Source organism: Acomys minous (assembly GCF_964271855.1).
Source record: "Acomys minous genome assembly, chromosome: 13".
Lineage (NCBI taxonomy): Eukaryota > Metazoa > Chordata > Mammalia > Rodentia > Muridae > Acomys > Acomys minous.
Genome location: NC_140495.1, coordinates 108,162,878 through 108,222,965, shown reverse-complemented (window position 1 = coordinate 108,222,965; position 60,088 = coordinate 108,162,878). Strand labels below are relative to the sequence as shown.

Below are 60,088 nucleotides of genomic sequence, written 5' to 3'. Positions count from 1 at the left end.
ACACTCATACACTATGTGGTGGTTTGAATAGGGACGGCCCAGCCCCATAGACTCTTGTCTGTGAATGCTTGACTCATAGGGAGTGGCTCTAATCGGAGGTGTGGCCTCTTTGGAGGAAGTGTGTCATTGTGGGGGCGGGCCTTGAGGTGGTTTTGTTCTTTTTGGGGTTTTTTTTGTTTTTTTGGTTTTTTGAGACAGGGTTTCTCTATGTAGCCTTGGCTATCCTGGACTCGCTTTGTAGACCAGGCTGGCCTCGAACTCACAGCGATCCGCCTGCCTCTGCCTCCTGAGTGCTGGGATTAAAGGCGTGCGCCACCACGCCCGGCCTGGGCCTTGAGGTTTTATAAGCTCAAGTCTGGCCAGTGTGGACAGTCCCTTCTTGTGTCACCTTTGGATCAAGATGTAGAACTCTCCTCCGGCACCGTGTCTACCTGTACGCTGCCATGCTTCCTGCCGTGATGACAATGGACTAAATCTCTGAACTGTGAGCCAGCCTCAGTGAAATGTCTTCCTTTATAAAAGTTGCTGTGGGGAGTGGAGCGATGGCTCAGTGGTTTAGAGCACTGTCTGCTCTTCCAAAGGACCCGGGTTCAATTCCCAGCACCCACATGGCAGCTTACAACTATCTGTAACTCTAAGATCTGACATCCTCACACAAATGCACATAAATTAAAAGTAAATAAAATATTAAAAAAAAACTTTCTCTTAAAAAAAAAAGTTGCTGTGGTCATGGTATCTCTTCACAGCAATGGAAGCCCTAACTAACACACATATAAAAAATAGTTTAAAATATTTAAAAACTCTTTTTTTTCAAGACAGGGTTTCTCTATGTATCTTGGCTGTCCTGGACTTAAATATTTAAAAACTTTTTGAGACCAGGTTTCATTCTGTCTGGTTTAGGAACCCTCTTGGCAGATGAGGTTGACCTCGAACTCAGCCATCTTGTTGCATCTGCCTCCTGAGAGCTGGGACTAAAGGTGTCCTTCACGATACCCAGTTCTTGGAGAGCCGTGGAGGGAGAAGGCTCAGCGGGTGAACATGCTTGCCACCAAGCCCTGAATTCAATCCCTAGAGGCATGGTGGAAAAAACAGACCAGCTCCTTCAAGTAGGCTTTGGCCTCTGCAAGAAAGGTGGCATATCTGTACCCCCCACCTTACAATAAATAAATAAAAATTTTAACAATTTGTTCAATTTTTTGATTGGAAAAAAAAAATCTAATCCCAGCACTCAGGAGGCAGAGGCAGGCAGATTGCTGTGAGTTCGAGGCCAGCCTGGTCTACAAAGGGAGTTGAGGACAGTCAAGGCTACACAGAGAAACCCTATCTTTTTTTTGTTTTTGTTTTTGTTTTTGTTTTTCCAGACAGGGTTTCTCTGTGTAGCCTTGCCTGTCCTAGACGTCCTTTGTAGATCAGGCTAGCCTCGAACTCGCAACATTAACTCTCCGTAAACCGAGCTCTCCATCTTCACAGTAGGTTTAACTGGATCTGCAATTACCTGGGAGACACACCTCTGGATCTGTGAGGTCCAGCTGCAACGTGGGTGTCCCCACGCCATGGACTGTGGGGTCCCCCTGACTTAGGAGAAAGGAGAAAGTGAGCTAGACAGCAGCCTTCACCTCCCTGCCTCCTGTCTGCAGGTGTGGGTGAGCAGCCACCCCCATCCTGCCCAGTGCCTTCCCAGCATGATAGACCACACCCCCAAACCAGGAGCCTGCACACCCTAGGGTGCTTTTCTCAAATACGTTGCCACGGCAATGTGAGAAGTCACTGACACAGGCACTTGCTGTGTACCGTGATGACGTTCTATGAGGGGTGTTACGATTAAACTAGGCACAATAGTATTTAAGAACTTGTGAGTCTGGGTCAGCGAGATGGCTTTGTGGGTAAAGGCTCTTGCTGCCAAAGCCAAGGACCCGAGTTCAATTCCTGTGGCCTGGGCCCTCGCACATCAATTAACAGTTGAGAAATGCCCACAGACCAAGACGATGGGGCAATTCTTTTTTTGTTCTGTTTTTTTGTTGTTGTTGTTGTTGGGTTGTTTTATTTGTTGTTTGTTTGTTTTGGGCTTTTTGTTTTGTTGGTTTTTCGAGACAGGGTCTCTCTGTGTAGCCTGGGCTGTTCTGGACTCGCTTTGTAGACCAGGCTGGCCTCAAACTCATAGCGATCCATACCTGCCTCTGCCTCTTGAGTGCTGGGATTAAAGGCGTGTGCCACCACGCCCAGCTTGTTTTTCTTTTAAAGACAGGGTTTCTCTGTGTAGTCTTGGCTGACCTGGATTTGCTTTGTAGACCAGGCTGGCCTCGAACTCCCAGCAATTCGCCTGCCTCTGCCTCCCAAGTGCTGGCATTAAAGGCGTGCACCACCATGCCCAGCTGAATTGTACTTTTAATTCTTTTTATTTCATGAGTCTGGCCGTTTTGCCTGCATGTGTATTTTGTGTACCACATGCATGCAGGGCCCCTAGAGGTCAAAAGACAGCACCAGATCCCTTGAAACTAGAGTTACAGATGGTTTAAGTCCCCCATATTGGTGCTAAAACAAGTGATTTTAACTGCCGAGATGTCTTTACCCCCACACACAGGACAAGGTTTCTCTGTGTAGCCCTGGCTGTCCTAGACTTGCTTTGTAGACCAGGCTGGCCTTGAATTTACAGAGATCCACCTGCCTCTGCCTCCCACGTGCTGGGATTAAAGGTGTGCATCACCACACCCGGCTCCAAGATATCTTAAGATGGATGGATGGATGGACAGATGGATAAAATCTTCCTTCATCCAGTTTCCTTGGCCGTGTCCCAGTTTCTCGGTGTGCCACAGGTACCTGCCTCTCCCTACCCACAAACTGAAAGCCAAGCATTATCCGTGAATCACTCTGCTAATCTGGACCATCCCACATCCAAGACTCTGTGGCAATAGCTTTGCTGACTCACCCAGCATGGCTACCCTGTCTTCCTTCCTGGGTCACCGGCCTGGTCTGACCTCCCTCCCAGGCTCTCCAGCTGGAGTGTGCTCCCGGCCCTGTTGTGTGTTACCCCGAGGCTATGTGTCTCTCTTCCGGCCTTGCCTTTTCCACGGACTCCAGAAGCCTGACTTTATTGGCTTCTGATAATGCTAGGCATGCCACCTGCCAGGCATTCACCATTATCTGCTGCCTTTATAACTCCTGTTAAGTGTGGGAATTACTGCCTGGCTTGCAAACAGGCAAAATACCAGCTGTACTGTGCCGGTCATAGGGCACCTAAACAGCAGAGCCGGGGAGTCAACCTGTCCATCTGACCCCAAGACCTCCTCGTAGGCCTCTGATTCCATCACACCTCCCCTCCCCAGGAAGCCCGTAGGTGTCCCCGCCCCCCATCACCTACATCTCTGGTCCCCAGCTTCTGATACTGCAGCTCACTCTGCTCCCCCCTTCCTCTTTACTCCCCCATCCCCACCCCAGCAATCTCGCCTTGAGCAATTCAGTAGTTAATTACAGGGTGCCTCGGCTGGGTCTCACATTTGTCTGTGAGATGCCCCAGAAGCCTGTTAGTATCTGGTTTGGGGGGCACTTCTCCTTGTTCTCGTTGCCAAAGCTATTGGCGTCTTGTAACACACCTCTGCTTCTTTAGCACACACACAAGAGCACACACACACACACACACACACACATACCCCTATCAAAAAGCTGCCTTCCAAATCTGACAGTCACGTGTCCGAGGCTGTCTTCATAAGATGGAGCACTGGAGCGCTCTGTCCTCAGCGGATGCTGAACGTCGCCTTTACTGTATTGTTCCCAGTTTGGGTCAAGAGCGTCATCAGAGTTGATGGGAGCTCCAGGAAAGACACTGATGTCACCACCTACAGAGAGGCCGGGGCCAACTGGGACTAGGAGGGGACAGCTTGGTGTCTCAGTTCTAATTCTGGTCCTGCTGCCTTGTGGTGATGGTGAAGGAGGAAGGGAGGGGTGAGGAGGGGAAGATAAAGAAGAGGAGGAGGAAGGGATGGGAGGAGTGGGAGGGAAGGGGGGAGGGGGGAGGGGGGGAAGCTTTTGCTGCCTTAGTGATCTGCAGTGACATTTTTGGGCTGTGAGGAGTCATGCTAGGCAGCCCAGGACTAACCTGGTTCCCAAGCCCCTGTTCCTTACCAAAACACCTCTCTGCCCTGACCCTGATGTCTCCACATGGGACCTCATGACTACTACCCCCCCATACACACACACACACACACACACACACACACACACACACACACACGCACACACGGTGTTTGTCTATGTGATCATCTTGGAATGACCCAGCTTTCTCCTCTCTTTCTTCCTACACACTTAAGAGACAGCACATCAGCCGGAGAGATGGCTCAGGCCTTGATGCTTTCTGGGAGGACGCAGGTTCAGTTCCCAGCACCTACATCAGGCAGCTCACATCTGCCTGGGACTCCAGCTCCAGGGCATCCGACGCCCCCTTCTGGCCTCTGGAGCAGGCACAGGGCTCGGAGGCAGGTGATGGGCAGAGAAAGGGAGATGGAGTGGGAGGTAGGAGGGAAGTTGGAGACCCTGCTGCCTGGCTTATTGTCAACTTGACACAAGCTGGGAAGGAGAGGGATCTTGGCAGGGGCATTACCTTCATCAGATTGGCCTGTGGGCAAATCTGTGGTGCATTTTCTTGATTGATGATTGATGGGAGAGGGCCTCGCCCACTGTGGGTAGGGCCACCCCTGGGCTGGTTGTCTGGGTTGTGAAGGAAAGCAGGCTGGGCAAGCCGGTAAGCGGCGTTCCTCCATGGCCTGTGCTGCTGCCCCGACTTTCCTTCAAGATGGACCTTAAGCTGTAAGCTGAAAAAACCCTTTCCTCTCCGCGTTGCTCTTGGCCAGAGTGTTACCACAGCAATAGAAAGCTAACCAGGGCAAACCCCCAGAGTCAAACTTCTTGGTTACAGTTTGGCCCTCAGCTAATCCTAATGTAAGAACAAACAGAGAGGTGCTTATGTTATGTAAGAACTCATCAGTAAGAACTTGTTTCTAGAGTCTGGGGAGGGGTGGGGCAGGGGAGGGCGGCGGGCTGGGAAGGAGTAACTCCTCCCCTTTTGAAAGCTGGAGCCACCCTTCAGCCCGTCCTGGGTGTGAGGGGGACACTGGCCTTGGGGTGGGGGGATGGGGCTTGTCAGTGAGGGAGGTACAGGGCGAGGCACTGGCAGAGATTATGCAACTGGATGCTGAGGACTGTGAGGCACCGCCTCTATGGATGAGGCCCAAAGCAGAGAGCAGGGAATGCCTCACTCCGGGGTGCACCCGGGATGCGAGGAGAGAGGAGAGCGTGGAGGAACCTGTGGCAGACATGAGTTTAGATAGGCCATGAAGCCAGCGTGGGGTCTGCAGGACCAGGACCCTGTTATGACTCCTCTGAGGACTGTCTGCATTTCATCCAGGCCTTGGGGTCTCGTATAAGCCTTTCGGGGTACTTCTTAGCAGAGCTAAACAGGCCCAGGCAGTGGCTGGATGAGCCACCCATGGGTGCCTGACTGGACCGGTAGAGTTGCCACATTCCGGGCTGTTGGCTGGCCGGGAAGGAGAGACTGAGCCAAGGCAGACGAGTGTGGGTTCCTCCTCTACTGAGGGGTCCCGAAGATGGATGAACAGGTGTTCAAAGGGGACCCGGACACCCCGCATTCCATCTCCTTCTCAGGGAGTGGGTTCCTTTCCTACTACCAGGCTGGGGCGGTGGATGCTTTGCGAGATCTGGCCCCGAGGATGCTGGACACTGCTCATCGCTTTGCAGGGACGTCAGCTGGCGCAGTCATCGCAGCCCTGGTCATCTGCGGCATTGAAATGGGTAGGACGGTTTTTCTGGGGTCTCTGAAGGGGGCTGGCTGGAGGGACTCCTCAGAGCAGATCCTATAGAGCCTTGGAAGTGCTCTGGAGGACAAAGCCAGGTCCTGTCATGAGTGAGGCTGGGGGAGGCTTCTTTTAAGATGCAAAGCCTAAGAAGGTTTGAGGGGTGTCTGGGAAAACTGGGAACAGAGGTGCTGCACAGTGGGGGGAGGGGTGCTTCTTTGCCCCGGTGGGCCAGGGGCCACAGGGCTGACCCAGGGCTATGAGCAACATAGTCCTTGTCGTAGCGGTGTACAGCACGGGCCTGGCCACTTCCACCTGCTCAATGCCAGGCTGTAATGGGGGCCCTTATGGAGCCGAGAGTTCTAGAATGTTCTAGGAAGAAAAGACAGATTAAAAAAAAAACAACTTGCAAGTAGGAATGTCTCTTATGTCGTGATGGGAGGGGGAGGGGAAGGGGCGTCTGTGTGAACAAATTGCAGCTGACTGGTGATGAAAGGAGAAAGGGGACAGCATTCAAAAGATGTTCAAGGACAGCCAGGTTGAGGAGGAGGCATCCAGGCGGACACTGCATAGAGTAAGGGAACATGTGGAGAAAAAAACATTTCTGGGGCCTGGGGTGAGAGACCTGATGGAGAGGACTCGACTCGGGGTGAGGTTGGAGGAAGTGACTGAAGGGTCAGGTGACCTGCGACTACAATGGCCAACTCCAACCCAGTGCTGTCACCTGTGGGGTGCTGAGTGTACCCTTAAACTGAGCCCTAGCCCTGGCATTCCATGCTGTACACACAGAAGCCAGTTGCATAGCTTCCTGTGCCTCAGTTTACCCCATCAGGGCAACCCTCATGCTGCCCTGACTGGGGTTGCCAAAGGGTGAACTGTGTTAATAGGAGTGAACTGCTTAGTGGCTGGGATTTGCCTACTAGCTAGGTGGGAGTCTACCTGCTGGACCCACAGGCTGCTGAGGAGCCACAGCCGCTGAGCAGGTTAGGTTGCAGGGAGTGAGGTAGAAACCAGCTGAGAGATGAGGGCGGGCGGGCGCTCCGTAGGCAAGGATGAGAGACTGGGCTTAGAATGTGCTAGAAGGTAGAGTTGGCTAGACCAACTGGAGTGTCAGCTGTGGCTCTCTGAGAAGATGTAACAGTAGCACGCTCACTAGGTACCACTTATGGACACGGTGCCTTTTCCTTCTTAATAGCTCGTAAGAAACAATGGGAGAATAGAGTTAAAAGTTCTGCCCGTCCTGCAGCTCCCCCCCTAGTCCACACTCCCTCCCCAAGCCTGGGCAAAGAGAGGAACAAAGATCCTACCAGATCTTTCTTAGGCAAGGGCCCTCTCAATTGTCTCAGTTGTAACCTTCAACTACAGTGAGAGTGGTTAGACTCTCCGTCTCTTTTCACCCAGTGCAAAGGATGTCAGGCCTTCAGAGAGGGGCTGGGGTAAGAGTCAGCCCCTCCTGGGGTCGCAGACTCCCTGCCCTGGACTTTCCGGACCCTGCACATAACTCGCCCTCCCTCTCCTCTGTTTTGTTTTAGACGGGGTCTCATGTAGTACGGGCTGGCCTTGAACTTGCTGTGTAGCTGAAGATGACCTTAACTTCTGATCTGCCTACCTCTTCTTCCCAGGGGTTACCAGCCTGGACTTTAATCCCAGCACTTGGGAGGCAGAAGCAGGCGGATCTCTGTGAGTTTGAGGAGGCCAGCCTGGCCTTACAGAGTGGGTTCTAGGACAGCCAAGGCTACACAGGGAAACCCTGTCTAAAAAACAACATTATATACAGTCCTAATGAATTTATGGCAAGACCTTTTAGGATCAATTCAGTTTACTCAATTGGAGAAATAAGAAACCTGCTTAGCCAGCCTGAGACCCCCCATTGGATCAGAGGGGATGGGAGGAAGCCATGAATAGGCCTCTAGGCGGGATCAAGGCTTAGACCCAGCATGGCTCATGAGTGTGGTGGGACGTAAGGAGGTGTGCGGACCAATCCAGCTCAGTCATTTCACTGCCCCGTGATTTCCTTATAACCGGGATGTCCTTTGTATCAGATCCTGCTCTGAGTTTTTAGCGTGTTAACTCATCCAGACCTCACAACGCCTTCTGAGGAGAAAACTATTATTATTCCCCCCTTTAAACACAGAAGGAAACTAAGTCACAGGACAATTAGACGGCTCACCTGAGGTGATACGATCAGTACGTGGGAAGCCAACCAGAACCTATCCTGCAGAGTGGATGCTTGAATTGCCTTAAGCCATGGTGCCGCTGAGCAGACCGGGACTCCCGTGGGATGCTGGTTTTGTGGCTGCAGGGTTAGCACTGGGGGAAGGGGGAGTTCTTACACAGACTTGATGCAGTGAGGGGATGGTCTGGAAAGTATCTTGGGGGGCTGGAAAGATGGCTCAGAGGTTAAGAGCACTGTCTGTTCTTCCAAAGGTCCTGAGTTCAATTCCCAGCAACCACATGGAGGCTCACAACCATCTATAATGAGATCTGGTGCCCTCTTCTGGCATATAGGCATACATGGGAGAAGAATACTATATAAATAATAAATAATAATTTTTTAAAAAGTATCTTGGGCCTGGGCATAGTGGTACATGCCTTGAATCCCAGCCCATGGGAGGCAGAGGTAGCAGATCTCTGTGAGTTCCAGGCCAGCCTGGTCTACAGAGTGAGCTCCAGGACAGCCAGGGCTATGTAGGGAGATCCTATCTCAAAACAAAAAACAAAGAAAAATTTGTAAAAACAAACAAACAAACAAACAAACAAATTATAATAATATTTTTTCTTTCAAAGAAAGAGTATACTTTGGGGAGAGCATTTACTAGACCAAAGGAGAACTGACTAGGGTGTTGACCTGTTATCAGAAGCTCAGTGGAGCCCTGGCCCCAAGTCTCCATGTGCCACTAATACCAGGCCCCGGCTCAAGTCGTTGCTTTGTTGACACCCCAAGCCCTGTGGTTGTAAACAACACTCCAGTGATCAGGCTGGCTGTCGTGTGGCACCCCCGTGATGCATGGATGCACGGGATCCCTTCTAGACTCACGAGTAGCCTGCCATGGCTCTTCTGTGCCATGCTAGAGGAGTCTCTGAAGTGACTGTTCAGTTTGGTCCCTAGAGATGCACAGGAGTGTGTGTGTGTGTGTGTGTGTGTGTGTGTGTGTGTGTGTAAGTTTGTGTGTGGAAACGTGTGGAAAACCTCAGTGTCACACTCAGAAACACCGTGCGTCTCCATTGAGTCAGTCCCTCAGTCACCTGGAACTCACCAATTAGGCTAGGCTGACTGGCTAGAGAGCCCGAGGAATCCCCCTGCCTCTGCCTCTCAAGTGTGGGACTTTCAAGCACAGGCACACACACACACACATCCATGCACACACGTGCCACCGTGCCCTGTAATTTCAAGACACCTTTTTAAAATGGATATAGTTATTTCTATGTACATGGGAGTTTTGCCTGCATGCCCATGTGTGCTCCACATGCATGCCTTGTGCCCAAGGAGCCTTGCCGTCCTCTTCCTCCCCGTTTCCCTCTTTCCCCTACTTTCTTCAAACCTTGCCTCCGAACAGGAGCAGGGCAGGTGGCCCACACCTTTAATCCCAGCACTCGGGAGGCAGAGGCAGGTGGATCACTGTGAGTTCGAGGCCAGCCTGGTCTACAAAGTGAGTCCAGGACAGCCAAGGGCTACATAGAGGAACTCTGTCTTGAAAAAACGAACAAACAAAACAAACAAACCTTGCCTCCATTATTCTCAGCCCCTTTGCCCTCTCCAACATGAAAAGCCCTGCTGTGATTTAATCTGGGACCATCCCTCCCTTGACAACTGTAACCCGTCTCTCCACTCACTGTGGGTCGCTTGCTGTGTTATCGAGTTAACACAGCTTTGTTTTTGTCCCACTCTGGAGAACTCACGGTGATTCTCCTGCCTCATCCTCTGGTACTAGATTATTTATGAGCTTTTATGGCTTTTACCCCTGGGAGGGGGTCCCTTTTGCGCAGTGTTTCCTGAGGCTCAGCGCTGGCATAGGAAGGGTCTGAGGGTTTCCCTGCTGTCTCGGTTTGGTTTGGCTTGGTTTTTGGTTTTTCGAGTCAGGGCTTCTCTGTAAAGCCTTGGCTGTCCTGGACTCTCTTTGTAGACCAGGTTGGCCTCAAACTCACAGAGATCCACCTGCCTCTGCCTCCCGAGGGCTGGGATTAAAGGCGTGCATCACCATGCCCGGCTTCATTACTGCATATTTTAGGCATGATCATTTTTGTGTGCATATAACTGGAGATCTTTCACTTCTTAAAATTATTTTTATTACATTTATTTGTTGTGTGTGTATATGTGCGTGTATGAGTGAGTGCCGGTGCACGAATGCCACGTTGAGCATGTGGTCAGAGGACAATTTTCAGGAGTTGCTTTTTTTCCTTCCACCATGTAGGTCTTAGGCCATGCCCTGGCAGAGCCTCTGTCCTCAAACCCTGACTAGGGGTGTCAAGGGAATGCAGAAATGAGAGACACACAGAGCAGAAGAGGCTGGGCTGGCGTGGGCTGGCCCATCTGATGGAGAGACTGTAGCATCCTGGGAGCTTGGTGTGTTTATTATGTACAGTGGAGCACGGAGACAGGGTAATTGCGGACAGATAAAGCTATTGCGTGCAGCTGGATAAGGAGGCAGGGTCAGGTCGTCTTGGTAGGAGCAGTCTCTCTCCACAGGGGAACAGGCTGCAGGCTGTACATACCAGGGGACCGAAGCTGTGGTGGGCACTGTCTGCACACACAGACTATAGGAAGACTTTGCCACTCCCACAGGCACTGGGTCCTTTCCGTGGCAGTGCCCATGTCAAGAGCACAAAGTCACTCGGGATTTCACTCATTTGGGGCTCCCTCTGCTCCCCACACTCCCAGGTATGCAACTCGAGGCCATCAGGCTCGGCAGCCAGCACCTTTAGCTGCTGAGCACCCGGTGGGTGCTGGGTTTTGGTTTTGGTTTTTTGAGACAGGGTTTCTCTTGTAATCAGGGTTTTTTTTTTGTTTTTGTTTTTTTAAGAAGCAAATTCTTTCAGCTCAGCCACACTTCCCTCAAAGTTGTCCCCGCTCGGGACTTCACTGACTAAGCCCGCTCCATTCCTGGGGAAGCTGAGGCTGCAGAGCGTCCACCCTCTGGTGCGTCCACCTCAGTCTGTATGAAGACAGTGCTAATGAAGCACTAAACACCCTGCCTGGTTGCTGTCGGAGATGACATCACCGTCTCCATGACAACCAGTGGGGTTCCAGAGCCTCTGATGTGGGCCAGAAGTGGGACACGTTCTCAGAGCTGAATTTCCTGTATTCTGAAAATAACTTTCTTTTTAAGGTATTTTAAGTCACATTGATTCATTCATTCATTCATTCATTCCTTTAGTATGTGTGTGGTTATGGGTGCACCACGGCGCACCTGTCGGGGTCAGAGGACAACTTTTCGGGGAGTCTGTTCTCTCCTTCCACCGCGTTGGTCTCAGGGATCAAACTCCAGTCTTTGGGCTTAGCAGCAAGCGCCTGTCACCCACGGAGCCATCTTGACAACCCAAGACTAATTTCTTTTTTTATCAAAGGATAGCTAAAGATTTGGTGGCCTGGCAGCCACACCCCCTTCAGCTGCTACTATAGGATGGCCCCCGCCAAAAGACTTTATGGCTTGCTTTCCTACTGTCTTTTGGTCTTTGGGTTTTTTGGTTTTGGTTTTGGTTTTTCGAGACAGGGTTTCTCTATGTAGCCTTGGCTGTCCTGAACTCACTTTGTAGACCAGGCTGGCCTCGAACTCACAGCGATCCGCTTGCCTCTGAGTCCTGAGTGCTGGGATTAAAGGCGTATACCACTGTCGCCCGGCCCTTCCTACTGTCTATGCTTCCTTCCCTGCCTTTCTCAGGCAATTCTTTTCTTGAGATAGGGTCTCAGCTGGGCCAGACTGACCTTCATGTAGTCAAGGCTGGCCCTGAACTCACTGTCCTTCCGTATGTGACCATCCCTGGCTTTCCACCGCGTAGTTCTAACGTGAGGAAAAGTGCTACCTGGGTCCTAGAAAGGCGGGAAGTGAGGCCAGCCCCTCCAGTCAGGACTGCCTTGCAGGCTGAGCAGGCAGAGGCAGGTCAGGTAGGATGTGAGGCCTCCAGCAAGGATGTGGGAGGACAGGGTGACAGAGTGGAGAAACCTGTGTGTCCAGAAGATGGATGGCACAGGCCACCTGATGTCACCATTTCAGAGGCGGAGCGTGGGGGTGGGGGTGGTATTTTAGTTCACAAGGGCTTGAAAGGCCAAACCGAGGAAAGGAAACAATTGGAGAGTGTTTGACCGGAAGGAGAGCCCCTTCTCCCAGGAGCTGCCCTGTGACCGACCCCAACCACCAACGTAAAAGAAAGACTTAGCAGTGCCCTGACCCAGCTTCACCAAAGAAAAAGTAAAAGAAAAACTCAGCATGGTGCAGCGCACCTACAGTTCCCAGGATTGGAGGTTAGGAGTGCCTGGGAGTTCAAGGCTAGCCTCTGCTACGTGGGGCATTTGGAAGCCAGCCTGGGCTACTGGAGACTCTGTCTCAAACAAAACAGAAGTCGTTTCACTGCAGCAGCACAGGCTTTTTTCACACCTACACTTCCGCTCTCTGAGTCACCGCGTGGAAGGCTGCTCAGGGCCCTAGCCCCATCTTACCCCACTGGAGAAGCAGCCTATTTCTCTTTTCTCCTCTAACCCCACTTAAAGTAACAACAAAAAAAGCGCGTTTTGTTTTGTTGATACATAGTTTACTTGGCATGTAGCTCAAGGCCCTTAAAGTCTATTTAAGTTTATCAGGGGTTTGTTCAGTTGGGCAACAGTCTTCCAGTAGTTTCAGAACCCTGTAATTAGCCCCAGAGGGACCTTCCACTTCCTTATGTTGCCTCTGCTCCCCCAAGTCCCCAGAAGTCACTGGTCGGTCACATTTAACATAAAAGGCCACAGGTAATGTGTGTGCTAATTTGCATCTGGCTTCTTGCCCTCAGCATGATGCTATCAAGGGTCACCAGGATGTAGTATGAACCAGCCTGTGCTCCATTCCTTTTTTATGGTTGAATAATATTCTACCGGGTGGATGTACCACATCTATTTATTTATTCTTTTGATGACGGACATCTGGGTTGTTTTTACTTTGAGCTGCTATTAATAGTGCTTTTGGGAGCATCCCTGTCCATTAAAAATATATAATATTTTAACATGGAAAAAGACTGAACACATGATTCAGGATGATGTTGCATCCCTCACTCACATCCCCCGTTATTTAGTTACTGAAAGACCCCCGAAGGGAGACCCTCACTCAAGCCTCGGGATGGCGCCCACCCAAAGACACACAAACGACCGGCTTGCTGTAAACGCACGAGGTAGTTTTTTGGCGGAGCTCCGGGTCGACACGTATCTCATGCAGGAGACAGAGGAGCTTAGGGTTTATATAGGCAAATGGGGGGGGGGGGCAGGAAGTTTTGGCACGGCCACACACGATTGGTTGTTTCAAACATTTGAACATCAGCAAATTGCGTAGGCAGATCTGGGGTAAGGTCAGACTTAATCGCACGGGAACAGTCCTTGGTTCCTGTTTTTTTTTTTTTTCCGGAACCCGAGGGTAGATGTTTATCTGAGCTAACGACACATCTGGTTAAACTCAAACCTGGAACATTGTGTGCGGGCCTCAAGAGGGGATTAAGCAGACACCATAAGATCGGATGAGGGGTCTTGGCTCATTACTCACTCGACCATGTCCGGTACCTGTTTCTCTCAGGAATTTGTCCTTGTGTATCCTCCCTATCTTTTATGGCCAGCCGGTCCCTGGAACACTCAATAGGCCTTTGTCTCCTAGCTCCGCATTCTTTGTGACTTATCATCTGGGACCTTGGGCTAGCATACCTGTCGACCTGCACTTATGAGTTAGAGAGCTCTGCTGTTCTGGTTGCTTTAATGCTAATTAAAAATTCTCTTTCAGTTACAATAATGCTTTGTTACTGTAGAAGGCTTAAAAAAAAATAACACTCAGTGCTGGGGATGTGTGGCTCAGGTGGTAGACTGTGTGGCAGACTGGAAGTGAGTTTGATGTCCCACACTACATAAGCCAAGCACCCAGCCTTGCAGCCCTTTCGTCTGCTCTCACTGCACAGCAGCAGAGCAGAGACGCTGCCAGGTCACAAAGCTGTGTTGCTGGGGCGGGACGTCTGTGGTGCCCTGGGCTTGCAAGAGGCCTGGGCAGAGCTTGCTCTGAGCCCCCTGCCTAGGCTGCCCTGCTCTGCTCTCTGGAGAAGTGTTCTCCTTCTCGGCTCAGCATTGCCAGTTGAGCCCCAGTCTGTTCTGTAGAGGAGGCAGGCTGACCATCCATCGGGCTAAAGGAGACTACTTAAGGGCAGCAGCAGGCACCAGGAGGTCTCATGAAGGATACCCTTGCAGAGAGCAGGATCAAGCCACACAGGGGTGGGGGCGGGGCCCCCCCCCGCAGAGGCACATGAGGTGATAAAGTAGACCAGTGGATGCCTCAGGCAGCCAGGGCTGTCTTGTTCTTAGCAGAAATGAGTAATTATCATGGCTGAGAGTGAGGGCAGAACAAAGATGGGCAGGAGGACTGGCCTCGCTCTGCCGAGAAGCCTGACTGAACAGAGAGAGATTCATGGCTGAAGGGGGCTGGGAGGCACCGCACGCACAACCCAACATGAAAGCGGGGTGAGGTGTCCGTGGTTCTGGCTTCGTCTTATGGGCTTTCAGTCATCCAGGAAGGGTATGGACAGGGCCAGGGTAGAATTCTACCTTGGTACACAACCTCCAAAGATGACAGAGAGAGGGGGCCAGGGGAGTGATGACTCTGAGGTATTGGATGAGTCTCCAGAGAACTTTCTAGACATATTTACTCCCTCTGTGGTAGTTCAGCATGATCCACAAGGCTATGGATAAAATTGTGAGAGCATGCCTGAATTCATGGGGAGGGGTGCACATGGGTGGGGAGACACCCAAAACTGTGTCCAAAGCAAGGAAAAGGGTCTGTGACAGATGGATAAAAATCCAGGTTAGGGACTCATTCCCACGGTGACTGGCATAAGACTATCTGACTTTTGCTTGGTTGTTTTTGAGATTGGAGCTATGTAGTATCCAAATTCACTAGGTAGCCCAGGCTGCCCTTAAACCTCATGGCAATCCTGCTGCATCAGTTTCTTTCTTTTTCTTTTTTTTAAAAAAAGATTTATTTATTTACTTATTATGTATACAGTGCTCTGCCTGCATGTACACCTGCAGCCAGGAGAGGGCATCAGATCACATTATAGATGGTTGTGAGCCACCATGTGGTTGCTGGGAATTGAACTCAGAACCTCTGGAAGAGCAGACAGTGCTCTTAACCGCTGAGCCATCTCTCCAGCCCCCTGCATCAGTTTCTTGAGTCGGGTTACAAGTATGATACATCATACAACACTTTAGTGTAAGCGTAAAAAAATGGTAGTATGCAGGATTTTCCCCCCCAGAGCTGAGGACCGAACCCAAGGCCTTGCACTTGCTAGGCAAGGGCTCTACCACTGAGCTAAATCCCCGATCCCAGGATTTTTAAAAAAATTGTGTGCATGCATGTGTGTGTATGTATCAGAGGACAGCTTGTGGGTGTCATGTCTCTCCTTTCAGGGCTCTGGGTCCTGGGGATCCAACACCCACCACCAGGCTTAGCGGCAGATGGCTTTGCTAGTCCCAGCTAAGGTTTTAAACTCAGTTTCCCAGAATACTGTGAGGGTCAGAGAAGGGTCTGCATGGAGGATTGTTACTGCCTGTGGAACATGGCTGTGTCATAAGCACTAAACAGGTCAGAGCTCTTTTGCGTTTGGCTGAGTGCATCCAGAGCAGCGGTAGAAGGTGTGAGTTTTCACAGAAGGTCAAATTCTGCTAATATACAGTGTGACATAGAATGCGTGCCCACCCACTTATCAATCTACTCATCCATCTGTCCATCTACCTACCCACCCACCCATCCACCCACCTACCCACCCACGTATGCACCCATCCATCCATCCATCTATCCATCCATCCATCCATCCATCCATCCACCCACCCACCCATCCACCCACCTACCCACCCACGTATGCACCCATCCATCCATCTATCCACCCATCCAGCCACTTACCCACCCACAACTTTATCCATCTTCCACCCAGCCAGCCACTTACACATCCGCCCATCTACTCAGCTTCAACCTTATCCTGGGCTATATAAACAGACAAATGTCATCTGGGCTGGCATTTGTGTGTGAGGGGCTGCCTGTCATTGTGTATGAGTGCAGGTGCATACGCACTTGTGTGCACCTGTGGGGGTTGTGTGTCAGAAATCAACCTCAGACCTGTCTACCAGTTTTTGGTTTGTTTGTTAGTTTTTTCAGTATTTCACACAGAAAACTGGGGCTCTCCAGTTAGGCTAGGCTGGCTGGCAAAAGGACCACAGGGGCCTAGCTGGCTCCCTGACCCCAGCGCTGGGGTTACAAGGGGTTACCCAACTTTCGCATGGGTTCTGGGGGCCAAACATGGGATCTCATGCCTCCCTGACAAGCATTTTACCCCCTGAGACAAGGTTTCTCTGTGTAGCCTTGGCTGTCCTGGACTCACTTTGTAGATCTGGCTGGCCTCGAACTCACAGAGATCCGCCTCCCTCCACCTCCTGAATGCTGGGATTAGAGGCGTGCACCACCATGCCTGGCTGACCCAGACTCTTAGAACTATCCATTTCCAGGAATTTCAAGGGGTTTCCTGCCTAAGATGGGGCCAGGCAATATCACAGGATTCAAGACCCATCTGGCTTCAACTGTTAACAGCTCTGCATTTAGTTGTTTTACATAGTCAATTTCCACTTTAGATTTGCCTGGCACAAAGCCTTCTCTGGCTGAAAACTGGCCGTACTAGAGGAGAGGGTCCCCACGGGCGACAGGGTAGCTTTAAGGCAAAGTGATTCTCAGTGCCTTTGCAATGTGTAATGCATAAACCAGGGTCAAGGCCCTAGGGTCTAGCTGTCAGTGTGAAGATAAACAGACTACAGGTGAAAAAGCCTGTTTGGGTGGACCACTTTCATTAAGATAATAATAACATTTATTATTAGAATGTGGTTAGGTAGTCAAGATAGACCCTAGGGAAAACACAGCTGGGATTTCAGCCTACAATTTGAAGCCAGACAGGAGCCTAAGGCTTGCTGGGATTCTGAGCCTTGCCTGGGCTTCCCTGGGAATCTCTCACCCAGGCCTCCCCAGAGGCCACCTCGCCTCAGCTTCCCCTGAGCAGTCATCTCAATACAGGGGAGAGCTGGCTGGCCAACTGTGATTGGCTAGGCTGGAGGCTGTTGCTAGGTTACCAGCCCACTGAGACTGTGTGTGTGTGTGTGTGTGTGTGTGTGTGTGTGTGTGTGTGTGTGCGCGCGCGCGCGTGTGCTCACAGCCCCATCCTCCTTCCCAGATTCATCCCACATAGCAGGCCTAATTCTTGCACACCCAGGAGCAGGGTCCAGCTACTCACGGGGTCTACCTCCAGGGCGCCTCCGTCTCTGTGTGGGGAAGGGAAGACAGGCCTGCACTTTAACTCTCCAAGTCATCTTGGGTAGCTCTTTGTCTCCTTGAGCCTCAGTGGCCCTTTTTGATTTCTGGAGTTAGCTAATTTGCTCATTATCTATGTACGTGCTCAGTTAATTAAGAATATTATGCTCTCTTTGTTCTTGGGAAAGGAGTAAATATTTCCAACTTAATCAAATGACATACATGTGTGTCACGTTATCTCTCTCTCTCTCTCTTTTTTTTTTCCGAGACAGGGTCTCTCTGTGTTAGCCTTGGCCACCATGCCCAACTCCTAAAGCAGGTATTTTTACCCACATTAAAAATATATAAGAAAGCCATGGTGGCACACACCTTTAATCCCAGCACTTGGGAGGCAGAGGCAGGTGGACCGCTGTGAGTTCCAGGCCAGCCTGGTCTACAAAGGGAGTCCAGGACAGCCAAGGCTACACAGAGAAACCCTGTCTCAAAAAACAACCAGTGTGTGTGTGTGTGTGTGTGTGTGTGTGTGTGTGTGTGTGTTTACATGTGTGTGAATTACTCCTCCCCACCATGTGAGTCCCAGGGATAGAACCCAGGCCTGGTAGCAAATGTCTGTACCCACTGAGCCATCTTGCTGGACCTGCTTTTCCTGTATTTTGTAGATGATGGAAATGAGGTTGGATACAGGTACTCAGCTAGCTAGCCAGTGATGCCCCAGAGGCCTTCTATGACCCTGAGATTTGAAGCAAACCTGCCTAGCTTTGCAGTCTGCGTAAGTGGTCCCAGAAGATGATGAAACTCCCTGAGTTTCTGAAACTGGGTGCTGTGACTTCACAGTGCCCTGCAGAGACTTCCCACCTCAGCATCTGCTGCCTCCATTTCCCACTGGACTTCCTTGCTCTGAAGTCCTTTGAAGCCTGAGTTGGCCACACTGGTCCATACGGTTGAGAGATACAGGAAGGAGGCTTGGGGGCTGAAGGTCATTCCTGGACATACAGTAAGTTTGGGGCTGGAGAGATGGCTCAGAGGTTAAGAGCACTGGCTGCTCTTCTAGAGGTCCTGAGTTCAATTCTCAGCAACCACACGGTGGCTCCCAACCATCTGTAATGAGGTCTGGTGCCCTCTTCTAGTGTACAGGTGTACATACAGGCAGAGCACTGTATACATAATAAATAAATCCGTCTTCAGAAAAAGAAAAGAAAAAATATAGAAGGTTTGAGGCCAGCCTGGGCTACATGAGGCCATATATCATGACCAATCGTGTCACCTGTCCCTGTGTGACCTCACTGCCAGGCTCTCAATGTGGAGCTGAGCAGCAGCTCCCTTTCCCTCAGCCGTTGCTAAGCAAACACAAGCGTTCACCACTGTCCTAGAGACTGGCTGGTTGGCAGAACGTTGGCCCTGAGGGATTCCCAGTCTTTCCTGAGGGCTTGCAGACACGGCATCCTGACAGGCCACTGAGGAGAGAGGGGAGTCTTCATAGCCCTCCCCCAGAGAACTGCTGCCTCTGAACAGAAGTAGATGCAGCTAGCGTAGGCTGGGTGGGAGCAGTTACCCAGTTACCTGGAGTTTCCTGGCCAGGACCCACTGAGCCCACTACTTTCAGCCCCCATGTGGCTGAGGTTGGTGTCAAAACTGAGCCGAAGGAGCCTGGAGATTGTCACTACGTGGAGCGTGGAAGGAGGTTTTGGCTCACAGTTTGAGAGTGCCGTGCACTGTGACAGGGTTGTCACCAGACTGGCTGGTAAGGGAGCAGAGAGTGAGGCTGGCAGCTCAGCCCCCTTCCTCCTCAGTCAGCCCAGGACCCCAGTGCATGCAGTGGTGCCCCCCACTTGAGAGAGCTTGTTCCCTCTTCAGCTAACTCTGTCTAGAATGTCCCTGACGCATGTGCCCAGAGGCTTGTCTCTTAAGTGACCCTAGATCCTTTCCAGTTGATGACAGTAACCACCACAGAGGCTGCTGGATGGGAGAAAGTGCTGGAAAGTCCTAGACATGTAACAAAGTGAAGGCTCCGAACCCTGCAGTGGCCATGTTGGATCCATTCTTTCTTGCTCTCTTTCCCTCTGTAGCTCTTTCTCCCTCTCGCTTCTCCCATGCCTGAGGCAGGGTCTCACCGTGTGAACACGGCTGGAGAATTCCCTATGTGGACCGGATGCGCTGTGAACCTGAGGCAATCCTTCTGCCTCTACCTCTTGGGCTCTGAGGTGACTGGTATGAACTATCCCACCTACTGAGTCTCCACCGAAGGACACTTGTCTGACCTGGCTACTTATCCGTCTCCTCCCTAGCACCAGAAAAAGATAGGAAGAGAGTGAGAGAGGAGGGGAGAGAGCCAGGGACCCTTAGGACACACGAGCATACGCGCACGCGCACACACACACACGCACTCACACTCACTCTCACATGCACACACATACACACACATACATATACACACTCACATATACACACACTCACATACATACATACACACACACACACACTCACACACACACACTCACTCTCACATGCACACACATACACACACATATATATACACACTCACATACAAACACACTCACATATACACACACTCACACACTCACACACACACGCACACACACTCACTCTCACATGCACACACATACACACACATATATATACACACTCACATACAAACACACTCACATATACACACACTCACACACTCACTCTCACATGCACACACATACACACACATATATACACATATATATACACACTCACATACAAACACACTCACATATACACACACACACACTCACATACATACATACACACACTCACACTCACACACACACACACATACTCACACACACAGAAGCCAGGAGAGAAGCAATAAGAAGTAGAGAGATGGGACCTTTCAGTTTGTGCCCACATTAAGCATCAAGGAAGAATTTTAAACCAAGCACCAAGCTGAGAGAAACCAGACGGCCGCCCCCTCCCTCCCTCCCTCTCTGGCTGTGTGTCTGGGTGGTGAACAGCTGATTCCCAGACTGAACCATTTTCAGATGTAAGGACCCTGAAAATGTCAATACTATTTTCATTCTCTCTGCTGATGATCGTCCCTGTCCCTCCCCTCCCTGTCGGGTGGGTGAGCATCCACTGAGAATGAATTCTGTTCTTTCTTTGTTTTTTGTTTTTTTTGTTTTTTTGTTTTTTTTTTTTTTTTGAGACAGACTTTCTCTGTATCCTTGGCTGTCCTGGACTAACTTTGTAGACCAAGTTGGCCTCAAACTCACATCAATCTTCCTGCCTCTGCCTCTCGAGTGCTGGGATTAAAGACGTGCACCACCATGTTGGGCTACCAAAGCCACAGTTCAAGTAAGCCTTCAGGCTTGAAGCGTGCAGACCTTTGACCTCACATTCCTATGTCTAGGGACTTGTCCTAAGGAGAATAATCCAGGGCACAGGCAGAGGGTTCAGCATGGATTGTCCCTTCTGGTGTATATATATTTTAGTTCATTTGTGGTTTATGTTTATGAGGGTTTGCCAGCATGAATGTCTATGCACCCTGTGTGTGCTGTCCCCACAGACACCAGAAGAGGGCGCTGGATGCCCTGAAACCGGAGTTAGAGATGGTTGAGAGTCACTCTGTGGGTGCTAGAAATTGAACCTGGGTCCTCTAGAACAGCAACCAATGCTCTTCACTGCTGAGCCATCTCTTCAGTCCTGTGTCAGGCTATTCCTTAAAATTGTGCGTGCTATCTGGTTAAAGGCTATTTTTATTTATCTTTTATGATACAGTATTCTTCCAGGGGGTATGCCTGCACGTCAGCAGACGGCATGGCACCAGATCTCATTATAGATGGTTGTGAGCCACCATGTGGTTGCTGGGAATTGAACTCAGGACCTTTGGAAGAGCAGACAGTGTTCTTAACCTCTGAGCCATCTCTTCAGCTCTTAAAGGCTATTTTAAAAAAGACATTATAAATTGACATTTAGACTGGGCAGTGATAGCCCATGCCTTTAATCCCAGCACTAGGAAAGCAGAGGCAGGCAGATCTTTGAGTTCTGTATTTGAGGCCAGCCTGGTCTACAGAGCGAGTTCTGGGACAGCTAAGGCTACACAGAGAAACCCTGTCTTGAAAAACACAAACATAAACAAACAAACAATAAAACAAAAAATAAACTAGCATTTAGACAGGCATAGTGACACATGTTAATAATCCCAGCACTCAAAACATAGAGGCAAGAGGATCAGGAATTCAAAGCCATCATCCGCTACACAGTGAGTTCAAAGCCAGCCTAGAACACATGAAACCCTTGGTCAAAAAAAGGAAACAAACATAGGGACCAATGACAGGGCTCAGTGGGTAAAGGTCTTGCTACGAAGTCTGACAACTGAGGTCAAGTCCTGGAACTCACATGGCAAATGGGGAGAACTGATTCCAGTAAGTTGTCCTCTGACCTCCACAAGCTGTCACACACACACACACACACACACACACACACACACACACACACACACCAACGCCAGGCCTAGGGGAATGGTTCCAGGGTAAAGAGCTGGCTATGTAAGTACATGGACCCAGCTCAGGTCCCCAGGAGCAGCATTAAAAGCTGACTGTGGTGGGGTGAGCTTGTGACCCAGAACTGGGGTGGGGTTTGGGCAAAGAGCAAGAGCCAGGGCCTGGGTGGCCAGCTGGTCAGGTGGAAACCGTGAGCTCTAGGTTCAGTGAGAGACCATGGCCTCGGCATGCACTCGTGAAGGGAGGTGTGTATACACACACACACACACACACACACACACACACACACACACACACACTAAAATATTTTAAAAACTAGGTATTTATTGCCAAAGGCGTATACATATATTAGGTTTAAAGTGTAGACTTCTTTCTGTTTTTCTGCATTTTTGTTTTGTTTTTGTTTGTTTGTTTGAGTATTTTTTTAGTCAGGGCCTATGGAGCCCAGGCTATCCTCAAATTCTTTTTTTTTAAATTTATTTATTTCTTATGTATACAGTGCTCTGCCTGCATGTACACCTGCAGGCCAGAAGAGGGCACCAGATCTCATTATAGATGGCTGTAAGTGGTTGCTGGGAATTGAACTCAGGACCTTTGGAAGAACAGACAGGGCTCTTAACCTCTGGGCCATCTCTCCAGCCCTATCCTCAAAGTCTTGATCCTCCTGCCTCCACTTCCTGAGCACTGAAGCCACAGTAGACTTGTGCCTATGCACTTGCTTGTATCTGATTGGTTTGACATTTTTCCCCCCACATAAAGAAGAATGCTCCCTGTGGAGTGCTCCCCATAGGTGCTCTCTGTGGCAGAAGCACACTTTCCTGCATCACCCCCAGGCACTGCCAGAGACTCTCCAGGCCCACAGAGCAGGCTGAAGCGGGGCGGAGGGGGAGTCAGTGGGGCTGGAGAGATGGCCCAGCAGTTAAAAGCACTGGCTACCCTTCCAGTTGACCTAGATCCGTTCCCAGGGCTCACTTGGCGGCTCACAACCACCTGCTACTCCAGTTCCGGGGCATCCATCACCCCTCTGACCTCTGTGGGAATCGGCAAATGCATGGCGCCCATGACTCCTGCGGGCATGTGTTTATGTACATAATAAACAGTTTTTAAGCAGCTCATCTGATGGGGACACACCCGTCATCCCAGCTCTGGGAAGGTGGGCGAGCAGCAGCTCCAGGTGGTTCTTGGCTACATAGTGAGTTTAAGGCCAGCCTGGGCTACATGAAAGCAATTCCTAACAGCACAAGACTCCATTCTAACTTGCCTTCTGGGTGAGGCTTCTGTTCAGTGACCTGAAACCTTGGTGGCCGCCTGCTAGGTTGCTTTACAACCTGCCAGCTGGCCACCACCCTCCCTAGAGGGAAGATGCTGATTGCTCATGCCCTACACGTGTGGTTAAGGCTGAACTCGGTAAAAGTGCCAGGCTTCCTGCTACCAGGAAGGAGCGAGGGAAAGGTGTTCACACCAAAGTACGGGGTTCCTACTACTTAATGCAGGTGTGATCTGGGTGTGGGTGAGGGATGGCTTGGAGTCAGAAGACAAAAAACAGCAAAAGAACATTGTCAGACTGTGACTTCAGGCAAGACACCTTTCTCTGCCTCAGTTTCCCTTTGTGTATGCTGGTACTCAGGCATTAGTGGAGCAGTCTCCAGGATTAGACCAGTAAGGTGCAATCTGTGAACTATACGATGTGACAGGAATGAGCAATCCTTTTGTGTCTAAATTGTGTGTGACTTTGGGCAGAGCTTGGCTGTGTGTCTGCTCTGAGTGATTGCAAGGCGCTCAGAATGCCAGGCTCTCCCTCCTGGCTTGGAAAGGCTCAGCCCTGCCCACCCACACACAGATCTTGTTGATAAGCTCTCTGACAGAGGCGCTTATGCAACCCCACTGGCTGGCCGCCTCCCACTGCAGAGGGCTCATGACTGCACCCGTCCCTGGTGCATGACACTGACTTGAACCAAAAATTTCCTTATGAGAGATTTGTTCAAGGACCGGTGGTGTGGTTTGGTGGTCATGCCTGTGTGCAAAGCCCTGAGTTCAATCCCCGGCACCAAGAGAAGACAGTATTTGTGGGGCTGGAGAGATGATACATTGGTTAAGAGCACTTGCTGCTCTTGCCGAGGACATAGCTCAGTTTCCAATGGTCACGTCATAGGGCTCCCAGCTGCCTTTAGCTCCAGCTCCAGGGGACGCACGCCCTCTTCTAGTTTCTGTGGGCACACACACACACACACACACATGTGCTTGCACGCGCACACATACACACACAAATAGAAATAAAATTTAAAATTTAAAAATCTGGGCTGGGCATGGTGGCACACGCCTTTAATCCCAGCACTCAGGAGGCAGAGGCAGGCAGGAGTTTGAGGCCAGCCTGGTCTACAAAGTGAGCCCAGGACAGCCAAGGCTACACAGAGAAACTGTGTCTCAGAAAAAAAAAATCTAGTTATGAGAGAGGGGCTACAGCAAAGTTGGCAGAGTTCTTCCCAGCATGCACGCAGCTCTGGGTTTTCTCCTCAGCACAGCATGGCTGCACATGCCTGTAAGCCCAGCGCCGTTGAAGAGAAGACTAGGATAGGGAGTTCAAGGTCATCATTGGCCACACAGTGAGGGTGACGCCTGCCAAGGGTACGTAGCCTTTAATCCCAGCACTCGAGAGGCAGAAGCAGGTGGATCGCTGTGAGTTCGAGGCCAGCCTGGTCTACAAATCGAGTCTAGGACAGCCAAGGCTACACAGAGAGACCCTGCCTGGAAAAACAAACCACAAAACCAACAAAAAGAAAAGCAGGACCCCTTCGTCACATACTGATCCTGGTGTCAGTGTCGCCTAGCTGTGGGGGACCTGGGACTTACTCATTTATGGTCTGGTTCAGACCCATCCACAATGGCAGGCTCATTGCTGAGGCCCCCCAGGCTTCTGGATCCAAGGCGGCCTCAGTGTGAGCTGTGGTTGAAATAGTTAATAGCACTGAACACCCCCCTGCCCCCACCCCACCCCCAGTCCTGCACTGCCGCTGACGGTTTGTCTCCCCTCTTCTCCCCCCACAGAGGAGTACCTCCGAGTGCTGAACATGGGCCTGGCCGAGGTGAAGAAGTTCTTCCTGGGACCTCTGTCCCCATCCTGTAAGATGGTACAGATGATGCGACAGTTTCTGTACAACGTGCTCCCTGAGGACTCCTACAAGTCCGCCACCGGGAAGCTGCACGTGAGCCTCACCCGAGTCACGGATGGCGAGAACGTGGTGGTTTCCGAGTACACATCCAAGGAAGAGCTCATCGAGGCAAGGCCCCAGCTGTGCCGCCGCGTAGGGGAACCGGGATAGGCCAGTCCAGCTCACCCCAGCCTCTTTCCTTCTTCCCTTCCTTCGTGCCTGAGTCTGGGCCAGGAGTAGTTCCGCCAGAGGTGACAGAAAGAAGCCTACAACCCGCCAGACCCAGTCACCAGCAGGGTGCCTTCGTTATTGGGCCCCTTTCTTCAGCCTTCACCTTGCAGGGGGCCTCTGAGCTGAATCTGGTGCTCCCCTGAAACCTAGAGGTGGCCCCCCAAGTCCAGGGCCCAGTGTACCCCCACTTTTTAGAAAGCATAAGGGACAGCACCCAGGTCCCCCCCCCCCCCCCGTCCCAGTGAGCCTCCCTAGAAGACTGAAGCATCCGACTGGGGCTGTAGCTCGCTTGACTGCCTGCCTAGCTCTATCCCCAGTGTGTAAGCAGAGGTGATCAGACGTTCAAGGTCACCTACCACTTAGCAAGTCTGAGGCCAGCCTGAGCTACAGGAGACCTTGTCTGGAGAGGTGGGGCCTTTTTTTTTTTTTTAGTTTTGGTTTTTCGAGACAGGGTTTCTCTTGCAGCCCTGGATGTCCTAGATTCCCTTTGTAGACCAGGCTGGCTTCGAACTCAGTGATCCACCTGCGGCATAAATATTTTTAATATTTTTATTTAATTTTATGTGCATTGGCGTGAGGGTGTCAGATCTTGGAGTTACAGACAGTTGTGAGCTGCCATGTGGGTGCTAGGAATTGAACCCGGGTCCTTTGGATGAGCAGGCAGTGCTCTTAACCACTGAGCCATCTCTCCAGCTCCATAAATATTTTTAAATACAATGAATGGTCCTGAAGAGATGGCTTAGTGCTTAAGAGCACTGGCTGCTCTTCCAGAAGACCTGGGTTCACTTCCCAGTACCCACATGGTGGCTCACAACCCTTTATAACTACATTTCTAGGGGATCTGACACCCTCCTCTGACCTCCAGGGGCAGCCCCTCACACTCAGGGCTGCAGACTCCCTCCCAGCCTTTTCCAACAACTCCCACTCCTACGATGGCCCCCACACTCACCACACCCAAAACAGGCCACGCTTGCTGTCTGCTAGTCCTTCGGGCTCAGCCCGGCTCCACCAGAATCCAGTCCCCAAGCTTGCTGCTGTCACCTCCCTGCTATTGTGCCCTGCTTGGGGGCTGGCTTCTCCCCCTCCTTTGAGTCCAGAGCCTGGTCCAGAATAGCCACAGGCTCATAGAAGGCTGGAGGTCAGCAGAGGCCCTGGATATGTCAAAGCCACCCCCTTTTTAAGGTTGGGGCATCAGGTCTGACTAGGTGATCCAGCAGCTTGCCAAGGGCTCAGCCAAAGCTCAGGATGGGGACTGAATTGAAGACTGTTGCCTGGGTTGGTGAGACGGCTCAGCAGTTAAGAGCACTGGCTGCTCTTCCAGTAGGGGTGAGGGGCCAGCAGCATCTCAACCCTGTGTCTTTCCAGGCTCTGTATTGTAGCTGCTTTGTTCCTGTTTACTGCGGCTTCATCCCCCCAATGTATCGGGGTGAGGTGAGTGACTGGGTGAGGCAACAGCCTGGGGCACCTCAAGGTGAGGGGCATTTACTACTTTTAGCTTTCCTTTTAAGGGGGGGGCTGTTGGCCACCAGCCCACAAAGGCAGGAGAGGCGCAGGGCTTGGATGGCAGAAAGTATAACAGAGACGGACCACTCCGGGAGCCAATTCTGGGGAGAACAAGGCTATATAGTCCTTGGGGGAGTAGGTGGGGGCTTCCAAGATAGCTATACATAATTAGCTGAAACCAGGCACTTTTAGGATGCTTGCTTTGCATTTGGCAGCACGCTCCTAGCATGTGAACGGGAACACAGCACCTAATTATCCTACAGGCACAGGGAGGGGAGAGCTGGCTGGGAGCTGGGTCAGGGGCCATGTATCAAGTGTGGCTAGGGACATCTATGTCTAAAGACACTCTTCAGGTGAGGTCAGGCAGAGAGCCGGAGGCCCTGCTGGGGAGAGGGAGTCCTGCACCTAATGCTCAGAGCGGCTATCTGGACAGGGAGCACTGCGGCCTCAAGCAGCAGGGTCCTTCCAACAACTACTCAGAATTCCTAATGTAGGTGGATAGCTAGGTTTTTAAGGGGAAACCTCTTCCGGTTGGTTCAGGCTCCTCCCTAGACCCACTAACCCTGTCCTCGTGTACCCAGGCTCCAAGGCTTGCCGGGTTTTCCCAGAAGTCAGTGCACAGAATACAGACCCCAGAACACGGGGACCTGAGACCCTGACGGAGGAGAGCTTCTGGGCCATCTGGGACAGTGGTCGCAGGTTTTCATGTGCCCAAGAGTAACTCAGAGGACTCTGCTTCAATAGATGTGGGCAGGCCAAGGTTCGGCGCCTCTGGCCGGCCTCAGGGGCCCTGTGACCAGACTCCTACCTACAGTCTGATGGGGAGGTAACCTCTGGCCCAGACATTCCGCTCTTGTGGCCACGCCCTTTTCAGGCACAGCTGCTCATCTCTTGTTTCAGTTGCTAGATGGGTCCAGGGCCTTAGATTGGGAGTCCTGGGGCCGCTATGGACACAGCAAGTGACCCTGGCCCACACCACCCACCGTTTCACCTTGGGACCCTCCAGCCTCGAGGCTGGTCCCACGGCCCCGGTGCCTCTCTGGCTGAGCGTCTCTCTTCCTCCCTGCAGAGGTACATCGATGGTGGCTTCACGAGCATGCAGCCCTGCGCCTTCTGGACCGACTCCATCACCATCTCCACCTTCAGCAGCCAGCAGGATATCTGTCCGAGAGACTGCCCCGCCATCTTCCACGACTTCCGCATGTTCAACTTCTCCTTCCAGTTCTCCTTGGAGAACATCACCCGCATGACCCACGCACTGTTCCCCCCGGACCTGGTGGTGAGAGAGGGGCAGGGTGGGGTCCAGAACAGATGGGACCTTCGTTTGTGTCTTACCCCTCAAAAGGGTCCAGGGTTCTGCCATGCTTAACAGATTGTTAAAAAACAAACAAACAGGGCTAAAGATGTGTCTCATTTGGTAAGATGCCTGCCTAGCATGCGTGAAGGCCCGGGCTCAATCCCCAGCACCGCACAGAGTGGGACCGTAACCCCAGTACTGGAGAGGTGGTGGCAGGGAGTTTGAGGTTAGCCTGGGCTACATGCCACCCTATCTAAAAACATCCTGTAGCAGAATCTGTGGTTGGCAAAAGCCTAAATGTCTCCAATTTATCCCCGCCTCCCTCAGAAGCAGCTTTGTTGGCACACCCCTCACACACCCTTCCCAACATCCTCTGCAAAGATACCATCACTGTCCCTATTTGACAGGCGAAGAAAGGCTGTGTGGGGGTGGCTACAGCTATACAGCCAGTGAAGGGTAGCCCCAGGATTTGAACCGAAACCCCAAGCTACCCTTCCTATGGCCCACATGTGTGGTCTCAGGTTTCCGGAAACATCCCACCCTCTCCCACAGAGGAGGCCGGTGATGCTCTGGGAACAGGTGACCAACGCGCTGACAGGCCCACCGGTACCATGTCAGCCATTGGGTAGACCGGAGCGGAGGAGTGGGGAGTGCAGCCCAGGGCTTGCTGACACAGCCCTGGGTGGGAGGGGCAGGGAGCGTGTCAGCTTGTAGAGCCTGGCTGTGGGTGGGACAGTGGCTCTCTTGATGGCCGCAGCCTGGCTCATTTTCCTGTGTCATCACCTAGGTCCTACAGGAGTATTACTATCGGGGGTACGATGACGCCGTTTCGTACCTTCGGAGGCTGAGTGAGTAGCTGGGGCCTGAGGGAGGGAGGGCATGGAGTGTGGTGGCAGTGGGGATGGGATTCTGGGTAGGGGACAGTAGTGTCCCATAGCTGTAGCCAAGGAAGCTGGGTAAGAGGAGAGAGACCCAGGAGCCTGCGCTGCCCAAGGTACACATATTCATTAAATTAAAGTCAAAACCAGGGCTGGAGGTGTAGCTCAGTTGGTGCTCGCCTTGTGTGCACAAAGCCCCGAGTGCAATCCCCAGCACTGCATAAGACAGGGGTAGTGTATGAGTTAATGCTGGCACTCTGGTCCAGAAGTTCAAAGCCCTCCTTGGCTCTATAGCTTCCTCCAGGCCAGCCTGGGCTGCTCAAGTAGATGTGACTAGTTACATTTGAGTGACATAACAATCAGTGTCCTATGTTGATCTGGGAAGGGGGCCTGACCCGTGTCCCCTTTTGCCTTTGTCAGAAATATAAAGACTAATCGATCAAACTCCATGAAGGCGTGGCAAGCACCTTTGGGGAGAGAGAGGAAAGGCTTGTCCATACTTGGGGTTAACTCCTTAGGATGGGGTTTCCCAGGGGCCAAGAGTGCTGACCTGACGCTGCCTGAGCCTCTCTCCACTGGGTCTCACTGTCTTCTGGGTAGATGGATAATATTCTGTCATATTTGTACAGAACACTTGGCTTCATGCCTTTGAGTTCCAAGCATTCCTTATTCTGATATGGCTATATACATATATATATATATATATATATATATATATATATATATTTTTTTTTTTTTTTTTTTTTTTTGAGGAAAGAAATGTTTTGGGGGTGAAACTAAGGGTTGAATGATATTTTCTTACTGAATAACTTAATATATATATACTAGAAATACAATCTTTCTTCAAATTTGCTTCCTCCCCTCTCTGGCCCCTGGATCCTCTCCCCGTTTTCTCGTGGTCCTCACTCCTCTCCAGGCATCCAGGGACTTGGGAAACAGAATGATACGAGGGAGACAGACAGAGGCAGAGACAGAGAAAGAACAAGAGGTAGAGAGACACAGACAGACAGACAGACAGAGAGCCGGAGGCACAGAGACACTAGGGTTCCAGAAACAAGTAGTCCCCCGCCCCACCCCCAAGCTCTGTGTCCCTGGAAAAATCACTTCTTCTGAGACTTGTTTCCAATTTTTTTTTCCTTTTGATTTTTCCAGACAGGGTCTTTCTGTGTTAGCCTTGGCTGTCCTGGTTTCGCTTTGTAGACCAGGCTGGCCTTGAACTCACAGAGATCCGCCCGCCTCTGCCTCCCGAGTGCTGGCCTTAAAGGCATGCGCCACCACCCCTGTCTAGTTTCCAATTTTGTAAAGAAGGGTTTGTACCCTAGCTCCTGACCCTTTGGGGGTGGGTGTTCAGTAACGAATCTCCTGGGGCCTCAGTTTCCCCGGTCTGTACAGGAGGAGGGCAACGGGAGTGAGTGCCTCAGAGAGTTTTAGTGTGATTATGAAAGATTTCTCCCAGAGCCTGGAGGAGGAGGGGATTGGCCAGTACCCTTGGCCCCCAGCTGGGGAGCCCTCCGCTCTCTCCGGGGTGATGGTGATTGTCAGGGACTGAGGTTGGTAAGGTCCGATGACTTGATACCGTTTCTTCAGCCCAGGCACTCTCCTCTGCACCCGGGTCACACCTTAGATAACCCTGCAGGTTCCCAGATGTCCCCTGCAAAGGAAGCCCCGCTTCTTCCCAGGCTCCTTGTGATGCGCATGTACTCCGTCAGGTGGCGCCAGCGCACACCCACGAGTACCTCCCTCCCTCCGGATTTTTCTACTGGCACCGGATGTGATAAGGAGGAGCTCCTGGGAAATTCTTGCTGGTACCTAGAGCTACACTGAGCCCCCGCCCGCCACTTGGAAGCACTCAGATCGCTCTTTGCTTGGTTGGGGGTGGGGGAGGTGAGGAGAGGCGCTCATCACGTATAGAATGGTGCCTCCCCTGGACCCCTCCATCTCATCCTATCTCCCCTCCCGCTCCTTGCAAAAGCTCTCAGCCACCCAGTGACTCCTGCAGCTGGGAAGCTACCGCCTCCTTGGCGTGGGAAAGCCGAAGACGCTACTCTGCACCCAGCTGTGCCCAGCAGCCCCCCTCGCTCCGATAAGAGCCTCCCACACAAACACTAACCATCACCCCCGTCTTTCTGGAGAGGCTGGGACTGGGGCTCCGTTAGAGCACTTGCTTACCACGCATTAAAAACCTACGTTTAATTTCCAGTACTTGATAAACCTAGCAGGGTGGTGCATGAGATAATCCCAGTACTGGGGAGATGGGAGCAGGGACGATAGAAGGTTTAGGTCATCCTTGGCTATATAAATTTGAGATCAGGCCTGCCTGGGCTACATAAGACCTTGTCTCTTAAAAAAATTATTAAAAAAAAAAAAGATTTATTTACTTATTATGTATATAATGTTCTGCCTGCATGTACACCGTACGCCAGAAGAGGGCACCAGATCTCATTATAGATAGTAGGGAGCCACCATGTGGTTGCTGGGAATTGAACTCAGCACCTTTGGAAGACCAGCCAGTGCTCTTAACCTCTGAGCCATCTCACCAGCCCAAAAAAAAATAATTTTTTTAATTAAAAAAAAAAAAAGTTTTCTAGAGCCCTTTTATGACCCTCCACCGTCCCTCACTTCCGTATAGCCCCATTCCCCCCCCCCCCAATCTGTTTTCTGTCCTCACAATCTTCTTGCCTTAGCTCCCAAATGCCAGGGCAACACCGTGCACACCATGGCCCGCCATGTACTGTATTTATGTAGATTTTACACACACACACACACACCCATATTAGACTATATCAACTCTGGACTCTGATTTGCTGTGTGTGGTTTCTCCTAGACACTGCGTACCTCAACTCTCCCAGCAGGAGAGTGATTTTCCCGCGGGTGGAAGTGTACTGCAAAATAGAGGTCGCCCTTGGCCACGAGCCCCCAGCTCGAAATCCGCCGAGCCTCCCAGCAGCCAGGGGCAGCCCTGCAGACGCCTCCCACCACGTACAGGAGACTCTCAATCAGGACAGAAAGGACAGCCCAGCATCCCCATCAACGCAGACGCCCGAATCCAGGTGCAAGGGGTTTGTGGAGTCACCCATGTCGCCACCATCAGTCTCTGAACCCAAGCAACCCCTTGCATTGCTGGTGGTCCCTCCCCAGTCAGGCCCAGTAATGAAGCCTGGGCCATCCACTGGCCCCAGTGACATTTGCCCAGTACGTCTTAGAACTCTAGATCTGAAACTCGGAGTCAAGGATGACCATCAGCTGGACTCGACCTCTGACCACCAAGGCACAAAAAGCTTGCCACCTGTGTCACACACCTCGCGCTCAGCTGCAGACCCACACAGCTCAAAGGCTGGATCCTCAGTGCCTGAGTCCCCTCATGGGTCTAGACCAATGCTCAGAGCCTCCCAGGAAGCCACCACAGCCAGGGTAGCCCCAGAACTGCCACCTTCAACACCACCTGCCCCACCACCTGTGGAGGAGCTGGGCCCAGAACAGCCCACAGGTATGACCCTCAGACAAGCGATTAACAACACATCAGTTCCTAAGGGCAGGGCTGGTGGTGTTAGCTGTCCATGTCGGCAGCCCCCACAGGGGGATTCTGACAGGCCACTTGTCTGTGGGTGTCCTGCTGTGCCTCATAGCTCAGCGCCTCCCTCTGGCAGCAAAAACTCCACAAGAGGTTGGAGAGTCACAAGCAGTCGCTGCTCTCCCAGAGGACCCGAGTTCAGTGCCCAGGACACTGGATGACCCACAGCCACTTGTGATCCTCTGCTGGGTGCTCTGGGTACCTGCTCTCAAGCACCCACCTCTATTTACACAACTTAGAAGTGCATGATTTTTTGTTTTATTTTGTTTTTGGAGACAGTGCTTCTCTGAGTAGCCTTGCCTGGCGTAGAACTCACTCTATACACCAGGCTGGTCTCAAACTCAGAGATCCACCTGCCTCTGACTCCTGAACACTGGGGTGAAAAGGGTGATGCCATAACCTCTGGCACCCTGCTGGTTTGGTTTGTTTTCAAACAGGGTTTCTCTGTGTAGCCTTGGCTGTCCTGGACTCACTTCATAGACCAGGCTGGCCTGGAACTCACAGAGATCCTCCTGCCTCTGCGTCGAAGACTACTAGGATTAAAGGCATGCGCCACCACGCCCAGGCTACACCGTGTTGTTGTTAAACATACTCACCATTGTTATTTGCAAAATGCCCCAGTCCCCAAATACCTGCCCTTACACTTCCGGTGTGTTCACTCCTGCTGCAGGGCCTCCTGCCTCTTCACAGCTGACAGGCTCCACACCTCCAGGTACCAGGAAGGAAGCTCCCCACAAGCCTCTGCTGGTGTAAGTTTCTCCCTTCCTCAGGACAGTCTCACCTTTGCTCAGGGGAGGGGCATTTCGAACCTACCTATTGATGCGGGGGACGCCAAACCTCTGCCTCCCTCCTGCACACACTGGGTACATCCTGTTGTAGGGCAACAGGAACATGTGCACTGCAGGATCCGGGTCTTATTTTGGGTCAAGCCACAGTTAGGTCTAACTGGTGGGTGCACCATCCTAGCCTTAGGTAGCCCCTGATGGTATGAAGCTGGTGCGCTGGTACATGGCTTTAACCCCAGCGCTAAAACCTTCAAGTGAATTAAAAGGGGGGGGGGGCTGAGCACCGCACGCTGGCATCGTTCTCTGCTCTTGACTGTGGGTGTGGGGACCAGCCGCTTCAAGTTCCTGCTGCCCTGACTTCCTCTCAGTGATGGGCTGTGTCACCTGGAACTGTGAGCCACACAAACCCTTTCTGTCTTTAAGCTACCTTTGTCAGGGTGTTTTACCACAGCAACAGAAGCCGCAAGCTCTTCATCATCATCGCCGCTGTCGTTGACAAGCCGGGAGATCTGTGGGGTTCCCCACCCCCTTCTACCCAACTCCCACCCAGAGACAGGGTTTCTCTGTGTAACAGAGCCCTGGATGTCCTGGACTTTCTCTGTAGACCAGGGTGGCCTCAACTCATAGAGATCAGCCTGCCTCTGCTGGGGTTAAAGGCATACACTCCACCCCCACGAACTGTAGTTTTTAAGACATCTCTAAGAACTACATTTCCCAGATGCCCTTGCTGGTTGACTAACAGTTGGATTGGCCAATGAAAGATCAGTGGGGGGAGGCAGTCAGGTATATATTGACACCCCTCCACTTCAACTTTGTCTCACCACACAGCCCAGGCTAGTGCTGAGCTGGCAAGCCTGCCTTTGCCTTCTGAGTCCTGAGATTATAGGTACATGTTACCTCTTGGGATATTTTTCCTTGGATAGACATTTGTCTTTTTTTTTTTTTTTTTTTAGATTTATGTTATGTATACAGTGTTCTGCCTGCAGGCCAGAAGAGGGCATCAGATCACATTATAGATGGCTGTGAGCCACCATGTGGTTGCTGGGGATTGAACTCATGACCTCTGGCAGAGCAGTCAGTGCCATCTCTCCAGCCCTCTCTCTGTGTAGTCTTGTCTGTCCTGGACTCATTTTGTAAACCAGACTGTTCTCGAACTCATAGTGATCCATCTGCCTCTGCCTCCCAAGTGCTGGGATTAAAGGCGTGCGCCACCACCACCACCAGCTTGTCTTTGTTTTACACCAAGCTTATTAAGATGTATCTGTGTCCCCCATTGTGAGTAATTTTATTTCCACAGCTGGGTGTGTGTGGCTGGAGAGACAGCTCAGTGGTTAAGAACACAAACGTTCTTGCAGAGGACCTGACCCTAATTCAGTTCCCAGCACCCACATTGGGCACCCACAACAGCCTGTAGCTCCAATTCCAGAGCATCTGGCACCTCCTCTTTTGGTCTCTGTGAATTCATACTAACATGTAGACACACTGCGCACACATGCACACATACACACACAAATGAAAAAAAAAATCTTACAAAACCCTTTTATAGTTTATGTGAGTTAAAATATATAAAGTATATGCATTGTCTGTTATTTTAACCTCTTTCCAGCTATGTCTACTAGGTGTACGTTTTGGCCTTGTTTGTCCTTGGCCTGGTTATTGTGCAGATAAATAATTAATAGATAATTAATCAGAAGTGTTTGCTGGAGAACACCAACCTTGGCCAGTGCCACTGGATCTCCTGAGGCTACGCAGGGCTCTGATGGTGGCACCCACTGTTCAGGTCATAACAAATACATCCTCTGTCTCTCTGCCTAGGGAGAGTCCTGCTGTGGATTCAAACACAGCAAGAAAGATTTTCAAGAAGAAACAGAAGACAAACGCCACCAGAGAATGCTTCCAGAAAAACCCGAGGACCAAGAAGCCAATGAGCAAAGTACAGTAAGTGCCTAATGCGTGTGGAGAGTGAACAGCAAGTCCCGCTCTGGCAAACAAGCTCGGAGCTTATGGTTAAAGCATCTAGGCTCTGCGTCTCCATTTTCTGACCTGCAAAAGAGGGGTGACCCCGCTCGTTAGCCTGTGAGGGTGCAGCACAGGCCACCTGTGAGGGGGAAACCGTTCAGAAGACACCAGGGTCAGGGTGGCATGGATCCCCGGAGGCTTGCTGACTACTGTTACAGCTTCAGTGTTTGTTTTCTTGAGCAGAGTAGCCCAGGTTGCCCTAGAACTTACCGTGTAGACCAGGCTAGACTCAGACTCACTGCGCAGCTGAGGCTGACTTTAAACTCTTGATCCCCTCCTGCGAGTGACCCCATGTCTAGCCTATGTCATCCTTTTGCCAGCAACCACCTTACTGGTACAAACAGAAAGTTGCTTAAGACTAGTCCTTAGTCCGTTTGGCAGAGATGTCTGTAAAATCTTTTGACCCTTACTTACCTGTTTGTGTTTGTGTGTCAGAGGTCAGAGGTCAGAGGTCAACCTTCCGGAGTCGGCTCCGACCTTCCCTGTTGTGGGTCCCTGGGGCTGAACTGGGGCTGGCAGGGACGGAGGCACACACCTCTATGCACTGAGCGCCGCACGGGCCCTGCACTTGTGTTTCACATCCCTCTTGGGCCCACGAGCTTGTATTTTATTCAACTGTCACTCTAGACCCTCTTCCTGGGTACATGCTGGGCCGCTCCTGCCTGCTCACGAGGAGTGGAGGGATCTGCCTGTGTTTGGAGGGCCAAGGTCTGAGGCTCCCTCTGTGATCACTGTGTCCATGGCAGCCACGGGGGCTGGCCTAACCTGTCAACCCTTGGGTCCAGTTGGGACTCCCTGGGTAAGGAATTGTGGTTACCACAGAAATAAATAACTTTTAAATTAAAACAACAACAGCCAAACCTACCCGTAAGGGTGCGGGTCTAAGTGCCAAGCTCACCTCTGAGGTGGCCTCTGCAGATCCTTCTTGTGATTTGCCAGAGAGGGCAAGCAGCCACCCTGGGGTCACACGGCAGGTGTAGTTGGGGCTTGAAACTCCAATTGCTTTTTTTTTTTTTTTAAGATTTATTTATTTATTATTATGTATACAGTGCTCTGCCTGCATGTACACCTGCAGCCAGAAGAGGGCACCAGATCTCATTATAGATGGTTGTGAGCCACCATGTGGTTGCTGGGAATTGAACTCAGGACCTCTGGAAGAGCAGGCAGCACTCTTAACCACTGAGCCATCTCTCCAGCCCCCTCTAATTGATTTTATTTCCCCTCACACATGTCCCCTTGGCATCTGGAATGCAGGTCTGCTCCCCGACCACTTGACTTTCCTGGAGTCCCCACTTCCAAGGCACTTTGGGTCACCTACAAGCCTCATCCCAGAAGGACGCGAGAACACAGCTGCCCTGAGGTGAGGAGTTCCTCCGGGTGTCACCTGAGAGCAGCCCTGCCTCTCTTGTCCCGGGAGGCTGTATGCACCCCGAGCACATCATCCAGATGCATTTCCGCCTTCCCTCCCTTCCCCCATGGCTAGAGTTAACTATGTGCGCTCTTTGTGCTTTAGGAGGACAGCTGGGAAGCCGGGTGTGGTGACAGACGCACACACGCACGCACGCACGCACGCACGCACGCACGCACGCACGCACGCCTTTAATCCCAGCACTTGGGAGGCAGAGGCAGGTGGATCATTGTGAGTTCGAGGCCAGCCTGGTCTACAAAGAGAGTCGAGGACAGCCGAGAGAGAGAGAGAGAGAGAGAGAGAGAGAGAGAGAGAGAGAGAGAGAGAGAGAGAGAGAGAGAGAGAGAGAGAACACACACAAAGCAGGCAGGGGCAGTTTGAGGTCAGCCTGACGTACTTGGCAAGGTCCAAGTCAGCCAAGATCCTATCTCAAAACAAAATAAAAAGAAGAGAGCTGGACAGAAGTTACATTGATTTTGTTAAGACAGTCTTTTGTTGTTTTTGTTTGGTTTCTGTGTGCAGCCCTGGCTGTCCCTGGACTCACTCTGTAGCCCAGGCTGGCCTGAAACTCACAGAGATCTGCCTGCCTCTGCCTCTCAGGTGCTGGAATTAAAGGCGTGCACCATCAAACCTGGGACAGCGGTTCTTAACCTGTGGGTCTTGACCCCTTTGGGGTTGCATATTAGATATCATGCACACCAGATATGAGTCATAACAGTAGCAAAATTAAAGCTAGAAAGTAGCAACAAAAATAACTTTATGGTTGGGGGTCACCACAACATGAAGGTCACAGCATTAGGAAGATTGAGCACCACTGCCCTTTGTCCCAGCACCCGGGAGGCAGAGCACGGGGATTTCTGAGTTCAAGGCCAACCAGGTCTGTAGAGTTCCAGGACAGCCAGAGCTACACATAAACCCCCCCCCTACCTCAACATGTCCCTCCCCAAAATAAACCCAAAACAAAAAGAAGACCATGCCCAATTAATCATTTATGAACTGAATAATATTTCAAACAACTTTTTCATTACTTCTAAATAGGGAATCCCCTTTGTAGAGCAACTGACGGCTCTGGGATAATAAAGTGAACCCCTAAACTGCCTTTTGGGACAGTCCTAGATCCCTGGTTTTGATCAAGTGCAACAAAAGCGGTGCTGGGAAGGCGGTCTGGGTGGCTCTAAGGCTGGGGATGTCCGTGGCGAGGGCGCTCCGAATGACGACTCATTGTCCTTTCTTAGGGAGTGCGTGGACAGAACGCCTAGGCTGGAGCAGGAGAAACTACATTACCCAAGAGCCTGCCTGGGTCCAGCCTCCCGCGCATGCCCGTTGGGCTCCCTCAGCCATGCAGCGGTGCAGTGTCTGCTCGCCGGAAGGGTTTTTCCTCATCTCAAGAGCCTTCTGCTTCTAGTCTTGTTGCTCTCCCACCTAACTCACAGACGACGACTCAGGGTACAGCTGGGAGGAGGGACACAGTTCTGTCCTTGTCCAATTAGGGGCAAGCATACATCCTGGCGTACTTCCTGGCTACACGTGCTAAAGCGCATCCTGTGCAGTTGGGCAGCCGACCTTCTTTACAGATGTGAAAACATGGCTTGTACTCTTACATCGTCTCCTTGTCCCTCCGTCCTCCCAGCTCTGGGAGCTCCTCAGGGGCTCTGGGAGCTGCTCCCGGGGAAGCTCGCTCTGGGCAAAGCTGCTTCAAGGCCCAGGAAAACCTGAGGAACAGGGCTTGGGTCAGCGTGCCTTAAGCTGCAAAACACTAAATGCAGGCAGCAGCTAGGCATGGTGGCGCACGCCTTTAATCCCAGCACTCGGGAGGCAGAGGCAGGTGGATCGCTGTGAGTTCGAGGCCAGCCTGGTCTACAAAGTGAGTCAAGGACAGCCAAGGCTACACAGAGAAACCCTGTCTTGAAAAAGAAGAAAAAAGAAAAGAAAAGAAAAAAGACCGCTGGCAACAGCCACTCTCCTGGAGAGGTTGCAGGCAATTCACTGTGCACTCCTTTCTGCGGGGAAGGTGTTCCCACTGTGTCTCTCAAGTGGGGGGTAGGGGAAGCTGCAGCTTGGGAAATACAAAGGCAGCCAGAATCACAAGCAAAGAGCCAGCCAAAAAGCATAGAAGTAAACTTTAATGTGCATGCTAAGTACTGAGAATTCTGTGTAGCCAGGGAGCCAAAATCCAAAATAATAAAAACAACAACGACAATAATAATTTTAAAAGGCAGGGCGGGGGAGGAAGGACAGGGACCTGAAACTCAAGAGGGAAGGGAAAAGTGGCCAGTCTGCTGGCTAGTTTTCATTCTGGACTCTTCCAGATGCCTCTGGCTTTTCTCTCCCTCACATCTACAGCAAACTTCCCCTCCACCATGTCCTCGTTTCATTCAGACAGAGAATGGCAGAGAATGGCCCCTCCCCGCATCCACATCCGGGTTCATCCATGCGCAGCCTCACTCCGCCTCTCACCTTGGCATTCACAGGGTGCTAGGGAGCAGATGGCAAGTCCGGGCTCATGAACACCCGACCTAGGACCCCTTTGTTACTGTGTCTGCACGGAGTCACCCCAAGGAGAGGACACTAGAGGACGAGGCAGAGAGAACCCGGGGCGGGCACTGGGAGGCTCTGACTGTCCTGGATGGGGCCTGGTGGTGGCCATCTTGCCTCTACTGCATGGGAGAGGAGCAGCTATTTTGTCTCCACTGGATGGGGCAAGGGGTCGGCCATCTAGCTCCTGAGAAGATCCAGAGCCAAGGTTTGGAGAGGAGGCACAGTGGTTAAAAACAAAAAACAAAAAACGTGTTGGGCAGCTCACAACCGCCTGTAGTGCCAGCTCCATGACATACAGTGCCCTCTTTTGGTATCTGTGGGTACTGCACTCATGCACACAATTCCACCACCACCTACCATAATTTAAAAAAAAAAACAAAACCATAATTAAAAATAAAAACAAAATCTTTATTTAAAGGAAACTGTAGCGGGGTGTGGTAGTGCACATCTTTAACCTCAGCATTCAGAAGGCAGAGGCAAATGGATCTCTGAGTTCGAGGCCAGCCTGGTCTACAAAGGGAGTCCAGGACAGCCAAGGCTACACAGAGAAACCCTGTCTCAAAAAACAAAACAAAAAACAAAAAAAGCCAGACATGGTGGCGCATGTCTTTAATCCCAGCACTTGGGATTACCCAGCAGCTGGATGACACTGAGTTCGAGGCCAGCCTGGTCTACAAAAGTGAGTCCAGGATAGCCAGGACTGTTAAACAGAGAAACCCTGTCTCAAAAAACCTAAAATAAATAAATAAAAATAAATAAATAAAAGGAAACTGTACAGTTGGGTGTGGTAACACACTTGTATTCTTACCTCTTGATAGGCAGAACAGAATTGGCACAAATTGAAGGCCAGACTGGACTATGTATAAGATTGATTGCCTTCATAATAAAAATATTGGGGCTGGGTGTGATGGTGCACGCCTTTAATCCCAGAACTCGGGAGGCAGAGGCAGGCAGATTGCTGTGAGTTTGAGGCCAGCCTGGTCTACAAAGCGAGTCTAGAACAGCCAATACTACACAGAGAAACCCTGTCTCGAAAAACCAAATAAATAAATAAGTAAAATAATAAAAATATTAAGGAAATGCCTTTAATCTCAGTATTCACAAGGCAGAGACAGGTGGATCGCTGTGAGTTCAAGGCCAGCCTGGTCTACAAAGCAAGTTGAGGACAGTCAAGGCTAACACAGAGAGAGACCCTGTCTGAAAAAACAAAAACAAAACAAAACAACAAAGAAAGAAGGAAGGAAGGAAGGAAAGAAGGAAGGAAGAAAGAAAAATAAACTGGACAACAGGTTCTTGACCCCTGTTTCAAAACTTTAGTCCCTGGGGCTGGAGAGATGCCCCAGAGGTTAAGAGCACTGGCTACTCCTCCAGAGGTCCTGAGTTCAATTCCCAGCAACCTCATGGCAGCTCACAACTTCTGCTCCTGGGTCTGACACTGGAACATATGTGCAGGCAAAACACCAATGCACATAAAACAAAAACTAAATCCTTCAAAACTTTAGTTCTTGCATGTCTCTCTGAATACTGCCTAAAATATAGCTATAAGGAGGTCACCAAGTGACAAACAAAACAAAACAAAATTTGATGCAATTAAAAAAAAAAGGACAATTTTACTTATTTATTTTTTATTTTTTGGTTTTTCAAGTTAGGGTTTCAGTGTGTGGCCTTGGCCATCCTGGACTCACTTTGTAGACCGGGCTGGCCTGGAACTAAAGTGATCCTCCTGCCTCTGCCTCTCAAGCGCTGGGATTAAAGGAATGCACCACTACCGCAGGGCTGTATTTGTTAATATGTATAGTGCTCTGCCTGCATGTACACATGCAGGCCAGAAGAGGGCATCAGATCACATTACAGATGGTTGTGAGCCACCATGTGATTGCTGGAAATTGAACTCAGGACCTCTGGAAGAGCAGCCAGCGCTCTTAACCTCTGAGCCATCTCTCCAGCCCCAAGAGGACAATTTCTGTTGAACTAAATGAGCTAAAAGGATGGATGCTTCTGACTTGAGACTGGTCCCACCTCATCCTGTCGCCCAGTCCATCGTGCTTGCCATGAGCCTGTGTGGCCACCCATGGTCCCCAAGGCTAACAAGACTCAGTCTGCCAACCAGGACTTAACACCCTGCCCCATGGCCACAGCTTCCTGCCAACCACCAGGGACTCAGCGGTCTAGCACCTGTGTGTGGGTATGGGCGTGTGACAAATGGCCAGCTGAGAGGCAGAGCCTCTTGCACCCACAGCTCACAGTTGTGCAAACAGACACACACACAAGAAGAGTCATTTCATTTCCCGGCCACCAGCTGGGAGCTTATGGTTACATCCACAATGCATATAAGGACAGTGTCTTAGTTGGTTTCTATTGCTGCGGCAAAACAACATGACCAAAAACCAAAGTAAGGAGAAAAAAGTTTATTTGGCTCACATTTCCATATTGCTGTTCATCACCAAAGGAAATCAGGACAGAAACCCAAGCAGGGCAGGAACCTGGAGGCAGGAGCTGACGCAGAGGCCACGGAGGGGTGCTGCTCACTGGCTTGCTCCCCAAGGCTTGCTCAGCCTGCTTTCTTGTAGAACCCAGGACCACCAGCCCAGGGAGGGCACCGCCCACATGGCCTGGACCCTCCCCCATCAATCACTAATACAGAAAACGCCTCACAGCTGGGTCTCATGGAGGCCTTTCCTCAACTGAGGCTCCTTCCTCTCTGGTGATTCCAGCTCGCGTTAAGTTGACATAAAACCAGCCAGTGCAACTGACCCCTTGTCAACTTGACACACATCACCAATAAGCCACAACTCTTCCTTTCTTATTCACTTCCAAGATCTCACATTAAGAACATAATAACAGCCAAGCCTGGACTACAAAGCGAGTCTAGGACAGCCAAGACTACACAGAGAAACCCTGTCTCGAAAAACAAAAACAAAAAACAAAAAAAAAAAAAAAAAAAAAAAGAACATAATAACAGCCAAGCGTGGTGGCGCACGCCTTTAATCCCAGCACTTGGGAAGCAGAGGCAGGCAGATCTCTATGAGTTCGAGGCCAGCCTGGTCTACAATGTGAGTCTAGGACAGCCAAGGCTACACAGAGAAACCCTGTCTCAAAAACAAAAATAACTTTAAAAGTCTACAAACTCTGGCACACACCTTTAATCCCAGCACTCTGGAGGCAGAGGCTGGTGGATCGCTATGAGTTTGAGGCCAGCCTGGTCTACAAAGTGAGTCCAGGACAACCAAGGCTACACAAAGAGACCCTGGCTCAAAAAATAAAATCTACAAACTCAAATGTATTAAAATATCAGTCCCGGGCTGGAGTGATGGCTCAGAGGTTAAGAGCACTGTCTGCTCTTCCAAAGGTCCTGAGTTCAATTCCCAGCAACCACATGGTGCCTCACAACCATCTATAATGAGACCTGGTACCCTCTTCTGACAGACAGGCATACATGAGGGCAAAATGCTGTATAAATAAGAAAATTAAATATATATACACATATATCAGTCCCTTTAAAATAACCAATCTCTTAAAGCCCAAAGTCTTCTAAAATTCAAAATCTTTCAACTGTGAGCTCCAGTAAAATTACTTTCTTACTTCGAGAGGGGAAAAATCAGGACATAGCCACAATCAAATCAAAAAATCAAACTTCAACCATCCAGTAGCTGGGATTCACACACAATCTTCTGGGCTCCTCCAAGGGGCCTCCGCCCTCTGTAGCGCACACAACCCTCCTCCTAGGCTCTGGCTGTGTCCACTCCACTGCTGCTGTTCTTGGCGGTCAGCCACGGCACTGGCATCTCCCGAGCAGCTGGGACCCCTTGCTGCAACTGGGCTGCACTTTCACCACTAGCCTCTCCTGGGCTCTCTTGCTGGTGCCAAGCATCAGCATGTCTGCATGACTCCTTCAGTCCTGGGCCTTCAACTGCCATGGCAGCTGTACCTTCACCAGGGACCTCTCCTGACCTCTCCCAGCGCCAAGTCTCAGCTGTTCTCCATGACCCCTTCATGCCTTCCAAGCCAGACCCACCTGGTTCAGCGGCTGGCGCGAGGCACAACCTCGGAACCACAGCTTCTCTGCGCTCTCAGAAAACACTTCCCGGAAGACTTCAGAACCTCAGTGATGCTGCTCTTTTCTTAGTAGCTGCTAACTTCTTGGCCCTGGCCGTCCAGCACCAAGGTTTCTAGTAAATTTCCCAGCAAGTCACGGGTTTCTCTTTAGCCTTTCTGGTCGCTTGTTAATCACAGCGGGTACTTCATCCCCAGCTCACCAGACCCACAGGCTCTTAATTCAAAACAGCAAATGGGCTGATAGAGTCTTAAAACTTCCCTCTGAAATGTCACAAGCCAGGTTTCCCTGCACCGCTCTCAACATTCTTCCCCGCTCCCACAGAACATCCCACTAGCTCTCAACACTCAATGGCTCTTCTAGCCCAAAGCTACAAAGCCCTTCTCCAACCCTCCCCAAAACATGGTCAGGTCTGTCACAGCGACACCCCCACTACGCTGGTACCAACTTGTCTTAGGGTTTCTGTTGCTGCTATGAGACACCATGACCCAAAAACAAGGTGAGGAGAAAAGGAGAAAATTCATCTCACATTTCCATATTGCTGTTCATCACCAAAGGAAGTCAGGATAGGAACCCAAGCAGGGCAGGACCCTGGAGGCAGGAGCTGACGCAGAGGCCATGGAGGGTGCTGCTCACTGGCTTCTTTCAAATGGCTTGCTCAGCCTGCTTTCTTATAGAACCCAGGACCACCAGCCCAGGGAGGGCACCACCCACAGTGGGCTGGGCCCTTCCCCATCGATCACTAATAGAGAAAACGCCTCACAGCTGGATCCCATGGAGGCCTTTCCTCAACTGAGGCTCCTTCCTCTCTGATGACTCTAGCTCATGTCAAACCAGCCAGTACAGACAGGAGGAAGATGGCACATGCGTCCTAGGGCGTGGGGCTCTCGGGGCAGCGCACACCTGTGCAGCTCTCTGAAAACCACCAGGTGTGACAATGATAAAGTAGCCCGAAGGTGGTGGCACACATCCGTAGTGTCCACACCACACACAGAGGCTGGGATGTGGGACTCAGAGTCAGACAGTGGTCTGGGCTACAGAGTGAGATCTTTTCTACACAAGAAAACGATTATAGACCTAACACTGGATAACTTCCAGGATCTTCAGAAAGACCAATAGGATTCTGGGACACTAGGGGGTCCCCCTAATCTACAGGTCATCCCAGGCTCCTGTTGGGTGCTGTCCGAGGAGTCCTCAGGGGCCAAGCATTAAACACTATTCGGTCAACTGAATAAGTGACACGTGGCAGAGACCCAGCAGTTTGAACGCGGGTGCATGTTCCTGTTGGAGACCGAATTAAAAACAAAACAACTATTTTCCAAAACAAAGACTCATTTATGGTGGGGCGTGGTGGCACGTGTTTGTGACGTCAGCACTGGGGAGGCAGAAACAGGAGGATCCTTTGGACTCTCAACATTAGACAAATCTGCTTGGTGATTCCCAGGCCAGTGAGAGACCCTGTCTCAAAAAAACAAGGTGGATGGAACTGGAGGAAGATGTGTGAGGTTGACCTCTGCCTTACACTCACCCCACCTCATACACAGAGACAGACAGACAGACAGACAGACACACACACACACACACACACACACACACACACACAGTGAGAGAGACAGGCATGCAGACAGACACACACACCAGCTAAAACTCATGGATCTGGCAGGTGTTGGCCCCCTTCGTGGGTGGTAGGGGGTTGGTGTTGAGAGGGTAAGATGCGCAGACTGCAAATAGGAAGCCTTTCTTCAACTTCACAAGATGGAGTCTGCTCTCCTAAACCCCATCCCAGTCCCACCCCCAACATGGCCTCTGGGTCCAGCTTCCAGGAAGAAAGCGTCCTCAGACAACGCTGAGTGCATCGACAGTGTCATCCATTCTTGTCCCCAGGGGTGTTAGGAAGCACAGAACCAGCCTGCAGGGTCTGCGGGGTTTCCGGGCCATCCTGCAGGGTCTGCGGGGTTTCCGGGCCATCCTGCAGGGTCTGCAGCGTCTCCCGAGCATCTTGCAGCGTCTGCAGGGTCTCCCGGCCATCCTGCGGGGTCTGCAGGGTCTCCGGCCATCCTGCGGGGTCTGCAGGGTCTCCCGGCCATCCTGCGGGGTCTAAAGGGTCTGCAGGGTCTCCGGGCCAAAGCTGCCAACTGCTGGCGAGTCCAAAAGAACTTGGGTATGAGATGCGGCCTTCAGTCTGGGCTCTGCCCATCCAAACTCGTAATGTCCTGAGCGGGGGGCAAAGGCACAGCCCAAGTCAGCAGGTCTACCCTGCAAGCAACGAGCTCCCTATCCCGCCATCCACGCCCACGCTAGGTCCACTAGCCCTGGCAGCTCCCCACTCCACCACGCCCCCCAGTCCTCCTGCCTCATCAACAGTCTCCAGAGCCCAAGCCTTCAAACTGCATCTGCCACCTCCCGGAGGCCTCCCAGGACCACCTGGCGTCACCTGCCTCCACTGCCCGACCTTTGACACAAGACTACTGCTTGGTTCTGTCGCTGTGTTTAGAACTGTCCCAGAAGATTGCAGCAAGGAGGTGGCATTTGAAATGAAGCCCAAAAATTCTGCTGAGGGGCCAGGAAGATGGCTCAGCAGGGAAAGGCACTTGCCACTAACTCAGACAAGTGGACTTCTATCCCCAGAAGCCACACGGTAGGAGACAGCCAACTCCCACAAATTGTCCTCTGACCTCCACATGTGTGTCTTGGCACCCACACCTGTGTGCTGTTGCACACGCACACATGCAATAGATACAATTTTAAAATACTTTTTTTTTTTTTAAATGTATGGGTGCTTTGTCTGCATGTACTACTGCAGGCCAGAAGAGGGCATCAGATCCCCTTATAGATGGTTGTGATCCACCATGTGGATGCTGGGGATTGAACTCAGGACCTCTGGAAGAGCAGTAGCCAGTGCTCCTAACCACTGAGCCATCTCTCCAGCCCCTAAAAAAAAATTATCAGGAAACTCAGAAGATCCCATTGGAAGATCTTCGTCACTCCCCCTCGGCCTCTCACCTGCTGCGCCTTCCTGGATAGGAAGTGTGCGTAACTGTGTCCTTTGTATTGGCCTCTGGACTGCATGAGGGTGCAGATGGCGCAGCTGTGGTTGGCGGCAAACTTGTTAAGTGAGCCAAAGGCACACGGTGGGGGTCTGCTGGCGTGCCTCCTGCCTTCCTCTGAGAGGCGGGCCTTCTCTCTGTCTAAGGTGGCCACCAACTTCCTGAGGGAGGCGTCTGAGAACTCATTAAAGAAAAGCTTGAAGCTGGGGTACTTCCGGATCTGGAACAAAAGTGGGGGTTGTCAGCGTTGTCAGCGGGGGTCCTTCGCACCCAAGCCCACTCCCTCATATCCTGGGTGAGCGCCCTTTCATTAAACCCCTCCACCACCCCACCCTCACTTCTACAAGATATGGTTTGCAGCTGCAGGGTAAAGCAAAAACAAAAAACAACAAACAAACAAAGAAAACAAAACAAAACACACATGCACATGTAACTGGTACCGCACAGAACTTGTCACTCTGAGCCTCGGTTTGGCTATAAAAAAACAAGGGTGACCAGATCCCCCTCTCCAAAACGGTTGGGGGTAGAATAGAAACAGTCCATGCAAAGCGTTTAATGGATTCTTAGCCCCATGCTAAGGTCCGTCTGGCCAGATTGCTTTTCTTCGTATCTGGACATAGCAGCTGGGGTCTCTTGGGGTTGGACCCTAAGACAAAGACTTGGGTCGTGTGTGACTTGAGATCCTGGGCACGTGGTAGGGAACAGGTGGAAAGGTGGCCCAGGTAGCGTGATGTGGGGATGCCTCTTGGCGGGAGGGAGGGCTGGGGTCTGTAGACTCTCACTCCCAGCAGTCAAGGTGGAGGCTGCTCTCAGGGAGTGCACATGGTGCAGGGGCTTTGGGGTGCTGGGTGGTGAGATGCAGATGCCCCCCGGGGCTGGGAGCCGCCTGTCTCTCTAGGGGAGACTGCTGGTCAAGGGCAGGAGCCCGTGTGAGGGGCAGGATAAACCTCAAGCATGAAGGAACTGGTTCTGGCTGAGCTGCTCTGCCACAGTGCTGCAACAGACCGCGCAGCAGGATCTGAGGGGTTGCAGGGTGCAAGGTCTTGAGGTGCTGGGGCTTTGGGTTGCAGCAGCCCCTGGATGGCAGGGGAGCCACTCATGTGTGTTATAAATGTGTGTGGTGTATGTGTACATATGTCGGCCAGGGGATGTCCCGTGTCCCTGCTCTAGGGCTCTGCCTTACTCCCTTGAGACAGGGTCTCTCACTGACCCCGGAGGTACATTGGCTGCCATTGGGCCCCAGTGATCCTCCTGTCTCATCCCCCAAATGTCTCTGGGCTTTCAGGAGCATGAGGCCATGCCTGGTTCGGGATTTGAACTCGGGCTGTCGGCTTGCTCGGCAAGCACTCTTCCCCGCTGAACCATCTACCCAGCCTGCCTGCGTCCTATTATTTTATTTATTTATTTATTTATTTATTTAGGTTTTTCGAGACAGGGTTTCTCTGTGTAGCCTTGACTGTCCTGGACTCACTTTGTAGAGCAGGCTGGCCTCGAACTCACAGCGATCCGCCTGCCTCTGCCTCCCGAGTGCTGGGATTAAAGGTGTGCGCCACCATGCCCGGCCTTATTTTTTAAATATTTATTTATTTATTATTATTTATACATATTCTGCTCGCATGTGTGCCTGCCCGCCAGAAGAGGGCGCCAGATCTCATTGTAGATGGTTGTGAGCCACCATTTGGTTGCTGGGAATTGAACTCAGGACCTTTGGAAGAACAGATAGCGCTCTTAACCTCTGAGCCATCTCTCCAGTCCCATCCTATTATTTTAAGCCAACATTGTCTTCGCCTGCCACGCGTGAGTGTTCTCCCCATAGGCGCTATTTGGTCAAGCAGACATTATCCCTCTTTTCGGCAGAGGAAACCAAGGCTCAGAGAGAGAGAGAAGTGCAGGACACGGCCAAGGTCACTGGGAAGTGGGGATAGAACCCAGGTCTCAGAGGCGGGAACACAAGGCCCTGGTCACTCACCTGCCTCCCTAGCTCTCTGTCCACCTCTTGGAGACGTGCCACCAGCTTATGGATGATCAACTCCTCTGAGAGAAGAAAAGAAATGATGAGAGTCTGTCCCCAGTGACGCCCCGGCTAGGCCATGGCCCTTTTCGGTGCTGATTTGGGCTAGGCTCGCTAACTATGTAGGAACCCACAGAGAGAGAGAGGGCATCACCAACGGTCGGCAGCTCGAATTGGACCAAGGTAGAACCATTTACACCAGTGAAATTTTCCCCTAACGCCTTGTCTATACCTATGCCCAGCAGCCCCGTTTGAAGAGTACACCAGTGGCCTCTGTCCCCACCGCAGGGTCTCTGGGAAGGGGTGGGGAGGGGGCGATGTCAGCCACCTTCTCCGCTCCTAGGAGCAATTCCTGCCTAGCCTGGGGCATGCGGAAGAGGGGTGGGTAGGGGCTACCCCGCTGGGCGCAGGGTGTACTGACTAGATTCCAGGGCTTCCTCTGGTGACGGCTCCTCATCTGCTGTGTGGCTTCCAGCCTGGAAAGGTTCTTCCGGGGACCCAGCTGGCCCAGCTCCTGCAGCCTCCACCTCCTGGAACTCCAGGCTCTCTGAATGGGATTGCAGAAAAAAATGGATGCGTTTGGCGTCTGTCTCAGTCCTCGGGGAGGTGCCGGTCCCGCCAGATTTGGGAGGGGGAGTCCCAGTGTTCCCTCTCTGCCCTCCGCCTCCCCAAAAGACTGCAGTTTAAAGAACACAGGGACGGACGTGCCCCTGGCTCCCATCCAGCAAAATCACCTCTCCTTAACATATGCAAAGCTCGGCCCAGTCTGTCTGAACTTCATCTTACCCTGTGTCAAACAGGAGTCTTAAGACAGGCCTGGCGTGTTAAATGAGCTACTACTCTATTTGTGGTATATACAGCAGGCGCTGCATAAGTGCCAGGAAGTCACTGTGTACCCTTGGTCCTCATGCTCGAGTGTGCAGTCAGTCACCTTGAAACCCTGGTCTGTTTCTCTCTTTTTTTTGTTTTTTTTGTTTTTTTTGTTTTTTCAAGACAGGGTCTCTCTGTGTAGCCTTGGCTGTCCTGGACTCGCTTTGTAGAGCAGGCTGGCCTCGAACTCACAGCGATCCGCCTGCCTCTGCCTCCCGAGTGCTGGGATTAAAGGCGTGCGCCACCACGCCCGGCTTGGTCTCTTTCTCTTAATGTCCCCCTGATGATATCGGACAGGCAACGACAGATCTAACAACGTCCTTGGGAGTTTGTGGGGTTTTGTTGTTGGTTTTGTTTTGTTTGTGTTTTGTTTTTCAAGACAGGGTCTCTCTCTGTGTACAGCCTTGGCTGTCCTCAGACTCACTCTGTAGACCAGGCTGGCCTCGAACTCACAGAGATCCTCCTGCCTCTGACTCCTAAGTGGCTGGCAATGCCTTTGTTTTTAAGAAAGGGAACTCTGAGTTCTTTTGGTGGGTGTCCTGCTCAAAATCAACCTCTTCACCCCTCATTGTTCCTACAGCTGAAGTCAAAGCTTGAGGTTACCATGGTAACACCCCGCCTGCTCACCTGGGCTGCTGGAGATGGAAGCTCTGTGGCCAGCAACACACATGGGCAGGAAGCTGTGCTTCTTGGACGGCCGGGCCTCCGGGCTGGCAGCGTCCGGGGTCCCTGAAGCCTCTTTTCTCTTAGACTCCTTGGAGCTGTGTTTCCTGAGAGAAAAGGCTCTCCGGAGGTTGGCTTTCTTCCCTTGTGCCTTCACCTTGCCGGCTGGGGCTGGGTTTTCTCCTGCCTCCTCTGCCTCCTGAACTTGAGCTTGCTATAGGGAGGAAGAGAGAAACCGAGTCAGGGCCCCTGGCCTCGAGAAGGTCAAAGTTGAACGGTGGCCCAGAGGGTGTGGCCCAGCAGGACAGGTGATGGCCTTGGGTGCTGAGGAGTGTCCTCTGGAGGACGTAGGCTCAGAGCTTAGACTGAAGCATGGGTGGGTGGGTCCTCCCCCTCAAAAGCAGGATAGGGGGGAAGGGCATCCTTACCTCCTCGGCCTTCTGTTCCTCTGAACTCTGCAGTAGGGCCAGAATCTTCCGCCTGAATTCTCCTAAGAAAAGGACAGGGTTCCTTACAAAGGCCTCCGTGGCCAGGGCCAGGGCCAGGGCCGCACACGCCAGCCTTTCTGCGGTTCGCTTATTTTCCTGTATGTTCCGGAGTGCAAGCTTGAGTCTCCGTGCTTTTGAGGTAAGGCCCTTGACAGGCCGTGCTATCTCCCCAGCAGTGCTCCCTCCACACACACCCTCCCCTAGGTGTTTAAAGCGTCTCCAGGTTGTGTAGACAATAATATTCCACACCCAGGCCTGGCTCTGCCAACAATAAACCGATAACTGTGGCAATACTTCCCCTTCTGTGCTCCCTTCCTGTCATCACCCCAATTCTCAAGCTGGCCCCACCTGACAACAGTAACAGCGAACAGTAGTGACCAGGACCTGTCTGCTGGCCCCAGCCCCACCCCGCCCCAGTGCTTTTTCACACTGCCATTTAGTTAGAACCTTCTAGTAACTCTCAAGAGCCATCCTCGCAAAATGAGAAAACTGAGGTGTGCGGGAAGGGGGGAAGGGGGGTGCTCTGGGCCCCTGCTGTCTCCACAGCCTGAGACCTCCCACAGGGAACTTGAAACAGGCCTAGGGCTCCCTGCTCTGCAATCCTTTCCCTTCTCCAAATGGCAGAGTCAAGACAGGTTCTTTTTGGGGGGGCGGTGGGGTTGGGGGAGGGGAGGTATCTGAGGGGGCAAGGAACTAACTGGATTCCGAGGCCCTGTCCAGCGGAGGCTTCTCCGAGGGTCCCTGACATCCAGCTGGAGTATGGAGCTCAGAAGGATGTGAGGCTCCGTCGTCCACAGAGAGGACCTCGTGGGATCCGGGTTCCTCTGAGTCTGGAAGGCAGAAGGGCAAAGTAAGTGTGTGTGTCGGCCGCACCCAGCTGCTGGCCCTGAGCCCGGGCAGGCGCCAGTGTACCCCGCCCTCGGCCTCTCCTAGGCTACCGTGAGCTTCTGAGCTGTGCCAGGTCTGGGGCTCTGTTTGGGGACCCAGATCAAGCTGCCTTTCCTTGGCTTCCCTGCCCTTCCCTCTTTCCGTGGGGTTCCCTTACCTACCCACCTGCCGTTCGGATGGTCCACTAGGGGGCAGTAGATGGCACGCATGAGAATCCCTCCTCTAGTGACCCTAAATCCATGCTCTCTAAGCCAGAAATTCTCCAGGCAATGACGTCCCACATGGCCAGCCCCCATCAACCATGATGTGACCCGTCCTCCTCCCTCTAGTACCACACAAGCTGGGCGCAGGTGCCCGAGCCTAGAGTTATAGCATTCAGGAAGTAGAGACAGAAAGGCAAGAAGTCTAAGGTCATTTTTGGCTACATAAGTTATTTTGAGACCAGCCTGGGCTACGTGAGACCGTGTCTCAAAAACAGACAGACAAACAAACAAAAACAAAAACAAAAACAAAAAAACAGGGAGTGTGCCGAGAGATGGCTCAGTGGTTATGAGCGCCTGGCGCTCTTCCAGAGGACCCAGGGGTTTGATTCTCACAAGGTGGCTCACAGTCATTTGCATGCGGTGCCCTGACACACATGTAGGCAAAACAGCCACACATATGTTTTTTTAAAAAATGTAGCTGGGAAGCCAGACCTCTTGTCTCCAGTTGTAGTACGAAAACATGCCCAGTCCAGGGGCACAGATGTGTGGGTGGCTGAGGACCTGCACACAGCCCTTTCAGGGTCTTAGGGGGGCTGCCTGCACCCCAGTGAGGCCATGTGGAGGCGACAAACTTCTATTCCTTCTCCATCCCCAATCCTCCCCTACGCTGCTCAACGCCTAAGTGGACATAAAGCTGGCCAATCCCAGCCCTGGGAAGGTTCCGGGATTGGAGGCCGCATCGGTTGCTATGGGAACTGCTAAAGCCAGCTCACCATGGCTGCTGGAGGTAGAAGCTGCCCGGATGTTAACACACAGCGGTAGGAAGCTGGGCCTCTTGGGCCGGGTTTCTGGGCCAAGCGCAGCGGCGGCACCCGCTCTCTTGGGTTCCTCAGGGACAAGCCTCTTGAGGGACAAGGCTCTCTTTAGGCTGGACTTCTTCTCCTGGGATTTCTTCCTGGGGGGCGGCGTTAGCTTTTGTGGCGCCACCTCTGGCTGAGGGACTTGCGCTTGCTGTGGGGAGGAGAGGCAAACTGAGTCAGACCCGTGACCTTGAGGGGAGGGGAAAGGCAGCCCCAGACAGGGACAGTCCAGAGCCGGAGGTGGCTTCAGGAGCTGGGGACCGGGGCTAACTGGGAAGACTACGGCACGAACCCGGAGCTGCAGCAGCCCTCCAAGTGTTGTCTGACGCCTGCGTCTCACCTCTTCTTCCAATTGGTCTCCGGCTTTCTTGAGCACCTCCACTATCCTCCAGATGATCTCATCCTCTGCAAAAGAGCACGGGTGCCCCCACTCCTAAGTACACGGTGGTATTCGGATCTGGAGCCCGACGGCGGGTGTGGCCAGTCTGGATCACTCCGGGGATCCAGAGCAGCTCATTAAAGGGTTGTTAAGGGAGAAGCGCCACCCTGCCAGACCCTCTCCCCCCAACGCCCCACCCCCACTATCCTGAGTGAGAACTGGTCAAGTCACAGCAAAGTATTTTTTGAGGCAGAGTATGACTTTTTATTTTTTAAAGTTTATTTATTTATCTACTATGTGTAGTGTTCTGGTTGCATGTACAGCTGCATGCCAGAAGAGGGCACCAGATCTCATTAGAGATGGTTGCAAGTGACCAGGTGGTTGTGGGAATTGAACTCAGGACCTTTGGAAGTTAAGAGCCAGTGCTCTTAACCTCTGAGCCACCTCTCCAGCCCCAGAGTATGACTTTTTAATTTCTTTTATTCTTTTTGTTTGTTTGTTTGTTTGTTGTTTTGGTTTCTCTGTGTAGCTTTGGCTGTCCTAGACTCACTTTGTAGGCCAATTTGGCCTCGAACTCATAGCGATCCACCTGCCTCTGCCTCCTGAGTGCTGGGATTAAAGGCGTGAGCCACCATACCTGGCCTCTTTTTAGATTTCTTAATTAGGTTTTACACTTTATTTATTAGGGAGAAGAGAAGCAGCTCACATGTGGAGGTCAGAGGTCATCTTTTGGGAGTCCATTCTCTCCTATTATGTGGGTCCCAGGAATCAAACTTAGGTCCTCAGCCTTGACGGACTGTGCCTTTTCCCTCTGAGCCATCTCTCAGCCCAAAGCATGACACTTTGTGCAGGGATTTAAGGCCTGGTGCCCAGCAGCTCAGCCTGCCCTGCTGACGGAGTTTCACAGCTCTGGGAACTTTGAGTTGGTGATGGATGGCTAAGTAAGTGCCTTTCCCGCTCGGGGCACCGCTAGCCCTGTGAAATGTGGGTTAGAATCTCTACCCAGAATCTCTCAGATGTCTGTCAAGACATCCAGCGTGGGACAGGAATTTGGAATGTTCCTCAAGGCTGACTCCCAAGTCTTCCAACCCACATAATAACGGGAGGGGGGGCAGGCAGGGGGGGGGGACGGTCAGTAGAAATGACAGGTCTCCAGCCTAAGGCACAGATTACACTGGCTGGCATGTCACAGGCCATGGTGGACCTGCCACCCGGCCACCTCCACTGCACCTCAGCCAGGGGAACATTTCCTAGTGTGGCCACACCGCCTTACACAAGGGTGGTGTGCCCACCTCAGTAGCTGTACTCCGAAGGTCTGTTTGCACAAAAAGTCAAGCGATCAAAGAGTCTCTATCCCCAGACCAGCTGCCTGCAGGGCTTCTGCCCCTCACCCCTGCTCTCTCGCAGTCCCTCCTGCCTTCCTGTTTCCTGACACAGCCTCAGTTCACTTTCCTCTCAGGTGAGACAATGGTAAAGTAAATGCCTTACAAACTGGCCACATAAATGCCTTGCATGTCCTGGCTTTTAAAATGCAGCCATTCTTTTTAGAGAGTAAGATGAACAGGGTATTGTTAGGGGGCAGTGGAGGAGTTCTGGTTGAGTATGAGTGTTTAAGTCTATGGAGAGGAAACTTTTTATTTTTTTAATTAATTAATTAATTACTTTTTTTTTTTAGTTTTTCAAGATAGTGTTTCTCTGTGTTTTCTTGGCTGTCCTGGTCTCACTTTGTAGACCAGGCTGGCCTCGAACTCACAGAGCTCCTCTTGCTTCCACCTTCCCAGTGCTGAGACTACAATTGTACACTCCCACACCCCCACACCCCCACTTATACAATGCTGGGGATCTAATGCCAGCTTTTCTACCAACGGAGCTATGTCCCCTGCCCGTTTTCTACGTATTTTAAAATAACATTTTAAGAGATTGAAAGCAAAATCATGTTCCCACTGACAAGGAGGCAGGAGCACTTGCCAGCAGCCTTTCCGGTGCCTCAGCCTCGCTCCCTGTGAGATTCTAAAATAAGTCCACAAGGCCAGACGCAGCGGAATGGGCAAGGAAGATCTGTGGGTGCCTTGAGACTCACCCCGCTAGGTCTCAGTGGTCACCCAGAGTAACCCCTCTAGTCTGGTGCAGCCTCCTACCCATAAAGAAAGATGGACCCCTGGGGCCATTTGGACTCACGGTCAGGCTTCTGAGGGCCCTCTTCTGACGGGGGACTATCTGCGGAGTCAGCATGGCTTCCTTCAGTGGGTAAGGCCTGAGCGAGTTCAGACTCTGGTTCCCCTGGGCATCAAAAATGAATAAGCAGAAGCTTCATTTAGTGACTTTCCTCTGATGCTGTTAACCTGCACGCAGCATGAACTCCACAGAGTGACAGGCCAGGCAGCTGTCACCCCTCAAGCCTCACCCCAAATCAGAAACTGCCCAGGATTTCCAGTGAAAATGGAGTATCTCAGGCCAGGCCTCTCTTTCCCATCATAGCTATGTGGCTACACCAGGGCCTCCAGCCCGCAGCTGAGGCCTCTGAAAGCAGAGGAGAATTCACACTCCACACCCACAGCTACAGGGACACTTGGGGGTCCTGCTCTCTCCTTCTCCCCAGAGGAGTCAAAGGCCCCTGAGGCAGCCGCTGGAGAGTCCAGCATGGCAGACTTGCTCTTTTGTTAGCTTTGTTTTGTTTGTTGGTTTTTCAGGACAGGGTTTCTCTCTGTAGCCCTGGCTGTCCTAGAACTTGCTTTGTAGACCAGGCTGGCCTCAAGCTTAGAGATCGGCCTGCCTCTGTCTCAGAGTGCTAGGATTAAAGGCGTGCGCCACCAGGCCCAGAAGCAGATTTGTTCTTGACAGAGCAAGGTCTAGACGGAGCTCCTGGCAGGCACCCATAGGCCAGTGCGGCAGTGGGAGATCAGCCACCTTCACGCCAAGTCTCATTGTGCTTAACACCAACCACTGTGCACCAAACACTTGACCATGAGACAGCAATTGTTTTCCCTCTCTCTCTCTCTCTCTCTCTCTCTCTCTCTCTCTCTGTCTGTCTGTCGTCTGTCTCTCTCTCTCTCTCTCATGGGTGGGTGGGCGCATATTAGGTCACCAGCCCTAGGCCACACAGCATGTGGAAAATGGCGGCACCTCTCTTGGTGGATTGATCTCTAGTGAGCAGCTGGTCAACCTCACAGAAAAGCCCCACTGGCCACATCTGGTCTCAGTTGAGGACATTTAGCAACCGCACCTAGAGCACCCTGGTCCGTGGGATGGAACAATGGAGTTACCCTCGTCTGCTCACCCCCGCAGATCAGCCCCAGGTCGGCCTCCTCTGCATGTGATGCAGCCAAACTGGGCGGCGTGTCCTCTTGGCCCTCCACTCCTGAGTTCTGGGACGCAGGAGGCTCTTCAGCGGCCGGCTTCCTGTGACCGTGTTTCTTGCGGCCGGTCTTCTTTTCCTGGGATTTCTTCCTGAGGCCTGGCTCCTGGCCTGACTCAGGGAGCTCGCTCCTCTCAGCTTTCCCCTTGGACTTCCGGCTGGCCTTTTCTCTCGGCTCCTCCATCCTCATGAGTAAGAGGTTCAGGAATATTCTCACCCAGCTCTGCTGGGCCTGCCTCAGGGGTCTCTCTTTCTTGGTGTCTTCTGGGGACCCCTGGTCACTGGGGAGAAGCTTGCTCCCTTCTCCGGGAGGGAGGGCTGCAGCAGCAGTGACCTGAGCTTCTGCAAAGCGAGGTGGGCTCCCAGAACCTCTGGCCCGGTCGCTGGCTGTCCTCCTGCAGCTGGGCCCAGAGGAGCGCCTGGAGTTCGAGGATTCAGAGTCCTTCCTGGGAACCTGCCGGTCCAAGGATCGAGCTCTCTTATCTGCTGGAAGCTTCCGTGGGCCCTTCCGGGTCTCCACTGGGCTACAACCAAAACAAACAAGTCCCTCAGGAGATTTCGGTTAAAGACTGACCCCTGCCCGCCTGCATTAGTGCACCTCCCATCACTTTGGTGCCACCCTCTCCTGGTGATGCTTCCCAAAGCTTCTGCCTTGCTTAAAGCCCTCAACAACACCACAGGGAAGGAGGTCACAGCCCCCACTTTCCAGAGAAGAGGACAGAATCAGATTCTCCAGCCAGTCGGTGGCATCACTGGCATCAAGTGGCCCTGGCCCTGCTCTCGCTCTCTCTCTCTCTCTCTCTCTCTCTCTCTTTCTTTCTCTCTCTCTCTCTCTCTCTCTCTCTCTCTCTCCCCCCCCCCCAGATGATTTTGGGTTTGTGACTCTAAAATACCTAATTTGTCAAAAGACCTTCGTCCCAGCAGAAACAGTACCCTCACACTCCTCCCCTTGCACTCTGGTGTGGTCGGACCGAGACTCAGAGGCCAGCCCCACAGAGCACAGAGAAAAGCCGAACACCAGGCACCAAACACCTGAGTCCTGTTTATGTCCGAAGGCTCAGGAAGAGCCAGGCTGTTCCTATTGCTCCAGAGCTGTCACAGCCATGAGGGGAGCCAGGGGCTTCTGGGTACTGTCACCTCCCTCCCTTCTTCCCTCCCTCCCTCCTTCCTCCCCACCCCACCCTCCTTCCCTGCCTCCTTTACTTTGCTGTTGCTTTAGAGAGGAGTTCTCGTTACTGTAGCCCAGACTGGCCTTGATCTCTTGGTCTTCCTCAGTCCCCTGAGGTGTACCACCTCACCTGACCTGGCCCGTGTCATGCTCAGGCCTGCAAGCTGTCCTGTTATCTATGTACTTTCCTATATGTAAGATTTAAGTTGCCAGCACTGGGGCATGCTAGGCAACTGTTCCACTCCTGGGCCACACTGCGGCCTGGTCTCCCTCTTCCCCCTTTCTATCTCTTTTCTTTTCTTTCTTTCTTTCTTTCTTTCTTTCTTTTTTTTTTTTGAGACAGGGAGACCTGGCTGTCCTGGACTTGTTTTGTAGACCAGGCTGGTCTCGAACTCACAGAGATCCGCTTGCCTCTGCCTCCGAGTGCTGGGATTACAGGGGTGCACCACCACACCTTGCTTATCATTTGTTTTTGTTTGTTTGTTTGTTTCATTTTATTTTTATTTTGTTTTTAAGACAGGGTCTCTATGTAGCCCTGGCTGTCCTCAAACTCAATATGCAGACCAGGCTGGCCTCAGACCCACAGAGATCCTGCCAAGTGCCAGAACTAAATTTTGCCATGCCCAGCAAATTAAAAAAAAAAATTATGGGTACATGTGTCTGTGGTGAGTATGTGCATGTGAGTGCATGTGTCCACAGTGTCCAGAAGAGGGTGTCCAATCCCCTGAAGCTGGAATTCTAGGCTGTGGTGAGTTTGCTCTATGTGGGTGCTTAGACTAGATAGACAGATAGATAGATAGATAGACAGATAGATAGCCAGACAGACAGACAGATAGATGCATAGATGCATAGATTGATGGGTGGATGATAGATAGATACAAATTTTTAATGTCATGAGCTGGCAAGATGGCTCAGCAGTTTAAAGAGTGTACTGCTCTCCCAGAGGGCACAAATTCCAGTCCCAGCACCCACCTCAGATGGCGCACAACTGTCTATAACTCCAGTTCCAAGGGGATCTGATGCCTTTTTCTGCCTCCACAGACACCAACACACAGCGCGCGCACACACACACACACACACACACACACACACACACACACACACACATACACTAAATAATAACGTATGCATTCCCATCATATCCTTTGCTTTTACCAAATAGTTCACTTATCTTAAACGTATTCTACTGATAGTTCTAATTCTGAGGCAAAAAAAAATAAAAATAAAATAAATCTGGAATTGGGCTGGTGAGATGGCTCAGTGGATGAAGGTGATTGCTGCCAGGGCTGACGATCAGAGTTCAATCCCTGGGACCCACATGGTAGGAAAGAGCTGACTCTGAAAAGTTGTCCTCTGAGATTGACCTAGTGCCACGGCATGAGTATACACACGCGCGTACACACACACACACACACACACACACACACACACACACACACACACACACACACGAACACACACACACATACACACACGCGCGCGCACACACACACACACACACACACACACATGCAAGCCTCTGTCTGGGGTAGGAGAACTGCCCCAGCACTGCCTGCTGTCTCACATGGAAAATCCTGAAGGAGGTGAGGATGTCGGGCCAGGAGAGGAGGTGACTATTTTGAGAAGCAGCGCTGGTTATTTAATGTTCCTTGAAGGGAACACCTGGGCTGCCTGCACCTTACGTGGAAACTGCAAGTTCCTGACACCCCAGAGGCCGGCTGCCTTCCTGCTGTGCCTCCAAAGCACAGCTCTGGGTGGATGAGGGAAAGGAAAGATGTGTGGAAACATCTGACTTTGCTCACCCTCGCTGCCTTTGGTTCTCACCACCCACGGGCGATGCCTCTGCCATCCCACTTGGTGCCGAGGATACAGTCCTGAACAAGATGCCACGTACATCAGAAAGAGAATGTTCTGATAGCGCAGGAGTCATGACTGCCTTTAGTAACAACATGTAGGCTTAAGAGAAGGCAGATTTAGGCCAATGGACTACCTAAGTATATTAATTAGATCAAAGGAAGTTGGGCCAGAAATATTGTTCAAACAGAGGTCAGGGCTTCTTTTAGCTGCGGGGTCCTAATGTGCAGGGCACCATGACTAGCTCCCTCAGGCCCTGCGGCTTCTCCCCTGAGGGGGCTTGACACCAGGGGTCTACCCCCACCTAACCAGAAGAGAGGAACAGCCATCTTTTTAAAAGGGGGCCGTTGCCATGGAAACCATTTCCCACTGCTGTAGAGATGAGCTCAGCATCTTTCTCTTGCCTGCTACTTCACCACACTCATACCATCCCCACAATGCTTTCCAAGTTTCCCAGGGGAGGACCACTCCAGGGTCCCCAAGACCTCCTGACACCAAGCCCAGAGATCTCTTCTGACTTGCCAGCCTCCTGCCCAAGGTCCTGTCCTGGCTTTTGACCTCCTGGCAACTCTTTCCAGGTGGCCTCACCTCTACTCGCCCCTGACCATCTGCCTGCTCCTTCTTTGGAACATTCTAGAAATGGTGCTCCCAGATCCGAGTCAGGGGACTGAAAGATTGTGGCTGGCTGGAGTGGGTGAGCCTGTTACCCCAGAGTGACCTCTCTGTGGACAGCCTGTCTTCCCTGAGAAGACGGTGACCCACGCCCCCAAATTACACAGCCATCGATCTCACTAAGTGTTCTCAGCGTGAAAGTTTGCCCGTCTAGGAGTCATCATGGATGACTTTTCTCCTCTTTTGCCTGTTTTGTGCCCATGTCCCGGCCTAACTGTAGGGGAATCCTGCACAGGCCCGGACCAGGAGCCCAGATGCAGCAGCTCAGCCACGTTGCATGGATTCCCAACCACTCATGTAAACACGTTTGTCGCCATGGCTGACAGCAGACCTCAGAACAAAGTTCACCCTAGCCAGAAATGCCCGGTGTTGTTGTTAAAAGATGGCCTAACAAATGTT

At 51.7% G+C, this 60,088-nt stretch overlaps 2 protein-coding genes across 4 annotated transcripts; one reads left to right on the top strand and one right to left on the bottom strand.

The window, feature by feature from the left end:
- The first annotated feature begins 5,100 nt into the window (after positions 1–5,100).
- On the top strand, positions 5,101–38,239 carry PNPLA1 (patatin like domain 1, omega-hydroxyceramide transacylase). 3 transcript variants are annotated; one of them, XM_084754044.1, is made up of 10 exons: positions 5,101–5,802; positions 24,844–25,076; positions 26,544–26,609; positions 27,751–27,960; positions 28,766–28,826; positions 31,681–32,343; positions 33,098–33,176; positions 35,028–35,150; positions 36,486–36,591; positions 37,875–38,239. In XM_084754044.1, the coding sequence occupies exons 1-10, from the start codon at positions 5,598–5,600 to the stop codon at positions 37,896–37,898; spliced, it is 1,770 nt and encodes a 589-aa protein (XP_084610170.1). In that variant the 5' UTR covers positions 5,101–5,597; the 3' UTR covers positions 37,899–38,239. The 3 variants fall into 3 exon arrangements, with proteins under 3 accessions (XP_084610170.1, XP_084610172.1, XP_084610171.1); XM_084754046.1 differs by lacking the exon at positions 5,101–5,802 and adding an exon at positions 24,450–24,611; XM_084754045.1 differs by lacking the exon at positions 5,101–5,802 and adding an exon at positions 24,650–24,734.
- Positions 38,240–41,254: 3,015 nt separating this feature from the next.
- BNIP5 (BCL2 interacting protein 5) lies at positions 41,255–59,693 on the bottom strand. Its single transcript, XM_084754042.1, has 13 exons — positions 58,966–59,693; positions 55,918–56,519; positions 54,819–54,920; positions 52,602–52,666; positions 52,175–52,412; positions 51,009–51,140; positions 50,251–50,312; positions 49,787–50,036; positions 48,711–48,836; positions 48,248–48,312; positions 46,235–46,498; positions 42,146–45,444; positions 41,255–42,027 (listed from the first exon to the last, which is right to left on the bottom strand). The coding sequence occupies exons 1-12, from the start codon at positions 59,112–59,114 to the stop codon at positions 45,409–45,411; spliced, it is 2,091 nt and encodes a 696-aa protein (XP_084610168.1). The 5' UTR covers positions 59,115–59,693; the 3' UTR covers positions 41,255–42,027; positions 42,146–45,408.
- Positions 59,694–60,088: the final 395 nt, after the last annotated feature.

Excerpts from the sequence above, each read along its gene's own strand:
- BNIP5 (XM_084754042.1), bottom strand. The coding sequence starts at position 59,114 with ATGTTGTTACTAAAGGCAGTCATGACTCCTGCGCTATCAGAACATTCT. Across the intron at positions 52,413-52,601 it reads GAGACCAATTGGAAGAAGAG|CAAGCGCAAGTCCCTCAGCC; the intron begins GTGAGACGCAGG and ends TCCTCCCCACAG. Across the intron at positions 50,037-50,250 it reads AGGAACAGAAGGCCGAGGAG|CAAGCTCAAGTTCAGGAGGC; the intron begins GTAAGGATGCCC and ends TCCTCCCTATAG.
- PNPLA1 (XM_084754044.1), top strand. The coding sequence starts at position 5,598 with ATGGATGAACAGGTGTTCAAAGGGGACCCGGACACCCCGCATTCCATC. Across the intron at positions 27,961-28,765 it reads TGTTCCCCCCGGACCTGGTG|GTCCTACAGGAGTATTACTA; the intron begins GTGAGAGAGGGG and ends GTCATCACCTAG. Across the intron at positions 32,344-33,097 it reads GGGCCCAGAACAGCCCACAG|GGCCTCCTGCCTCTTCACAG; the intron begins GTATGACCCTCA and ends CTCCTGCTGCAG.